The sequence below is a fragment of the Nerophis lumbriciformis genome, linkage group LG09 (assembly GCF_033978685.3).
Source record: "Nerophis lumbriciformis linkage group LG09, RoL_Nlum_v2.1, whole genome shotgun sequence".
NCBI lineage: Eukaryota > Metazoa > Chordata > Actinopteri > Syngnathiformes > Syngnathidae > Nerophis > Nerophis lumbriciformis.
The window spans coordinates 10,484,959-10,552,500 of record NC_084556.2 but is presented as its reverse complement, the minus strand read 5'-3'; the positions used below and the strand labels follow the sequence as shown (position 1 = coordinate 10,552,500).

Sequence of the window (67,542 nt, the reverse complement as noted above, 5' to 3'; positions counted from 1 at the left end):
TCATAATAATACCTTTTATTTAGAAACACTTAAAAAAAAAAAAGAAATACAAGTACAATTCATATTATTATAGTAAACATAAAACATTTATTGTAATTTCTATATTCAATTGAAGATTAAAGTGCTGACATGAAACATTTAAAAATCTCTGTGGTTTTTCAATGTATTGCAACAAAGAAGTAAATAACAAAGACACTGATACATTGTGACAATCAACTCCATCAACTAACAATTACTTGGGTAGCTAAAATCAATCTAAACATTAGCTTTCCCTTCATACTTTTTCAGGGTCATATATGTTTTAGGTATAAATCCATTGTCTAAAATTAATGTTTTAAGACTTGACATGAAAAACACAACAAAGTCCTCTAACCTTTGGTCGGCTTTCAATCTAGAGAACGACATTACTGCAATAATTTAAAGGGGCTGTTTGCAACATTTCAATCAATCAATCAATCAATCAATCAATGTTTATTTATATAGCCCTAAATCACAAGTGTCTCAAAGGGCTGCATAAGCCACAACGACATCCTCGGTACAAAGCCCACATAAGGGCAAGGAAAAACTCACCCCAGTGGGACATCGATGTGAATGACTATGAGAAACCTTGGAGAGGACCGCATATGTGGGTAACCCCCCCCCCCCCCTCTAGGGGAGACCGAATGCAATGGATGTCGAGTGGGTCTGACATAATATTGTGAGAGTCCAGTCCATAGTGGATCCAACATAATAGTAAGAGTCCAGTCCATAGTGGAGCCAGCAGGACACCATCCCGAGCAGAGACGGGTCAGCAGCGCAGAGATGTTCCCAGCCGATGCACAGGCGAGCGGTCCACCCCGGGTCCCGACTCTGGACAGCCAGCACTTCATCCATGGCCACCGGACCTGTGCCCCCCCCCCCCCCCCCCCCCCCCCCCGCCCCTCCACAAGGAAGAGGGGAGCAGAGGAGAAAAGAAAAGAAACGGCAGATCAACTGGTCTAAAAGGGGGGTCTATTTAAAGGCTAGAGTATACAAATGAGTTTTAAGATGGGACTTAAATGCTTATACTGAGGTAGCATCTCTAATTGTTACCGGGAGGGCATTCCATAGTACTGGAGCTTGAATAGAAAACGCTCTATAGCCCGCAAACTTTTTTTGGGCTCTGGGAATCACTAATAAGCCGGAGTTCTTTGAACGCAAATTTCTTGCCGGGACATATGGTACAATACAATCGACAAGATAGGACGGAGCTAGACCGTGTAGTATTTTATACGTAAGTAGTAAAACCTTAAAGTCACATCTTAAGTGCACAGGAAGCCAGTGCAGGTGAGCCAGTATAGGCGTAATGTGATCAAACTTTCTTGTTCTTGTCAAAAGTCTAGCAGCCGCATTTTGTACCAATTGTAATCTTTTAATGCTAGACATAGGGAGACCCGAAAATAATACGTTACAGTAGTCGAGACGAGACGTAACGAACGCATGAATAATGATCTCAGCGTCGCTAGTGGATAAAATAGAACGAATTTTAGCGATATTACGGAGATGAAAGAAGGCCGTTTTAGTAACTCTCTTAATGTGTGATTCAAACGAGAGAGTTGGGTCGAAGATAATACCCAGATTCTTTACTGATTCGCCTTGTGTAATTGTTTGGTTGTCAAATGTGGTGGTATTATTAAATAAACGTCGGTGTTTAGCAGGACCGATAATCAGCATTTCCGTTTTCTTGGCGTTGAGTTGCAAGAAGTTAGCGGACATCCATTGTTTAATTTCATTAAGACACGCCTCCAGCTGACTACAATCCGGCGTGTTGGTCAGCTTTAGGGGCATTTAGACCGGGGGTCAGCAACCTGCGGCTCTCGAGCCACAAGCGGCTCTTTAGTGCTGCCCTATTGGCTCCCTGGAGCTTTTTCTAAAATTTATGAAAATGTAAAAAGATGAGGGAAAACATTTTTTTGCTTTTAATATGGTTTCTGTAGGAGGACAAACATCACACATAATTGTTAGAAATCTCATTGTCTATATTAAACATGCTTCACTGATGGGAGTATTTGGCAAGCGCCGTTTTGTCTTACTAATTTTGGCGGCTCTTGAACTCACCGTAGTTTGTTTACATGTACAACTTTCTCCGACGCTGCCACAGAAAGACATGTTTTATGCCACTCCTTTGTCTTATTTTGTCCACCAAACGTGTTATGCTTTGCGTCAATGCACAAAGGTGAGCTTCGTTGATGTTATTGACTTGTGTGGAGTGCTAAATCCATTAGAGGATGACAGCCTGCAGTTTCCTTTAACTTGGACACACACACATCTATACTTTTGGCCATTCCAAGTCAGTAATTTCCAGGAGTTATCTCACCCTCTGAGAAGCATACGTTTTCCAATATTGTAAAAATGTGTAGAATAAATATAAAATTTCTGTCAACGAAGATTTGCATCAGCCTGCGACACATAGTCATGTTGATAGTAGGCTAAGATAGATAATATGGACACTTACATCATGTGTTGTCTTCATTATAACACTTATAGAATACTTTTAAAGTCAACAGTGTGATATGAGTCAGGTCCAATCTTGTTTTTGTTCTTGTTTTTTGTTGTTTTTTGCTATAGTGGCTACTAGTTGCAGGAGCTTTGTGATCTTCTGTATCCTTGTTTTGTGTTGTTGATGTTTCCCTCATGTGTTCATGTGTTTTTTGCCTTTTGGTTTGGGCCTGTTTGAGACTGCGAAACAAAGGGTGGCACTTTTGGGACTCCTGCACTGCGTTTTGGTGCATTTTTGTTGAACTTTTGGATTTGCCTCAGGTAAGCCTTTTGGCCATGGCCATGTTTGCATTGGAGAGCAGCTGCTGGTTCTTTGCCGCATTGGAGACCACGTGGAAAGACCGGAGGAGATGCTGAGGAAGAGACAGGGCAGCGGAGCTAGCGTTGCGCATCTGGATGAACGAGCCGGGGCTCTGTGAAGAGTGCTAGTGTGCTTCCTTGGACGACGTCAGCTCTCTTGGTCAGTTTGTTGGGTCTGTTCCTGTCTCTGGCTGTGTTGCTCCCAACCTCAGCAGACGATGACGTGGAGTACTGCAGAGGCCCACGCTGTGTACGTGGGTGTTGAAATTGTATTTTTGTTTTGTTTTGTTGTTTGTCTATGGTGCATTTAAGTGCGCAATATGTATCATTCATTACTTTTGTTTTGTTTTGTTTTCATCGTGTTTTACTCTATAGCTGTATCTAGAAATGGTGCCACTGAAGTGGCAGCTGGTTGCCAAAAATAAAAACAGCGATGTGGTGAAACCGCATTAATTGAAGTGCAATGTGGAGAGGGACAATCAATGTTCCCTTTAATTTTGTATGTGCATGCCTGAGCAAAGGCAAAAACTCCCAGGTGTGCACACTGTTGCCATACCAGCATAACCTGTATTTAAATGTCTTATTAATATAATCAAATGACAGTATATTTTCATGAGATTATTTCTTAACATAGGAGATTTGGCCCACGTACAATAAGACTAACAAAAACATTTTATTTTCAAGGATTGAGCTCTGTACTTGTATTGTACAAATCCCGTTTCCATATGAGTTGGGAAATTGTGTTAGATGTAAATATAAACGAAATACAATGATTTGCAATTCCTTTTCAACCCATATTCAACTGAATGCACTACAAAGACAAGATATTTGATGTTCAAACTCATAAACTTTTTTTTTTTTTGCAAATAATAATTAACTTCGAATTTCATGGCTGCAACACATGCCAAAGTAGTTGGGAAAGGCCATGTTCACCACTGTGTTACATGGCCTTTCCTTTTAACAACATTCAGTAAACGTTTGGGAACTGAGGAGACACATTTTTGAAGCTTCTCAGGTGGATTCTTTCCTATTCTTGCTTGATGTACAGCTTAAGTTGTTCAACAGTCCGGGGGTCTCCGTTGTGGTATTTTAGGCTTCATAATGCGCCACACATTTTCAATGGGAGACAGGTCTGGACTACAGGCAGGCCAGTCTAGTACCCGCCAAGCCACGTTGATGTAACACGTGGCTTGGCATTGTCTTGCTGAAATAAGCAGGGGCGTCCATGGTAACGTTGCTTGGATGGCAACATATGTTGCTCCAAAACCTGTATGTACCTTTCAGCATTAATGGCGCCTTCACAGATGTGTGAGTTACCCATGTCTTGGGCACTAATACACCCCCATACCATCACAGATGCTGGCTTTTCAACTTTGCGCCTATAACAATCCGGATGGTTCTTTTCCTCTTTGGTCTGGAGGACACGACGTCCACAGTTTCCAAAAACAATTTGAAATGTGGACTCGTCAGACCACAGAACACTTTTCCACTTTGTATCAGTCCATCTTAGATGAGCTCAGGCCCAACAAAGCCGACGGCGTTTCTGGGTGTTGTTGATAAACGGTTTTCGCCTAGCATAGGAGAGTTTTAACTAGCACTTACAGATGTAGCGACCAACTGTAGTTACTGACAGTGGGTTTCTGAAGTGTTCCTGAGCCAATGTGGTGATATCCGTTACACACTGATGTCGCTTGTTGATGCAGTACAGCCTGAGGGATCGAAGGTCACGGGCTTAGCTGCTTACGTGCAGTGATTTCTCCAGATTTTCTGAACCCTTTGATGATATTACGGACCGTAGCTGGTGAAATCCCTAAATTCCTTGCAATAGCTGGTTGAGAAAGGTTTTTCTTAAACTGTTTAACAATTTGCTCACTCATTTGTTGACAAAGTGGTGACCCTCGCCCCATCCTTGTTTGTGAATGACTGAGCATTTCATGGAATCTACTTTTATACCCAATCATGGCACCCACCTGTTCCCAATTTGCCCATTCACCTGTGGGATGTTCCAAATAAGTGTTTGATGAGCATTCCTCAACTTTATCAGTATGTATTGCCACCTTTCCCAAGTTATTTGTCACGTGTTGCTGGCATCAAATTATAAAGTTAATGATTATTTGCACATCAGTTTGAACATCAAATATGTTGTCTTTGTAGCATATTCAACTGAATATGGGTTGAAAATGATTTGCAAATCATTGTATTCCGTTTATATTTACATCTAACACAATTTCCCAACTCAAATGGAAACGGGGTTTGTAAAATTCAATGGTCAAATCAACGTCAGAACCCAACATTTATTAAACATTATCAAAAAGCATGTGTATTTCCGATGTTAGGTTTGAGTTGCTCAACGTCAGGACCTAATTCAACAAGTTCTCAACATTGTTTTAATGTCATGTGCCTGCTGGGGTTACGATAATTGAACAGTGTTGACAAACATTGTTTAATCTGGGGGGGGCGTGTGGCTCCGTTGATAGAGTGGACATGCCAGCAATTTGAGGGTTCCAGGTTCGATCCCCACTTGCACCATCCTATTCACTGCCACTGTGTCCTTGGGCAAGACACTTTACCCACCTGCTCCCAGTGCCACCCACACTGGTTTAAATGTAGCTTAAACGTGTGGATTTCACTATGTAAAGCGCTTTGAGTCATTAGAGCAGGGGTAGGGAACCTATGGCTCTCGAGCCAGATGTGGCTCTTTTGATGACTGCATCTGGCTCTCAGATAAATCTTAGCTGACATTGCTTAACACAATAAGTAATGAATAATTCAGCTTGTAAACACAGTGTTAAAAAAAACTTTCAAAATATAAAACATTCTCATGCATTTTAATCCATCTATCCATGTTCTACCTTCAAGAAGTCGCTATAATGGTAAGAAGGATTTTATTTTATTATTGGTTATCTTCGGAATACAATGTTATTAAAAAGAATAAGAGACTTATTATACTCAACATTTGTGGTCTTGCTTAAAATGCACGCATTTAGTTGTATTCAGTGTTAAAAAAATAATAATATATGGCTCTCACGGAAATACATTTAAAAAAATATTTGGCTTTCATGGCTCTCTCAGCCAAAAAGGTTACCGGCCCCTACTTTGAGAAAAGTATATAAATTAATTTAACTTCACACAACTTATCTGTTGTGGCCGCTTGTTGTTACCTGGCTGTCATTCACGGTTACATTGCATAATAATACAGAATGCGGTAGAAAATGGATGGCTGGGTGCAGGCACGTGCACACATAGGGCCCTATGGGTGCTTGAGCCCCTGCCCTTTTTTGCCTCGTCTTAAAAAGTGCCCTCTGCCTGTGTGTGTGTTTTTTTTGTTGTTTTTGTTTTTTTTCTTTTCTTTAAATAACATTAATAAATTCCTGTCAGGGCACATCAATTCCGTACAGAGCAGAGCGGATCGTGCGGGACAGGAAGTAGTGTACAAAATACAAAATAAAACACCAGGTTAATTTTCAAAATAAAATGCACTGTGTTTACGGCGGATCACATTTCTCTCACAGTAGAGGTTTAGATATAAAGTTTATTGTGACTTTGCTATTACTGTGTGGGTTAACAAAATAATAAAAATAATAATAATGATAATAATAACAATAATAATAATAATAAGAATGATAATGATAATAATAATAATTATTATTATTATTATTATTATTATTAGTAGTAGTAGTAGTAGTAATAATAATAATAATTTCAGCATTCTGGGGATATAAGATGTAGGTTATCTGTTAGGAATTTTTCATCAAGTTAAGGGAAGAAGGACAGATTTTCTCATTGAATATTTTTTCCATTTGAGTATTTATTTTTGTATTTTTTTTCAAAGTTCATGTTGCACTGTTCAATGTTCAATATTAAAGTGCTTATCTTTAACAATAAATAGCCTAATAATAAACCAGTGTTTTGTTGCTTTTCATGTCTTCCAAGCCTATGATAATGTGAATTAACTCATTATGACAATAATTTGTTGACACAAAAGAAATGGCAATCACTTTTACCTACAAAGGACACACAGCTAAGTAGTTAGCTTCCTATTAGCACATTTAATTTTACATTAATTTCCATATTGTGCAAAGGACCAAAAAAAATGTCCTGCCCTTTTCTGACTTTGAGCCCCTGCCCCTCTATAATCATGTGCACGTCCCTGGCTGGGTGGAATTGTCATGTGTTTATTCCCCCCACCCCCCTTCCCTTCCCTTCTCCCCTACCGGCATCGCATCGCCCGCCTGGGTCCGCCCCTCTATTTGAGAAGGACTATCTTTGAGGGAACTGGAGATAACTGTATTTCCTTACTTCAGTTTGAAAGACGGCGCCTTCAAGTGGCGAAACATTAATGAGCGTGACAACCAAGCCGTGCTACAACCTACCCCACTCTCTAATGTTCCCACTTTGGACATGGGACATCGATTCCCAGACGGAGAGTTGATTTCTCCGACTGTCTTGGAAGGCGTCGTCACATAGGCGCGCTGACGTCGTCGTCACGTGACCACGCAGAGCGAAACAAACATGGCGCCGCGAAAGTGAGGCAAAAACTCCGCCGTGAGTGATTTTCGGCTCAATTAACTTCAGTTAACAGCGCGTGTTCCTTCCTGGTGTAATGGTGTGGATTTAGGTAGGGCACAATTCCCGTGTCTAGTACTTGCCGAGTGTGTATCACCAAATTAGCCTTGTTACCAAAGGTGCGCAAGTCCCTTTGTGTGTTGCACTTTGATGGCAAGAAGAGCAGGACATCAAGGTAAACTCCATTTTGATGTAAGTTTGTTGTTTGTAGTTTGTAGCTTGGTCAACTTCATGTGCAGGTCGTCGCCGCCGCTGTCTTGTTATGCGCCCAGCCTTACTCGTGATACTGCTACTATAGCATGCTTTTAGTAGCTCTCCCATGTTAAATATGTCCTTGTTTTTGATACGCGCGTTAACCCAGTGGAGCTATATACCAATATACTCGTACAAAAGCCTTGTACTAAATGGCCATCGGGCTGTATGGTGCCGTTTGTCAACAGTTGGTAAGTATTTACGTTCCCAAATAGTTGTCTTCGTACTGTTGACGTCCTTCAAGTATGTTGTTCTCATGATCTGTCACAGCGTGTGTGTGCTACTTAACATACATTAGTGTCGTTTCTTTTTAGTCACCTAACTCGGTTCACAGTCAATTTATACTGATGACTAAATGTTATTTTTCTATTTGGTGCTGATATTTTTTTTATTTTAAGATTGGTTGGTTATGGACACAATGGACAGTTCTTTCTAGAGATGTTATTGTAACAAAATCTCATGGTACAATATTATCACGATATTATGGCTACGGTACGATATCATTGTTGTCTGTGTCAACCCCCCTCAAATAAACAGACTTAAAATGCCATAGTTTGTAAAATGAAGTGGCAGAAATGTTTTAGAATAAACACACGTTTTAGTGTAATTGAACACAGATATAATTCTCAGATATTCTTATCATATTTATTACTACAATATATATATATATATATATATATATATATATATATATATATATATATATATATATAATGTGTGTGTGTGTGTGTATATATATATATATATATAAATATCGTTTTATATATACCGTATTTTCCGCACTTAATATTAATCCATATATAAAGCGCACCGGGTTATAAGCCGCACTGTCAGCTTTTGAGTAAATTTGTGGTTTTTAGGTGCGGCTAATAGTGCGGAAAATACGGTATATATATATGTGTGTGTGTGTGTAAATGTTACATTACGGAATTATTTTGATGATTGTGATACCGCAGTATTTTCAATACCGGTACATAAATGATAAATGGGTTGTACTTGTATAGCGCTTTTCTACCTTCAAGGTACTCAAAGCGCTTTAACACTACTTCCACATTTACCCATTCACACACACATTCACACACTGATGGAGGGAGCTGCCATGCAAGGCGCTACCAGCACCCATCAGGAGCAAGGGTGAAGTGTCTTGCTCAGGACACAACGGACATGACGAGGTTGGTACTAGGTGGGGATTGAACCAGGGACCCTTGGGTTGCGCACGGCCACTCTCCCACTGCGCCACGCCGTCCCTATTCTTCACTTATTAGTCAGGAATGACAGTGACACCTAAATGCTGTAATATTTTTTTAGTTGAGAAGTGTTGTCAAGTTTCTGTTTATCTGTGTTTGTTTTGCAAAGTAACAGTTTAACCGAGCAATATGCCTCAGAGGAAGCAAACTAGCACAAGCAGGTGCATTGACCCTGAAAGCCAGTTGTTGAATGAAGACACACAGGAAGATGAAGCCTTTGATAATGGAGAGGAAAAGGTAAGCGAGTGTAAATTGTTGCACTGATAAAATGGGTTGTTATTAATGGCTGTGTTTGTTTGTTGCTACAGGATGAAAACTCAACTTTGCTTCTGCCTTCGCTTTCCGCCAGGGACAAACGGCGAAAAGAAAGGAAAAACAAAGTCAAACCTAAAGGTAGACGCACTGACAGACACTATGCCTGCTTTTATTCGATTTAGAATAATGCATCAACCTTATCAATCAAGCATTTGCCGCTCTTGGGACGTGGAGCGTCATGTTGCTGATGAGAAAGGAGCCTTAGCTGGTGCGCGAAGAAGAGGAGTTCCGGCTGGATCTACTCAGACTCATTTTTATGCGCAGCAAGGCCTCTGGAACAAGGTCTCTCGAGTGGGGCTGGACTCTCTTCCACTCTAGCCTTACAAGCAGTGAGAAGCGACGGGGAGGGTTGGCAATACTTTCTACCCCGCGGCTCAGAGCCTGTATGTTGGAGTTTTACCCACTAGACGAGAGGGTAGCTTCCCTGCGCCTCATGGTGAGGGCATGGGCTCTGACTGTTGTTTGTGCTTACGCCCCAAACAGCGGTTCAGAGTACCCGCCTTTTTTCTATTCAATAGAGGGAGTACTGGAGAGTGCTCCCCCAGGTAATTCCCTTATTCTGCTAGGGGACTTTAACGCTCACATTGGCAACAACAGTGAAACCTTGAGAGGCGTGATTGGGAGAAATGGCAACCCAGGTCTAAACCGCAGTGGTGTTTTGTTATTAGACCTTTGTGCTGGTCACAGATTACCCATAACGAACACCATGTTCAAACATAAGGGTATCCATATGTGCACTTGGCACCAGAACACCCGAGGCTGCAATTCAATGATCGACTTTGTGGTTGTCATCGGATTTGCAGTCCCATGTTTTGGCCACTCGGGTGAAGAGAGGGGCAGATTTTTGTACTGATCACCACCTCTTGGTGAGTAGGCTCTGATGGTGGGGGAGGATGCCGGTCAGACCTGGCAGTCCCAAACGCATTTTGAGGGTCCGCTGGGAACGTCTAGCAGAGTCTCCTGTCAGAGAGAGTTTCAATTCCCACCTCCGGAAGAACGTTGAACATGTCACGAGGGAGACGTTGGACATTGAGTCCGAGTGGACCATGTTGCGTGCCTCTATTGTCGAGGCGGCCGATCCGAGATCTGGCTGCAAGGTGGTTGGAGCCTGTCGTGGCAGTAATCCCAGACCCCACTGGTAGTGTTGAGGGTCCTGTCAAGCTGATGAAGTAGTCCTATCGGGTCCTTTTGGCTTGTGGGACTCCGTAAGCAGCGGACAGGTACCATCAGGCCAAGCAGTGTCCGGTGCGGCATCTGCAGTGATGCGAACAGTTTATCAATCCGTCGTGGTGATGAAGAAGCTGAGCCAGAAGGCAAAGCTATCAATTTACCGATCAATCTACGTTCCTATCCTCACCTATGGTCATGAGCTTTGGGTTATGACCGAAAGGACAATATCACGGGTGCAAGCGGTCGAGATGAGTTTCCTCTGTCGGGTGATGGGGCTCTCCCTTACAGATCTGGTGAGGAGCTCTGTCATTCAGGAGGAGCTCAGAGTAAAGCCGCTGCTCCTCCACATCGAGAGGAGCAAGCTGAGGTGGTACGGCCCCGAATGCCTCCCTGGAGTGGTGTTTAGGGCATGTCTGACCAGTAGGAGGCCACGGGGAAGACACAGGACACGATAGGTGGACTATGTATCGCGGCTGGCCTGGGAATGCCTCGGGATCCCTTGGGAGGAGCTGGAGGAAGTAGCTGGGGAGAGGGAAATCTCGGCTCCTCTGCTTAGGCTGTTTCCCCCGTGACCCGACCTCTGATAAGCAGGAGAAGATGGGTGGATGATGGATGGATGGTGTTTTAAAAGCTGCATACTGGTATTTTGACTATTGATTAACTCCTGGCAGGTTTAGAACTCTAATAGACTCAATGTAAAGAATTGTGTCATTGATTAATTCTTAACGTTTTAGCAATCTAATAGTTTGTATGTTTAATCTTATGATAAATGGTAAATGGGTTGTACTTGTATAGCGCTTTTCTACCTTCAAGGTACTCAAAGCGCTTTGACACTACTTCCACATTTTACCCATTCACACACACATTCACACACTGATGGAGGGAGCTGCCATGCAAGGCGCTAACCAGCACCCATCAGGAGCAAGGGTGAAGTGTCTTGCTCAGGACACAACGGACATGACAAGGTTGGTACTAGGTGGGGATTGAACCAGGGACCCTCGGGTCGCGCACAGCCATTCTTCCACCGCGCCACGCCGTCCCATGATACCATCGCATTGGTGCCTAAAGGTTGTTTGTGTGTTCTGTGTGTGCGTTAGCATTTGTGGTTGTGCCTTTTTTTATTGCATTGCAAATTTACGCTGCTTTAAAAAGTACTTGAATTTTACATTTTAGATGGCTGGCGTTGGCTAAAATGATAGTTGAAGTTATTTTTCACACACGTCTCACTCACATTTGTTAGCTAGCGAGTAAGATACAAGCTAACACTTTTACTGAGTTGAGACCGCATCCTCCCTTGAGATGTCCGACATCATGCCTCCGCTTTAAATGCTCGTGTATCACAGATGCACTGCCAGAAAAAACTATGCAAAATAAGCAATGTATTCATGTCTTTAACAAGATTAGGAGAAAATTGTCTCACACTTAACATGTTTTAACTGGCGATGTTTTTGCATGTGGCGTCAGGAACCCACTCACGCCCAGAAATTTTTCATGGTTATTGTCGACAAATAATTGTCGGCGACACATTTTTTTATCGACCATGTCGAATAGTCATTGCACCCCGAGTGGACAAATGTTTATTTTGAACATCATGTTAAAGGCGTTGCGCGTGTACTCTTCTTTTAGACTTTTTGCTTAGGTAAAATGAAACAAGATTCATATTGTTATTGGAAATTAATCCACAGCAACTCTCTGATCAATATGATTCAAAAAATTATTGTTTGACAGTAAATATTCTTTCTAAAAAAAGAAAACAAAAAATGGCCTACAATTGACTTTTTTGCTCAGAGATGACAGAGGAAGAGATGATGGCCTTGGCTTTGCGTCTAAGCGCTCAAGAAGCCAACGTCAGCGCTCGCAGAGTGCAGCAGGAAGAAGAAGCCATGATGAACGCTATCAAAGAAAGTGTGAGTTTATCCATCCATCAATTTGCTAGTACACATTTAATACATCAATAGGTTTTTTAAATACTGCAGATAGTTGTTTTTTTTACTGTCATATTTGTTTTCCCAGAGTCAGAGCATGCTGATGGAAGAAGACTCCTCGATGACGTGGTGCTCTCCAGCACAGTCCAACAATAACGTGACAGCGTCAGGAGATTTCTGCACCTCGGGTGCCAACCTGAGCCAAGGTGGGTCAAGGAGAAGACCTCTACTTTGGTTTGTATGTGCATTTGCTTGCTTCTGTGCAAGGAATAAGGCCACTCAGTTCAGCTAAACCTCCTGACCTATGTATGTATTGGTGTTGTAGTTGTAGAAATGAAAGGAAAAGGACAAAGTCACGACAATAAAAAGAAGAAAAGGGGAGAAAACCCTCCGCCAGAGTTGACGCAAACTCACCAAATCTGCTCTCGGGCATCACCCAGCAGCTCGGAGTCATTGCCTGGACTTTTGGACTCACCTCAGGTAACGTTTACCATATTCTACAGACTATAGAGCGCACCGGGTTATAAGCTACACCCACTAAATTTTAGAAGAAGAAAATACTTTTCTGTATATTAGCCGCACCGGGCTATAAGCCGCAGGTAAATACGTTGTGAAATGAGTTATTTACACATAAATAGTTTGAAAATGTTTATTTACATATCTCAATAGTTTCCAAACGGTTTCTGTAGCACAGCAGTAAAATGGCTGATCAAACGCAACAGAAGTCATCGTCATGGACCCACTATCTGCGGAAGCTAGCTCTTCAATCAACTAAACCGACTCAAAAACTCCACCGTGACGTTTTGGTGAATTTACTGAGGAATGTGTGAAAATTAAACAATGGAAAAAGATTGCCATTGTAAGTTAACGATAATAACAGACACTCGTAGACATGTTAGCGGAGTGGCTAATGCTAACGACGTTAGCTTCATTACATTACGATAGCGCGTACAAATATGCATGAAAACACTCCTACAGACATTACACATGGGACAATTTAGTAAGTACGAATTGTTTTAGTTAAATTGTGTAACTTATAAATATTGCTTTGAGTGATAAATGAAGAATCATTTCTAGCAGAAACCCTATGGACAGTTTTACTTTTGGTTCAAGGCATTAAAACAGGAAATATATTTTCAACCTGCAACACCTGCAGTGAACGAACGCGTCCAAAAGATGGCGCCATAGCACAATCATCCATCCATTTTCTATCTCATGGGTGTCAAACTCTGGCCCGCGGGCCAAACTTGGCCCGCCGTGTAGTTTCACTTGGCCCTTGAGGCGATATCAAATTAACACTAGAGCTGGCCCGCCGATTATATTCAGCGGCGGTGCCGCAGTAACACCGCATTCACCGCTAATTCTCATACCTGCCAACCCTTCTGGGAGACTCTCAAATTCAGTGCCCCACCCAAAAATCGTCATGTCCGCTTTTCACCCAGTCCAGCGAATGCTGGCCCAGTCACATAATATGTGCGGCTTCAGCACGCACACACACGTGAATGCAAGCATACTTGGCCAACAGCGATACAGGTTACACTGACGGTGCCCGTATAAATAACTTTAACATGTTAGAAATATGCGCCACACTGTAAATCCACACCAAACAAGAATGACAAACACATTTCTGGAGAACATCCGCACAGCAACACAACATAAACACAACAAAACAAATACCCAGAATCCCAAGCAGCCCTAACTCTTCCGGGCTGCAATATACACCCCCGCTACCACCAAACCCCCCTCCCTCCGTGCGTGCGGGGTAACACAACATAAACACATTCTAATTGAATATTATGATTAACGTTTTCGAAAGCAGCGCTAAGATCAAGTAGCAGCAACACGGATGACGCATCAGCATCCATAGTTGGTAATAGGTCATTAGTAATTTTTGCGAGGGCTGTCTCCATAGAGTGATTTGTCCTGAAATCAGTCTGAAAGGGTTCACATAAATTGTTAGACACTAAGTGTTCATTTAGCTGCTGTGCAACAATTTTTTCGAGAATTCTGTAGATAAAGGGAAGGTGGCACACCGGCCGGTAGTTTACCATGAGGTCAGGATCGAGGTTACCGTAGGTCTTTTGAGCTGAGGATGAATAACCACTTTTTTGAATGCTAGGGGAACAGTGTCAGAGAAAAGTGGTAAGTTAATCATATTTAGCACTGATGGTCCTAATATTACAAACAGATCCTTGGTAAGTTTCCCAGGAAGTGGGTCAAGTAAACATGTTTAGAAGTTGCAGGAGTTCCTCTAATGTTATTTCTTCAAAAATAGAGAGATTATTTTGGAGGACAATATCAGTCGTACATACATTTGAATATGTGTTCATAAAACCCAGTTGGAGCTGGGACGCATTATCTTTAATCTCCTTTCTAATGAGTTCAATTTCCTTATTAAAGAAATTCATAAAGTCATTAGCCGAGTAGGTGGAGCTACTGGGGGGAGTCCCTTGTTGGGTTAGCAATGCTACTGTACTGAACACATTTAGGATTGTTTTTATTGAGGCGGATGAGATTGGTGTAGTAATTAGTTTTAGCTAAGGTAAGCGTGCGTTTATAAGTTATTAAATAGAGCAGTTTGGGTAAATCTCTAGGATGTATGGATAATCTGTTGATTTCACCAATGGCAAAAATGTAACCAGGGGGAAATTCCAAACGACTGGTTTCCCGGGAGTATGAAGTTAGGCAAGATTGTTTTATTAATAGTTCCACAATGCCTCCATGGTTTGCTTTCACATTTTCAGGTCTTAGGCAGTTCCCAAATACACAACTAGTACCAATAAGTAAGAAAAGTTGGTTTTGCATAACAGGGCCCTTTAAGTTGTGATTTAAATGTATGACTACAACAGCTTCTTGCTGGAAGAGATTCCTACCTCTATAAATGATTCATATGGACAAAACAATGTTTAATTAGAACAACCTAGAAGTTGATCAGCATTATTGGTTTTATAAATCAACAAAATTATTTTACAATACTTGATCAATGATGACCTGAATTTTCACAAATCTGGGCATCTGTGGTGTCTCAGCTGATAACATGGTCAATTTGTGTGTCAGTTCGCTTTGATGTTGTTCAACTTTACCTCAATTACTATTTTTAGCCATTATTTGCGTTACACTTGGTTTTGCTTTGGTAGATTTTTGAAAAAGACACACCTTCTCATTGAATAGCATCAGTAAGTGTGTACAACGTTTTTGTTTATGGCTAGTTACACTTCTAGCTGTTTGTCATATGACACATTTTGTTTTCTTTCCCTGATCAATCAGAGCTGTGATTCCACGCAGATCGACGACTACCAGCACTGTAAATCCCCCGTCTTTCCCATGAGCAAAGCCAAGGTCACCCTCTCCCCAATAAACCACTACCTTTTGGAGACTTGCAAGTCCCCCGGGTTTGTGTTGTGCTCCCAACTCGAGGCTGAGCTGAGTGTACCTGAAAACTTGTCTTCGGTGTGTCACAAAAGTCCCCTCTTCTCTGGGTCAGATCAGGGCGACGATACTGAAATGCACTGCGGCGACTATCTAAAAAGTCCGGTGTTTGGAAGAGACACTCAGCATGGCGGGTCTCCGGCAGGTACTTGTGACTCACAAGTTCTCTATCCAGAGAGAAAAAAATCAGACGTAAACTTCTCCTCTGAAGAGAGTTTGAGCCCATCTGTGAGGCTCACATCCTGTCCGCCTAAAAGCCCGGTATTCCCGAGGAGCCCTGCTCCCGCCAAGCACCTTGCTTCCTCCAAAGACTCTCGGACATACTCAGAAAGTTGTGTCTTACTGGAAACAGATGGGGAGCAAGTCCTCTCAACAAACCGAGGAGCTGCGCTGGTGCCGAACGACGTTTCCAAAGGAACTTCGGAAGCGGCGCTAACCAGTGATATGACGCTACGCTGGTCCGAAGAAGATGAGGAACAGAGAGAGACGGTAGATATAGATAGATAGTACTTTATTGATTCCTTCAGGAGAGTTCCCTCAGGAAAATATATGCAGCATATATTCGCTATAAAATACGACGTTGATTGTGTTTTTATTTTACCGTCCAGCTGGTGAGCTCACCAAGTCCAGTTTTTCCAGAGGAGATGCGTTTTCCTCCTGGAGACCAAGCGGCCGGTCTGAACCACCTGGCTGAAGCTGAAGTCACCCCAGAGACAAATACCCAAAGCTGCAGGTAAACGTTTCATACACTTCACCATATTGCACAACCAGCACACAACCTTTAACGAGAACTAACAACAATTGTAGGGCTGCACAATTAATAACATTTGAATCACGATTTAGGATGCCACGATTAAAATGAGGGTGATTGTAAGCAATATTAACATTTAAAAGGCAGGCTCCGCTGCATATCAAATGAAGCACTTTCATAGCCGCGGCGACAGAAAAACAATAGTGGCGTTGCCCTCACCAGTGGTCATTGTGTATCGGCACGGAGCGCCATTACCACGCCGACCTCCTTAACAAACTTGTTTCACTTCTGCGAAGTCCTCGGCGTCCGGTACAGGCCGCACTGCTAATATTAAATATTGACAGGTGGGGACACCTGCACAACACACTGTTTTACTTGTGTCCCTGGAGTCCCACTAGCAGCTAGCCATCATGCTAAGTAAAGTCTGGAGACAGTTTTCATTGAGTGCGAACACTGGCAAGACATACGGTCTGTTAGAATTGATGCATCTCCTACCTCTGCGCATGCGTATGGATCCAGGGACTGCAGAATTGTAATTGTGCATTGATGGACCCCTTTCATTTGTTACGCTTAATAACTCTATATTATTGTATTTTGTCATTTATTATACATGTTTCACACTACAATCTTGATAAAAAATAATCGTGATTATTTTGGCCATAGTCGTGCAGCACTAATAGGGGTAGACAACAACATTGCATTAAGAGGTCATATTTTGGGAACTCAATACATTAGGAATTGTCATGACATCGACAAACATGATATTGTAATTATTTAATAATTTTGGTATCTCATTATAATATTATTTAATTCACTTAAAATAGTGGCAATTGATGTCCTTGATGTATGTCTTATTTCCAGTCAGACGTCTGTCTCCACCCAGCCAACGGTTCACTACTATTGGGGCATTCCCTTTTGTCCACGAGGTCTGGATGCAGACGCCTACACACAGGTTGTTACATTAGCATCATCATCCAGTTCTGCAAAAACTGAAACATTTTATTATTTCATGTGTTTATCTGGTTTATCAGGTGATTCTGGCGCAGATGGAGGTGTATGAGAAGAGCTTGAAGGAGGCTCAGAGGAGTCTGCTGAGGAAGGCTGAGTGGGGGGATGGCATCGTGCCGCAGCCAGAGGTGAGTTTGCTAGTAAGTTAGTTAGTGGTAAGCACTACCGGCAACATGCTGTTTAGTGCCTCAGTAGCTTTATTGTGAATTTACTGCATTTGTACACACCAGTCAATCCCAGAAGCGCTATTATGCATGTTATCCACTTTTTACACAGTAACTGCACTCATCCGATATAATAAATGCCATATATCACATACAACAACATAAGAGTAAGATAGGATGATGGAAACATTAGCAACAATTGCATAGCTATCTGAGCTACAGTGCTACAAGCTTTATAGCTGACTGGATGATAGTTAGCAGAGCTTTTTGTTTTATTCAAAAAGGTGTATTGTTAGCCTTTTTTATTCAAATTTTTTTCTCAGACATGCCCTTTACCTGAATCATCTGAACGTCACAAAGTTCTTCGAAGGTAAAAACCTGCTTGCTAGTTTTTCTGTATCTTTGACTTAAAGTCTAAATCACAGGAAGTAGTTTACTCCACACAACCTTTTGCGTAGCTGTGAGTGATGCGGTTTATGATTTATTGTAGGCGTGGTCTCAGACTGAGGGACAAAAAGCTGAGTCAGGACGTTGACAGCGTTCCAGTTGAGCCTGAAGAGGAGGAGGGAACGCAGCTTGAGGAAAAAGAGAGAGAGGATGATGAGACTGACTGTGGAGAGGAAGATCAGCTGGGTACTGACAACTGCGTGGTTTGTCCTGGTACTGAAATATATTTTACTACACTTACAGACGTACATAGTTTCTGCTCACAATGCTTAATGACTGTCCTTCTTTTAACTGCAGAAACCCAACTGAGCGATGAAGATCTTACAGATCTTTCTAAGGTGACTTGCAATTAAAATGTCAATATGTCAAATAACAAATAATAAACCTTCTATCTGTAGCCAAACAGTCCTGAATGTGGTGAAATTACCAAGATATGTGCTGATCTGGCTGCTGAAAAGGAGGAGATGGAAGGTACGCTTTTTAAAACTCGGGGTGGTGCAACAAAGCCGTAACCACATCTGGGAAAAAAACTATTTTATCTCACTGATTGCAGTTTTAACAAACGGAGACGAGCAGGCAAATCACTTTGTCGGCAGACTTGTTGAAAGAAACCCCGCCTCGGCTGATGAGGGGGAGGAGCAGAATTTGGGAAGAAGCTGTCAAAGGTCACATTCGCCTGAGTTGGATCCAGTTGGCCTCTCTCAGGAAAGCCCTGAGGTCAACATGGAGTGTCCGATTTGTCAAGGAACATTCCCCATCGGCAAGATCGAGATGCATGCGGCGTACTGTGATGGCGAGGAAGGGGCGGCCACCGTGGACGAGAACATGCTTGATCCTGAATATTTGCAAGGTTGGAATACTCTATACAGCACAAATACACTTTGGGCCTTATCTAACAAAAATTTATTTTTATTAAAACTTGTGAATTTAGCATGTCTGTTTTCATGTACGGTATATGCTGATTCTCAAAACGTCCACAATATTGAGTAGGGAGATTCAAATTTAATAATTTAGCAATCTCGATGTGCTCTATCAAGACTGAAACTGTCCTGTGTCTTTATTTAGTACGCTTGAAATGTGCGTGCAAACTTGCACAGTTACGCACAAATGGCTCTGAGAAAGGAGGCAAAGAAAGACTATGGATTGAGAATCCTCTATCCTACATGTGTGTCAACCTGTAATGCAAGTAATGCTTTACTCTATTATGACCACATTTTTCAGTAACAAGTAATCTAATGTGTTACTATTTCCAAACCAGTAATCAGACTACAGTCAAGTCAATGTGCATTACTATATTATTTTTTTTCCTCAATTAAAAGAAAAGTATATTTACTTTTTTCTTGTGTCTCGGGGAGTGATGTCATGCTTGTGACAAGTCACGTTTTGAGCACGAGGACGAGTCACGTGTAATACATACTACGCACGCAAGGGAGGAGATAAATTGGCATTTTCTTGCTGGTAATACAACCTTTATTTTGATTTCTTGTCAGCTAATGACAACAATATTAAAGTTTGTTGTCCACTTTATGCTGGTGACATCTTCACATCAGCCTCACACCCCACCGATCTTGACACCTTGTATTGCAAACAGGCGTTGCATGATGTGCACATGAAAAAAAAATCTACCTGAGGCAATGCATTAAGGCTGACTGTTTCCACACATCAAACAATTTCCAGCATCCAACCTATAACAACTCCATTCTCTCAACTATGATAACCATCGCTCGCTCGCCTGCGACAGGAAGCTAACAAGCCAAATAGAGTCTGTGAACACTGCTCCCAAGTATTGTTTTATTGTGGATAAAAAACAAAGCATTTACATGTGACAAGGCAGTGATATATGATAAAACAACAAGGTGGTCAGCCAATTTGGCCCAAACAACTTCCCAGTTCTCCCCCTCTCAATCAAACATTAAAAACCCGCCAGGTGAACAGCTGCTTTTACGACTTCTGGCGCTGACGTTAGACAACCTCATACAGTATGTGACCATAAAATGAACAAATATGCTACAGTACTAGAATTAAAGTGACCACAAAGAACTAGCCTCTACAGCGGGGGTGCCCAAAGTAAATAAGTATTTATGTTAAGTGAATTTAAGAAAGACTGTATTTATGTTAAATCAAATCAGTGTCTTTGTGTTTTTTTACTTCAAAAAATGTATGTTTCAGGAAAAAGATTTTAAGTTTAACTTTAATCAACATTGTTGAAATTATTGTTGAAATTGCACTTCCAATATAGTGACTTGCTTGGATTTACATGATGTCACGCCCAGTTCACGTCCTGCTCATTAAATGTGTGTGGTGGTCAAGCCAGCGTCTGTTGTCAATGGGTACTAGGCGTCATTTAGCCTTTCTCAAAGAAAAATGTGTTGTTTTTGGCTGTACGAACCGTTCAAATCGCGAAAAGGGTAAATGTTTCTTAAGAGTTCCTCGAGAGGTAATCAAGAAGGGCGAAAGAGTGCAAGATTTTATGAAATAGGTTTGTTTGATATATTTTTAATAAACTTAACTCTTTTAGTATTTCCCATTTAAGTTTTATCTTGATATTGTTAGTATTTAAATTTTTAACAAATAAAAACCAGTAAGTCAGGTTCAATGATACTTTGGTAGGAAAGGTTCTTCTACGTCTCCCCTCTTGTTTATTCTGTACACAAATGTGTCACAACAGGACAAAAATCAAATATGGTAATGATTCAGTAATTGTTAGTTTGTTAAATGGATATGCAGTCACGGGTGTCAGCTGTCGGGTGCTCGTCGCTCTAGTTTGTTTACATGGACGTGTCCTCGCAAAACGCAAAGTTGAATCATGAAATGCAACCTTACCCGAGCAATAAAAATCTGCTTATCCAGTAGAGTGTTGATACAAATTTTCTTGACTCAGCCACACACAAAGAAGTCGTAGACCCCCATGCTTTTCCAGGTTTTCATCTGTTCTGTTGTTTAGAATAACGTCTGGAGCACAAGATAGTTCAACATGTCTGGGAACTCCACTGACAGATAATCCTTAATATCACTCAACAAATCATTTTTTGCTAAAGTATAGAGATCTATTCCATTGCATATTTAGATTTTTTTTTGCTCATATCTGCTTTTTGTTGGAAGATCTAGGCCCCTTGCGTACTCCGATAGTTCACCTGCTGCTTGCTGCACAACAGCCATCTTGGCTTGGTTGACCACCATTCTTTTTCTCTTCCTGAGAAAAAGTCACGTGACAGAATACAAGCAATTGGAAAAACCGCTGGTCACTTTTTATGTTGAGGTGTTAAGTGGTGTTGTCAGCAGCTGCTAAAAGTAACCTGTAATGTAACTTAGTTACTTATAAAATAACAACCAATTTCACTTTTTGTAGGTGTCAATGACATCCCTATACTCTTGTCCATGCCAGCAATCGGAGGGTTGCTGGTTACTGGGGTTCAATCCCCACCTTCTACCATCCTAGTCACGTCCGTTGTGTCCTTGAGCAAGACACTTCACCCCTTGCTCCTGATGGCTGCTGGTTAGCGCCTTGCATGGCAGCTCCCGCCATCAGTGTGTGAATGTGTGTGTGAATGGATAAAAGTGGAAATACTGTCAAAGCGCTTTGAGCACCTTGAAGGTAGAAAAGGGTTATACAAGTATAACCCATTCATCATTTATATACAGCATCTGTGAATGTGGTCAATGGTGCACCCGCAACCAATTTTAAAATTCAAATACTAGTCATATTTATTTGTATTGCTCTACCAATAAAGCTTACTCTGATCCAGTCCGTCTAGGGGCTGTTATACTACTTTTATACCACTAGATGTCACTTTTATACCACTAGATGTCAGTGTCAATGCATTGTTGATTCTTTTTTTAGTGTCTTTGACGCCTCGAAAGAAGAGGAAAAGGCGGGTAACCAAGGAGGAGGGCAATGCCTGCAGCACTGTCAAGTAAGTAGCATCTAACCTGTTTCACAGCAGGTCTTTTTTTTTTTTTTTCATGATTAATTATGGATTTCCCACAGAATCCAGGAGAAATGTTACGTCTGTCAAAAAAACGTACCCGTGCGAGAGTTTGCCATGCACACAGAGCTGTGCATCCAACAGCCGGCCCCAAAGATCCCTGTGGTAAGGCTCGCTACCTCAGTCTGAGCCCAAATATTACTTTTGTTACATATTATATAGCGTATTTTTAACCATACAGAAAGGACATCTATTGTCGGCTCTGGAGCAAATAGACAACCGTGATTCAGGTAAGCCCAACAAAACAAAATTGGAATGATAAGATTTGTTTGATTCACCGGTTAGTTGTAGAGTCCAAAATAAGCTCCAAATATCAGCTACAGAGACATTTTTAGAGAACAAATCCCAAACTGCATTAATATTTTTGTTTTCAGGAGCCAGCCAGTCCAGATCCAAACTTCAGCAAGTGTGAGTAAGCTGTCTTTACTTTTCAATTACAATGTTGTGAGCCTTTGACAGGTTGTAGCCTTCAAGCTATTCCAGATATGTAATAGCTATTTAGCACCATAGAGTAAACAGGGTGGAAAACAGACATGCCCGAAATGTTAAACCTTCAACAACGTCATTGATGTTATGTCAAGTGAGTGGTGTCAGAGTAGCAAAGAAGCACAATTAAAGGCATAATTTCTTGTTTAGCGCTCAATAGATTATACTGTACAATAATGTTTTCATCATCTGTATGTGTTTTTACTTTCAGTGATGTCATTGATTTGAGGAATGATGAAGAGCCGGGAGGGGTTTCCATGTTGGCAATCAGCAACTCGCCCATTAAGTCCTTCACTCCCATCTCAGAAGCCACCGACTGTCTGATTGACTTCAAGCGGCAGCAGCGACTGAAGAAGCCGAGCCAAAAACGAAGGTGAAGATCGGCTTTTAATAACGACGGCGAGAACTGGCAAAACATCTCGATGCCTTCTGACTAACCTCAGTCTTTTTAACAAATGTTTATGCAAGAACTTGAAGACTCTTCCAAAAAAAGAGGAACCATCATTCAATGTCTCAGTCTGCATATTTATAAACGTTGTGCGCTTTACTGTAGGCGACCTCTTCACAAATTAAAACATTCCCTGCTTTTTTTTATATAATGTGCATAAAATGCACCTTGCTGTTAAAATGCTGGGCGTTGATTTAAATATAACACACAATTAAGTGCATTTATTGTTGTTGTTTTTTCCTTGAGCTTATTGCTACAAAAAGCATTCTGTGGTCAAATACATCCTGTGCTGAATTGAGATAAACGCATGTCAGTATTGCACATTAGCTCACTAAAATATAGAATGATATTGAAAAAACTTAGACAAGCTAACACTTGTGATCAGAATGAATAAATATTCTAAAATATATTTTTTTCTGTATTTTCGAAACAAAATTATAAATACAAATTAAAAATAGGATAAGGCTTTTTTAGCTTGGCAATAGGGCTGCATCTGGCAGTTATTTTAGTAATCAAGTAATCTGTCGACAAGTTTGATAAATCGAGTAGATCAGATAAAACACTTTATAACCTCAATGCATATTTTAGAAAAAAAATAGTTAAAATCAACATTTTTTCTGCTTGCATAACCTTCATTCTTGTATTCTAATAAATGCACATCATTACATTTAAATTGCACTTTTAACACGTGTGCATTAATAAAAATTAACACGGATATCAGTTTCTGCACGACCATTGCACAGGGGTGTTGTGTGGGTGCTATGTCTGCCTATTTAAAGTTCCGGCCCACCATGCGTCTGGCTCTGTTTGTATTAGTTACACTTAAACAATCGAATCAACAGAATATAAATAAGCTTTTTACTCTAAACGAGTTATTGTTGCAGCCATACTTTGTAGTTACTGTAACTGTATGCCGTGTCATTTAGTACAGTGTATTGTATGTTTTTTTCATCTCGGAAATAGTGGTTAGTATTAAAGTGGCTATTATATTTGTATTTACTAACATTTCCATTCATTATATTGAAGGAAGTATCTTGGTGTACAAAGAAAAACATGCATTTTCAAATTTAGTTTTTTTAAATTTTATTTTATTAGTTCTTTAGAAAAGAAAGACAGAAAAAATGCACAGAGAATAACAATTATTTAAAAATGCTACCAGAAAGGGAACCTTTAATTTAAAAAAAAAAAAAACCTTCATTCAATAACATTTTCCCTTGATCTGGAGATCTTTGAATCCAGACACATGTATATTTAGACCTATTTAAAAATCTTATTTATACAGATTTGAAAGCCTGTAATGTTTTTTTATTGAAGAAAAATGTTAATGTTTGTGTGATTAAAAATAAAATCAAAACAAATTTGATAATGAAAATAAAGCTATCTTCCTCATTTGTCATCAAAAAATTCCAACTTTGGCTCAAGATATGCCTTGTACATATTTGTGCAACAGTTAATAACAGTCTCTATTAAAAATATGCCAAATGTCTTATTTTTCCTTTTTTTGTTTTTACAATTGAGGCAACACCAAAGTTCCACAATACACACTTGCACCAACTAGGACAAAGTTAACTGCAAGGAAACACTGCCCCCTTCATGTGTCTGCTAGTATTGTTTTAGTTGGTTTTTTTTTCCATTTCTTTTTTTCTTTTTTATAAACCAATGCACAAAGTAAGCTGTCACTGTGTCCTGTTCACCAGTTTAGGAAATTGGTTGGTGAGTTGAGTTTGTGAGAACATACCAAAGGTGAGTAGCAGCTTCTGCTTTTCTTTTTTGTTGCTTTTAACTTTATTCATTTAGAACCTGAAGATTGTACAAGAGTGGCTGTTTAAACTCATTTACAAAATAGTTTTCAGACAAATTATTTAGCGTCTATGATAACACACATTTATTCCAATAGCCTGGAGTCTACTTTTTAAAGCAAACCATAAGGATATATTTGAATTCATTGTAAAAACCTGTTTTACCTGATAGACTATTAAATGTTTGCTTTTCGAGTGCCTCCTTTAACTCTTCTGTCATGAATGGCTCCCGTTGAACACCTGGAATATACAATAAGTATATTTATTAGTCTCTATTGCCATATTTCGTGGGATTAAAGAAAGGTTCATTTGAATCAACATCTTAATTTGTTAGTGTGGTGTGTCTCACTCTCTCGTAGGCTTGTTTTATAGGTGTATCCAGGTAGAGAGTAAGTAAAGAAAATAAGTGTATTCATCGTACTGTACTGTGAACAGTAAATAAACACTCCACCCAAAAAATTCCAACCAACAAACCTACTATTGTACTTCATGCAATTTTTGATGGGCACCCCCCTTGGATGGATTGTATTTCTTAATGAAGTTTATTTGAACTTTAATCTATCATTTGTTTTATATTTTGACAGCAAAAACTTTACTTTTTATCAAAGTGTTTTGTTTAATGTCCTTCCAAATTCTGAACATAGCAAATGTACAACACTCAGCGCGTTTGCATGCACTAGATTAGTCTGATTTCTCAAATAATTTGGCTCAAAATATGTAAAAAAAAATAAAATTAAAAAAAACTTGATCTGATCCTTGTGGTTATGGTGTTAGTTTAATTTTAAAACACATACAGTTATAATATGATTCATCACGTTTCCATTACAACATGTCCGAAAAGTAGTAGGAAGAAGCAGACCTTATTTAATCCTACCCCTTTTCGTTTCATAGTAATTTCTTACATATTTGTTTTTACTTAGTCTAACAATAAGTGAATTAGAAAAGTGAGTAGTAAATACATATTAATTACATATGTTCTCATAAATAAATAGCTAAGTAAGTGTTGGTTCAGATGATTAAGAAGATCAAATGTTTCAATAAGGTTCAAAATGTTTGTCAGGATGATTATTCTTTGAGTATAAACAGTTTCTGAAAGTAAATCCTAACAGTACATTGTTTGTCTTGCTTAATCTATTCCATAATTTAATTCCACATGCTGTAATGCTAAAAGTCTTAAGTGGTGTACGTGCATACCAAATGTTTTAAAGTAAATTTTTCTCTAAGGTTATGTTTATTCTTTTTTTGTTACGAATAATAGTTGTACATTCTTGGGGAGCAGGTAAATGTTTGCTTTGCACATCATTTAGCTGCAAATGCACCAAATCATTAAATTTTAATATTTTTGATTCACTAAATAAATGCTTGGAATGTTTTTGATAGCTAATGTTGTGTATTATTCTAACCGATCGCTTTTGCAACACGGTTAGTGAATGAAGTGTACTTTTGTAGTTATTTCCCCATATTGTCACACCGTAACTCAAGATATGGTAACACTAGCGAGCAGTAAAAAAAAATATCAGAATTGGCTTTATTGGCCAAGTATGTTAGAAGTGATTTTTGGTCCACAACATATATAGCCTTATTCATTATTGAAGTGTTACTTGCTACCTTATGTTGTATGTTTTTTTTATATGAGATTACTTGTATCATCTATTATTACACACCTAGACTAGATTTAGAAAACTGGTTTCCAATTGCATAATCAAGGTGTGTTAAAGAGCCATTTACATTTAATGTTTACCCTCCACCCTCTTACACACAATTCAATATAAGATGCATGAAAAAGTAAATGGAGAGCAGTGGTTCTCAAACTTTTTTCATCAAGAACCACCTCAGAAAACATCTGGCTCTCCAAGTGCCACCATAATGACCAACATTGAAATACAGTAGCGTGGTTGGCATAAGTATTCATTGTAAACAAGGCTTTTGGCCACTGTAAAATCACACACACTGCACAAACATCAACAATGATTAGACTTAGACTTAGATTTCCTTTTTATTGTCATTCAAATTTGAACTTTACAGCACAGATAAGAACGAAATTTCGTTACATAAGCTCATGTTAGTGCAGGATAAAAAAGCAATAAGGTGCATATATAAATAAATAAATATATATAAATAATATATTAATATATATATATATATATAATATGTATAAATAAATAAATGGATTTCTGTACAGATAAATATATTGCACTTTTTCACATGCGTCCACGTTTATGGATGCATGTTATATTGTCTTTTTTATTCCAGCGAGTTAATCCATTTTGGGGGGATATTAGGGGATAATTTAATTATGATGCGTTCAAGAGTCTTACGGCCTGAGGGAAGAAGCTGTTACAGAACCTGGGGGTTCTGCTTCGGAGGCTGCGTAACCTCTTTCTAGAGTCCAGCAGTGAAAACAGTTCTTGGTGGGGGTGGGAGAAGTCTTTGCAGATTTTCTGAGCCCTGGTCAGGCAGCGGCTTTTTGCGATCTCCTGGATACTCCATATACAGTACTTATTTACAGACTTATTGGGGTACCACTAGTGGTACATGTACAACAGTTTGAGAATATCTGGTATAGAGAAAGTGCTTATTTGTTGAGTGAATTCAACCATTGCTTAGAGCCACATTGATCACAGTATTGTGAGGAGGCGTATTGAGGTGGTCAAACGATTGCAGTATAGTTTTGGCTCTGGGAGGTGGAAAAAGGGAATTTAGAGTTTAGGCAGGCACTCAAAACACTTTTATTCTGCAGACTCTTACTGTGTCTTTTAATTGTTTTGTATGTCCTATGTTCAGATGAGCAACAAAAAGGCAAAAAGGAGTGAAGACATCTGCACACTGCACAGTGACGGCATCCCTGCTGACACGCTCAATAAGGTGAATATGCTCAGCTCAAATAATATTTAAAGTACTTATTCTTTACAGTAGTAGAGTCAGACTTTAACATTATGTAAATTGTATGAATCTATATTATGTGAAGTATTCTTATTATGACATTACTGTGAACATTATGGTTATATATTTGGTATTTAAAAGGCAAGGTAGTTTGCTTCAGCTTAGCCTGCTAATGTTTGTATCTACCTTAAGCAGGAAGTACAGTGTTCTTTTCTTGAGGGCCTGAAAGCTTTATAATATTGTAAATAGCAAGACAATTCTCTGTAATATATATATTATTTTAATAAATAATAGTCTTGAGTAACACAATTAAACCGCAATAATTTTTTGGGCAAATAATGTGTTTTTTAGGTGAGTAAGTTTTCCTCAGGTCAATTGTTTATTGATAATGTGATAAAATACATTAAAGGGGACCTGCACTTTTTTGGAATGTTGCCTATCGTTCACAATCGTTATGAGAGAAATGACGATTGTTATGCATTCTAAATATTAAATAAATGCAATCTAAAGTCCGCTTACAATGGAGCCTATGGGAGCCTCTCAATTCTGCCTATAAAGCCCCTAAAAAGGTTTTATATACATGATGTAAGTATATATGTATTTTAGTAACGGGCACGTTCATAATAACATGTAATATTTAAGTATTTTGATCATTTTAAGCATACGCGGCGCATTAACTTAAAAAATGCATCACAGCGGGGTTTTTTGGGGTATTTTATTCATCACTGATTATTACTCACTGCAGACTTCATGAGAGCCAACAAACATAATAAAAACATCACTTAGTGTGCAAGGTCTGCTGTCATTAGGATGCCGACTGCTAGGATGTTCATATTTTCCCATTTAGGTAAAAAATGTCTCACATTCGAAGAAATGGGTTGCGGGGTGGGCGAGCAGGCCAAGCGTCTTTTCGTGTCGTTCTGGCCATTTACGGGTCCTAAATGGCTGTCAAAGTGTACGAATTTGTCAGATGATGTCCTCAGCCATCGACTTTTCAGATGAGGGACATGATTTATGATCTACAATAAACTTCAAAGGAGCGAGGAAGCAGCAGACACTCAATGATATAAACATAGGGACACACGGAAGTGATCACGTCGCCTCGATAAATAGTTTGTCTGTGTTAGCGCTTATAATAACAACACCACTATCCATCCATCAATTTTCTACCGCTTGTCCCGTTCGGGGTCGCGAGGGGTTCTGGAGCCTATCTCAGTTGCATTCGGGCGGAAGGCGCGGTACACCCTGAACAAGTCGCCACCTCATCGCAGGGCCGACACAGATAGACAGACAACATTCACACTCACATTCACACACTAGGGACCATTTAGTGTTGCCAATCAACCTATCCCCAGGTGCATGCCTTTGGAGGTGGGAGGAAGCCGGAGTATCCGGAGGGAACCCACGCAGTCAAGGGGAGAACATACAAACTCCACGCAGAAAGATCCCGAGCGCAGGATCGAACCCAGGACCTTCGTATTGTGAGGCAGACGCACTAACCCCTCTACCACCGTGCTGCCACAATATCACTAATACTTAATATTCAAGTCACGAAATGTAAATGGAGTATTGCTGGGGATTTTTGGATAGTTGTTTATTTGATTTTATGGGCGGAATAGAGGATCTATTGACCATTGACTCCGCTGTAAGCAGACTTTTATATATGTTAATTTAAAATTTAGAATGCATTAAAAAAAAAAATGGAAGATAGGCGGAAAAAAAGAAAAGAAAAGTGCACTTCCCCTTTAACATACTTACATTCCGATGTCTAAGCTGACTGGAACAGCAGGTACAACGAGTCCAAAAATTCTTTGCGTTAAAGCCTGTCGTATGAATCAATTTTGAGAGGTGTTTTTATGACATTAAGACTCCCATATAGCATAAATGGTAAATGGTAAATGGGTTGGATGTAAATATAAACGGAATACAATGATTTGCAAATCCTTTTCAACTCATATTCAATTGAATGCACTACAAAGACAAGATATTTGATGTTCAAACTCATAAACTTTATTTATTTTTGGCAAATAATAATTAACTTAGAATTTCATGGATGCAACATGTGCCAAAGTAGTTGGGAAAGGGCATGTTCACCACTGTGTTACATGGCCTTTCCTTTTAACAACACTCAGTAAACGTTTGGGAACCGAGGAGGCACATTTTTTAAGCTTGTCAGGTGGAATTCTTTCCCATTCTTGCTTGATGTACAGCTTAAGTTGTTCAACAGTCCGGGGGTCTCCGTTGTGGTATTTTAGGCTTCATAATGCGCCCCACATTTTCAATGGGAGACAGGTCTGGACTACAGGCAGGCCAGTCTAGTACCCGCACTCTTTTACTATGAAGCCACGTTGATGTAACACGTGGCTTGGCATTGTCTTGCTGAAATAAGCAGGGGCGTCCATGGTAACGTTGCTTGGATGGCAAACTATGTTGTTCCAAAACCTGTATGTACCTTTCAGCATTAATGGCGCCTTCACAGATGTGTAAGTTACCCATGTCTTGGGCACTAATACACCCCCATACCATCACAGATGCTGGCTTTTCAACTTTGCGCCTATAACAATCCGGATGGTTCTTTTCCTCTTTGGTCCTGAGGACACGACGTCCACAGTTTCCAAAAACAATTTGACATGTGGACTCGTCAGACCACAGAACACTTTTCCACTTTGTATCAGTCCATCTTAGATGAGCTCAGGCCCAGCGAAGCCGCCGGCGTTTCTGGGTGTTGTTGATAAACGGGTTTTGCCTTGCATAGGAGAGTTTTAACATGCACTTACAGATTTAGCGACCAACTGTAGTTACTGACAGTGGGTTTCTGAAGTGTTCCTGAGCCCATGTGGTGATATCCTTTACACACTGATGTCGCTTGTTGATGCAGTACAGCCTGAGGCATCGAAGGTCGCAGGCTTAGCTGCTTACGTGCAGTGATTCTCTGAACCCTTTGATGATATTACGGACCGTAGATGGTGAAATCCCTAAATTCCTTGCAATAGCTGGTTGAGAAAAGTTTTTCTTAAACTGTTCAACAATTTGCTCACGCATTTGTTGACAAAGTGGTGACCCTCGCCCCATCCTTGTTTGTGAATGACTGAGCATTTCATGGAATCTACTTTTATACCCAATCATGGCACCCACCTGTTCCCAATTTGCCTGTTCACCTGTGGGATGTTCCAAATAAGTGTTTGATGAGCATTCCTCAACTTTATCAGTATTTATTGCCACCTTTCCCAACTTCTTTGTCACGTGTTGCTGGCATCAAATTCTAAAGTTAATGATTATTTGCAACAACAAAAAAATGTTTATCAATTTGAACATCAAATATGTTGTCTTTGTAGCATATTCAACTGAATATGGGTTGAAAATAATTTGCAAATCATTGTATTCCGTTTATATTTACATCAAACACAATTTCCCAACTCATATAGAAATGGAGTTTGTACTTGTATAGCGCTTTTCTACCTTTTTAAGGAACTCAAAGCGCTTTGACACTATTTCCACATTCACCCATTCACACACACACATTCTTATACTATGTAAAGGTATGGTTTAAATTGTGTTTCTCTAAAAGGCAAACTACTTTGCTGAGGGTAGTTTGCTTAGCCTGCTAATATTTGTATGTGCCTTAAGCAGGAAGCACAGTATTCTTTGAGGGACCCAAGGGTTCGTTATAATGTAAATAGCAAGGCGTTTCACGGAAAAATCAATTGTTTGTATTGAATATTTCTCTTGGATGAAATAATTATACCACAATAAGATTTGGGCAGAAAATGTGTGTGGTTTTTTTTGCAGTAGACATAAGGGCCAAGTTCATAAGAAATAATTTACATTTATCGCAGTATGTGCTGTCAGCTATAGTTTTAACAGTTATATTAAAACACTTGGATGTGAACTTGTTCTTTGTTAGGCCACAGCACAATGGGATTCATAGTTGCATGGTCTAAGGAGGACATAGTACAGTAACCAGTAATCAAATTTAGTGCATTTTCTTTGGTACTTGCACATGTAGTTACAAATGCATTGAATTGTCTTGATCATATCTTGAGAGCATATTTTTTTAAAGCTTAAATACGGGGAGTGGACTCACTGATGCCATTATTTTGTAATCTACAGTCATGGTAGAGGAATCAAGTAAGGTGTAAGCATGTACAGACAAGAATATGTGGGAGGGTAAAATATGGTGTATTCATAGCAAGGACTGAGAGAGAAGGGGGGCATGAGAAGACATGTCTTTTGGAAAACTACTGGAATGTTTCATACAAGGACACAATTAGCTTTAGGAAGAAATGGGAAACATAATAGAAGATCAAAGAGCCAAGCAAAGAGATACTTTGCATGAGCTGAAAATAATTGATAATATGATCATTGTTTTAGACTGGGTGACCATTATATACTGTACCCTAAAAGCTAGAAAGGAAGCTCGCCAACAGTAGCAGGATGTGATGAAACTGGTCCTGTGCCATCCTGTCACTGTGTTGCAATCAGAACAGTGAACACACACTTATCGTAAACCTCTGTTTGTGTCAACCTTTAGTTCTAGAATAACAATTCTTCAAGTAAAACACATTGTAGCTGTAGTTTTTCATACCTTATTAACCTATCTTGCAAATTAGGCTAACTTCATCTAACTTTTTTACTCTTCCTGCTCTTTATAAAACCGTACAACAGCATCAATGCAGCAAAGAAAATGTGTTAACATAAATTATTTACGTGTAGGATTTACTGAATTATTATTTTAGCATTTTTAGTTACTGTGCCTTTGTTTTGTGAGTTCCCCTCCTTGTTTGGTTCAAGTTTATGTGCAAAAGCCTTTCTGGCTTCTAGAGGAAACAGGAAAAGACGTGTGAATTGTTGCTTTTGTCTCTAGGTGGTCGTAACTATCCATGTTTTCCTGCACATATTAAGCTTGTTTTTATAGCAGAATGTATGAAACACAAACAAAAGTAATTTGCTTTTCTCAATGTTCTTTTCATATTTACAATATTTTATAATTCAAGATAATGCAGCAGCCTTTATTTGTGTCCATCCAGTAGATTTTGTCTATTGAATTGAGCAATATGCTCGCAAACAACTCATGGGTAGAATTAATTTAATTAAATGATTTTGACCTTCAAAAATGTTATTTAAAAAAAACATTAAAAAAACTACCTGCAAAAAGTCTAAACACACGCCTTGTTTCTGGTATTGGTGGGAATATTTGACATGTTCGTGAGTGCAAAATAAGTTTTAAAAAACGTATTTCAAATGTTCTCCCTTTATCTCTTTGCAGGTGAAAACTTACCTGAACCAGTTCACTTTGTCTCTGGAGGACCTACAGAAAGTTTCGGCTCGACTGGAACGAGAACTGAAGCGAGGCTTGGGCAAACACAGCCATCACAAGGCATCCGTCCAGATGCTGCCCACTTTCGTCACGGCAACGCCAGACGGAACAGGTAACGTTTTCACAACATTTTTTTTGCAATTCGTCATAATTTTTGTGTGAATGCTGAAAGTTGCTGTCGGCAAGCAGCTTGTGCATCACAGTACATCATAGCAAACCATAGCATCAATGCAAATATGCCTCCCAGTGACTGTGAGCAATATAAAAATGACAAACAATCGGGCTGGGCGGTATACCGGTATTATAGTTAATACTATTTTAGAAAGTGATATATATTTGAGACAATACCGCCATACCGGTATCTTTGGATGTACCTTTGTTACGACCGTTTGCTCTTTCCATGCGCCGGACCGGCGACGCACAGTGCATCCTCTTGAGCTCACCCTCGGCCCATGCATGTTTACGGAGACTTCAATGACGCACATCATACGCTGCGTGATATCGCCCAGCCATAATTAAAAATAACAGCATTACAACTGTATTCCTAAAACAACCATACTATTTAAGTTTATATTGTAACTGAACATTTTGTCCAAAGTTAAAATGTCCAAAGACATGTTTTTGTTTTTTGTTTTTTATAAATACCTTTTGCCTATCTTTTGTGTTCTGTTTACTTTTTCAACAAATGTCAAAGCGGCAAAGCCGTTCTGAATTGGCTTCTCTGTGGTAGGAGATTTCAAACAGTTATTTTCCCCTTGGAACTAGTAGCTTATTTTTTACCTCTTCATTTAAACATTGAACATTATCTGGAATATAAACACATGACTATTGAACATATTGCATTGTCAACATAGTATTTCCCTTTATTGTTTTGTGATTATTTATAGTACAGTTAAGATAAATATTTTCATAATAATATTAATACATTATTTCTACTTATCTAATTATGAACGTACCGTACTTGATTGTTGGTTGTGTCTTTTACACACACTCACACACACACACACATACACACAGTCTCCCAAAGCTAAATCTACTACCGGTACTTGCTTTACTTACTTACCTAAATGCATTTGGCTTTCGGCCGCTGGCCCAATTTTTTTTAGCCCAATATGGCCCCCAATTCAAAAAGTTTGGAAACCCCTGCTCTAGAGTGTCACACAAGTAATAATAAAGACCGAAATGGGGCCACAAACTAAATCTTATTTAGGGCCACAAAAACCTTAGCACAAAAAAATAGCTCCCCTTCTTGAATCTGTTGAGTAATGGTGCTGCCATTAGGTGCATATGGGGGAAGTAAATGCACCCATACCAAATGAAAGACAATGTTGCTCCCTGCAGAAAAAGGCGACTTCTTGGCTTTAGATCTCGGCGGGACAAACTTCCGGGTGCTCCATGTACGAGTGGTGGAGGAGGAGCAGAAGATGCTAAAGATGGACAGTCAGATCTGCGCCATCCCTAAGGAGATGATGCTGGGAAGCGGTAAACAGGTGAATCACTGACAGTGTTTAACAAAAGAGGAGTATTGTTGTGGCTAGCATTAAATGTCGGTCTCGCTCTTTTTGTTCCCAGTTGTTTGACCACATCGCCACCTGTCTAGGTGAATTTCTGGCCTCGAAGAATCTGAAGGGGAGACGTCTCCCTCTCGGCTTCACCTTCTCCTTCCCCTGCGATCAGAAGAATATCGACAAGGTGTTACACACTGAAGATGTATTTCCTGAAAAAGAGAGAAAACTGAAATAAATAGTAAAATTAACAATTATGCAATAAAATTAAATAAAATACATTATAAATTTACAAATAAAAATCACAAAAACATTATAGAAAAGTACGGTAGTCCTAAAAACAATTACAAAAAATAAATCAAGCTTTTTGGTTGAAATACAGACAACACTATAATACATTACCAATATAATATTGTAAAATTTTAGACTTCTAGCACTTTTCAAAATACCTCTCCTAGAATTAATAATTCAAAGAAATAACAATCAATTAACATTTTTGGCGATTTTCTTCTATTCTAAAACTGAAAACATAACACATTTTTACAAAGCTTATTTTGTTGAAGTTAGGATTTTGTAGTACTGTTGTTAATCAGATTTATTAAATTTGTGGTATTGAATACGAAGTTTTAACAAAAAAAAATACTAGTGCACAATAACTAAATAAAAGCAAAAACTACTACTGGCCCCCTTTTAAATTCTTTGGGTTTTGCCCTCAAAGCCTTCCTGTATCCAGAGACATACTCCCTGACTTTGCCAACAATAACAAACACGACAAAAAAATTATTTTGTAATCATAAGAAAAAGCTAAAATATTTATCTACCCATAATTACTCTTTGGTTTTGGTACCTAGTTATCGACAGTATCGACAACTGGATCGATCACCCCTACTTTACATTGAAGTTTTAGTGGTTAGCTTCTTGTCTCATCCTGCTCTGTCTGTCTGTCTGTCTGTCTGTCTGTCTGTCTGTCTGTCTGTCTGTCTGTCTCTGTCTGTCTGTCTGTCTGTCTGTCTGTCTGTCTGTCTGTCTGTCTGTCTGTCTGTCTGTCTGTCTGTGCGTCATACATTAAGTTTATTTTACACTATGGAGGTGAGGATTAAGTATATTAAAAGCAGCTTTGAACTGTGCCTAGACGAAGCGTTCGTTGTAGATTGCTCTCAAATTTGAGCTGGTGTTTTGGCAAGACATGCACCACCTTTTTGGAATTCATGCAACTCCTGCCTGTGTGTAACAAGGGATATGGAACTGTAATTGTGTCTTCATGAGCATGCATCTCTTATAAAGGAATATTTTACCCAAGTACAATTTAAAACATGTAAGCACTGGGACACAGCTGTGCTAATGGTCGTCTAGGCTTGGCAATTTATTAGCTGGTAGAACCCATGATTGGGAATCGGGACATCTCTAGAAATAATATTACAGAAAATAAAGTATACTTTGACATGCACACAAAAACAGAAACATGATCAAATAATTGTTAAATAATAATTAAAAGCCATAATCTATAATATGCACTTTTTTATAATTCTGTCTGTTTTATATTATACAGTGTATCTTGATTCGTTGGACCAAAGGCTTCCAGTGCTCTGGAGTGGTTGGAGAAGATGTGGTGGGGCTACTGAAAGAAGCCATACACAGAAGAAAGGTGAGTTCATTCAGTCAAGAAAAGATTGGAACTTTTAGTTGTGTAATGAGTCTAGTGTCGATGTTTATATTAGAAACTAAGCAATTACTTGGGCAAGTAGCCTTTGGGTAATGACCAACGATAAAGAGAACTCACAGCCCAACTAAGCGCCTGGCTTTTGCTCTGCACGTCTGCAGGATGATGAGGATATCGGTTCCATAGCTATGGTAAACGACACTGTGGGCACCTTGATGAGCTGCGGCTACAAGGACCAAAGCTGCGAGATTGGCATGATCATCGGTGAGCTTGCATTTACACCAGAAATACAGTCAAACCTGTGTCAGCGGCCACTAAAGAGAAAAGTGATGTCTACAGCAGCAAGATTTTCTATCCCTTATAGCAGCAACTACTATGAAATTTACCGCAATGATATATGATATTAATAGCTTGATTGATAGCTCAGTTGTGTCCTCACTTAACAGCGGCAGCGCATTCACTGACACACGAACATGGTCACACATCCCTCAATTCTATTTGAAACACAATTTCATGTTTTCTCCCTTTGTTTAAAGGGAACTGCACTTTTTTTGGAATGTTACCTATCGTTCACAATCATTATGAGGGATAAGAACACACGTCTTTTTTGTACGATTTTAAAGATGATAAAAAAAACGCTTGAAAGATGCGGCTAGTGAGTCCCCTTTAAAACCCTCTAAAACAACTTCAAAACCCTCCAGCAATGTTTTCTATACACACTGCAAGTCTATATATAATGTAGTAACAGACACGTTCATAGAAATATGTAATATGTTGAATATTTACCGTATTTTGATCATTTTAATCATTTCCCGGACTGATTTTTTCCGCGCATTGATTTCTGTTTCCATAGCAGTGCACGTCTGACTTCTGATAACATGTGTGTTCCTACTTCCGGAATGTTTTCTAATTATGGCAGACTTGGTAACAGACAACAAAGATGATTATTTTTAGACAAATGAGAATTTACAACCTTATACTTTTGAAGCTAAATATACTACTGCTTATAGAAGCGAGCACGAAGGAAGAGTGAGACGTTGGAGCAAACGGAAGCCAGGAGAGGAGGATGAAAGCGATTTTGATGCAATAAATATGGAACTTGATACATTGGCCAGTTTGTACATTTAGAGATACTAAAACTAATACAATGTATGTGAATATATGCTAAACTATCTAAAAAAACATACACTTATTAGCTTTATGTTATAAGTTACAAAGTAAATCAGGTTAATTCAAGATTATTTTTAAGATGATTTTGTTTTTATTTCTGATGTTCTTCGCCTTCTCGTATTTTTATACATGTGTAAAGCACTTTGAATTGTCTTGCGTACATATTGTGCTCTAAAATAAACTTGCCTTGTCTAATCTAACCTGCTTGAGATATTACATTTATTTGTATGTGTATTATTTACTAATACTTAACAAATATTTTGGGAGGCTTTAGCACACCCAAAAACTACCATTTGCAAGAATTGTGTAGACATGTTCATCATGACAGGACACAAAAAAGTATCAAAGACCATATACAGTAAGACACATAGACAGGTTTGACTGTATTACAAGAGGTCTATGACATCTTCTGACGAAATGTTTGTCTTCTATAGGCACGGGTACCAACGCGTGCTACATGGAGGAGACTAAGAACGTGAAGCGCATCGAGAGCTCGGACGGACGCATGTGCATCAACACCGAGTGGGGGGGCTTCGGAGATAACGGCTCGCTGAAAGACATCCAGACGGAGTTTGACGTCATCGTAGACAAGACGTCCATCAACCCCGGCATCCACACGTACGTTCCAACGGGGAACTCAAAAATGATGTACAAACCCCGTTTCCATATGAGTTGGGAAATTGTGTAAATATAAATGGAATACAATGATTTGCAAATCATTTTCAACCCATATTCAGTTGAATATGCTACAAAGACAACATATTTGATGTTCAAACTGATAAACATTTTTTTTTGCAAATAATCATTAACTTTAGAATTTGATGCCAGCAACACATGACAAAGAAGTTGGGAAAGGTGGCAATAAATACTGATAAAGTTGAGGAATGCTCATCAAACACTTATTTGGAACATCCCACAGGTGAACAGGCAAATTGGGAACAGGTGGGTGCCATGATTGGGTATAAAAGTAGATTCCATGAAATGCTCAGTCATTCACACACAAGGATGGGGCGAGGGTCACCACTTTGTCAACAAATGCGTGAGCAAATTGTTGATCAGTTTAAGAAAAAACTTTTTCAACCAGCTATTGCAAGGAATTTAGGGATTTCACCATCTACGGTCCGTAATATCATCAAAGGGTTCAGAGAATCTGGAGAAATCACTGCACGTAAGCAGTTAAGCCCGTGACCTTCGATCCCTCAGGCTGTACTGCATCAACAAGCAACATCAGTGTGTAAAGGATATCACCACATGGGCTCAGGAACACTTCAGAAACCCACTGTCAGTAACTACAGTTGGTCGCTACATCTGTAAGTGCTAGTTAAAACTCTCCTATGCAAGGCGAAAACCGTTTATCAACAACACCCAGAAACGCCGTCGGCTTCGCTGGGCCTGAGCTCATCTAAGATGGACTGATACAAAGTGGAAAAGTGTTCTGTGGTCTGACGAGTCCACATTTCAAATTGTTTTTGGAAACTGTGGACGTCGTGTCCTCAGGACCAAAGAGGAAAAGAACCATCCGGATTGTTATAGGCGCAAAGTTGAAAAGCCAGCATCTGTGATGGTATGGGGGTGTATTAGTGCCCAAGACATGGGTAACTTACACATCTGTGAAGGCGCCATTAATGCTGAAAGGTACATACAGGTTTTGGAACAACATAGTTTGCCATCCAAGCAACGTTACCATGGACGCCCCTGCTTATTTCAGCAAGACAATGCCAAGCCACGTGTTACATCAACGTGGCTTCATAGTAAAAGAGTGCGGGTACTAGACTGGCCTGCCTGTAGTCCAGACCTGTCTCCCATTGAAAATGTGTGGCGCATTATGAAGCCTAAAATACCACAACGGAGATCCCCGGACTGTTGAACAACTTAAGCTGTACATCAAGCAAGAATGGGAAAGAATTCCACCTGAGAATCTTAAAAAATGTGTCTCCTCAGTTCTCAAACGTTTACTGAGTGTTGTTAAAAGGAAAGGCCATGTAACACAGTGGTGAACATGCCCTTTCCCAACTACTTTGGCACGTGTTGCAGCCATGAAATTGTAAGTTAATTATTATTTGCAAAAAAAAAAAGTTTATGAGTTTGAACATGGGTTGAAAAGGATTTGCAAATCATTGTATTCCGTTTATATTTACATCTAACACAATTTCCCAACTCATATGGAAACGGGGTTTGTAATATAGGAAATCCCCACAATGCAGGATGCACATATTTCACACAAAAAATTTACAGCAATACTTTTTTCAAACAACATTTTTTTCCTTGTGGAGATGAATACGAAAATATGTCTGCTGTTGCTGTGCAGCTTTGAGAAGATGATCAGCGGCATGTATTTGGGGGAGATTGTACGTCTGCTGCTGGTGAAGATGACTAAGGACCATTTGCTGTTCAAGGGACAGACATCGGAAGCGCTGTTGACACCGGACAGCTTTGAGACAAAATACATCTCGGACATTGAAGAGTGAGTAGGACTCAGGGTCATGTAGTGGTTTTTTGGGGGTGGATTTTGACGCAGTACCTCGCAAAAGTAATTTGATTAAATCTCCTAAAAACATTACATACTTTGATGTACTTTGGAGTAGCCCGTGTGCAGCTTGTATAGATTTTATTTTCATTCACACACTAATCGTGTGTGTTGGGTTATTTTAGCCATACACTGACTACTCTAAAGTATATTCAAGTTTTATTTAGTGTTGTACCGTGAGAAGATAATAATAATACATTTTTAATTAGATGCTAATCCACACTATTTTGATCACATATTTATCCTTAATATAGGAAATTTAAAGTAATAATTTAGTCTTTGAAAACAAACACTTAGAGATTAAAGCATCTCTATCTATGACCTTCAAAATCAAGCCCTTGGCTGCCATCCAGTGGTCAGGTGTGAAAACTACACTCTGATCACATTTATCCTTACTATAGGAAATTTTAAATAATAGTTTAGTCTTTGAAAACAAACACTTAGAGATTAAAGCATCTCTGTCTATGACCTTCAAAATCAAGCCCTTAGCTACCATCCAGTGGTCAGGTTGAAAACTACATTAAATACTGTAAATGTTTCTTTCCTTTCAAAATGGAAAGAAACATTTTGATTTTAATTTTTCTACAGTCCTGTGAATGTACAAAACCCATGAAAATTATTTTCAATACGTCCAAACATGGGCAGCACGGTGGAAGAGGGGTTAGTGCATCTGCCTCACAATACGAAGGTCCTGAGTAGTCTGGGGTTCAATCCCGGGCTCAGGATCTTTCTGTGTGGAGTTTGCATGTTCTCCCCATGACTGCGTGGGTTCCCTCCGGGTACTCCGGCTTCCTCCCACCTCCAAAGACATGCACCTGGGGATAGGTTGATTGGCAACACTAAATTGGCCCTAGTGTGTGAATATGAGTGTGAATGTTGTCTGTCTATCTGTGTTGGCCCTGCGATGAGATGGCGACTTGTCCAGGGTGTACCCCGCCTTCCGCCCGATTGTAGCTGAGATAGGCTCCAGCACCCCCCGCGACCCCAAAGGGAATAAGCGGTAGAAAATGGATGGATGGATGGACGTCCAAACATGTTTACTGGTACTAATACTGAACATCCTTATTAAATATGACATGTTGTTATGCTTTAGTTAATGGATTAGAAATAGATCAATCAATAAATCATATTGCAATTCAAGTATAGACTTGCAACTTTTATTTAAAGGGGACCTATTATGCAAAATTAACTTTTCCTTTACCTGTTTTTATGTATTTGCAATCTGCAAAAGTCCCAAAACTTTAAAATCAAACCATAGAGGTGTTGCGGAGGTGTTTATAAACAATATTATCTTCATTTCATACTTCCTCTAAACGAGCCGTTTGGATTTTTCTCTGTCCTGTGATGTTTTTCACACCGATGACGTCAGCGGGTTATACATATATGATATACATTTACCCAAAGTGCTCTGCGTGAGTCCGCCATTTTAGTCTGAGGCTGTTGTCAATTAGCTCTTTCTTTTTCGCTATCCTCTTGTTTGCATCATCCGCTGTTGCTAATACACATTAGTGTATAGTACTAACTTATATCTATCAGTAAACTCGATATGGAAGGGCTAAAACGTGGCTGACGGGTAGAACACACTTTCGAAGTGGAGGCACGTAAATAAGACTGCCCACAAAATGGCACATCTTGAAAAAAAAGATTAGAAAGTGGCTTGAAGATGATCTGTAAAACATAATCTATGCAAAATATAGACCTAAGAGCCATCATTCCATGTTATGTAGACCACAAGGAAGTGTTTTAACTGTAGGAAGAAAAAAACATGACGTCTTAAAAAGCTGTTAAAAAATAATGTAATTTACCATTTAGAAATAAAAGCATTAATATTAGCATTGTGTGTTCCCAAACGTTTAACATTTGTATAAAAATAATTGACAGTAAATGAAGCCCATGGGCTTTTATTAAATTGAGATTAGAGAACAAAATGTTTACAATTTTGTCAATTGAATCACTAAAAATGAAAAGGACATTATATATGGTACATAATGTAGTTGTAATTGTAATTTGGAAATGGTAAATGCCATATTTGTGTCTAACTTCTTAATTTAAGCTGAAACACAACACTTAATTTACATGCTGATTAGTTAATTGGTTTATGTATTTCAAATCATTTGTGGTTGTGTAACAATGTGTATGCTGTAAAGGCAAAATCATTTAAAAAATGTAAATTTATGACATGTTGTAAAACGTTTGACCGGCCATGTATGTGTTGTGTTTATAACTTCCTGTTTGCTCTCCACTTCAGGGAGGACGTCGGCCTGGACAACGGAAGCAGAATTCTGACCAAGTTGGGTCTGACATGGGACCCGATTGACGTGCGCGTGGTGCGTCTGGTCTGCGACGCCATCTCCTCGCGCTCGGCCTGCCTCTGCGCCGCAGCCCTGGCGACCCTCGCCAACCGTATTCGGGTCAACCGTGGCCTGGACCAACTCAAAACAACTGTGGGGATTGATGGGACTGTGTACAGAAAACACCCCAAGTAAGACACATTATTATTAAATACATTGTGTGAATTATGCCAAATATTTGGAGGGATATCTTGTCTAATAAACATTTTAATTATCTAAATAAGAACTATTATTGTATTTTAGTGTTGCTTTTTCTAGTTTCAGTGAGGAGCTACAGGCCACAGTGAGCCTCCTGGCCCCCAAGTGTGACATCACCTACCTTCTCTCGGAGGACGGCAGCGGGAAAGGCGCTGCCATGGTAACGGCCGTGGCGCAGAGGCTAGCTCAACAGTCCCGACTGTTAGAGGACAGTGACGGCGAAGACAGCGACGAGGAGGACGAAGACTGATGAGGGCAGACACGCAAAACACCTGGCACCACATTAAATAGGTTCATTTCCATCCATCCATTTTCTACCGCTTATTCCCTTCGGGGTCACGCTGGAGCCTATCTCAACTACAATCGGGCGGAAGGCGGGGTACACCCTGGACAAGTCGCCACCTCATCGCAGGGCCAACACAGATAGACAGACAACATTCACACTCACATTCACACACAAAGGTTCATTTATTTAATAATTTAATGTATTCTGTTTCAAATTGGCTTGGAATAAAGGAAATTACGAATCAAAGGACTAAATTTACTTGTTTATTTGTTTTGAGGAAAACATTTGAATGTATTCAGAAAAACTACGGATCATTAATATAATACAATGATTTGAATAGGCTATTTTTATTTATTCCAACCAATATTTTACTCAATTCAAAGAATATCTGTCAAAGGGGGTAGAAAAAAACATTATCTTTTTAAACATCCTTCTAAGGGAAAGTTTAGCTTTGTGGTGCAGGCTTTCACCCCCTGCTGGCCTCAAATGGTAACTGCAGCCGTATGTGCAGTCTTATCAATTGGTGCCGCACAACCATCCATCCATTAATTTCCTTCCGCTTATCCGAGGTCGGTTTGCGGGGGCAGCAGTCTAAGTAGAGAAGCCCAGACTTCCCTCTCCCCAGCCAATTCGTCCAGCTCCTCACAGGGGATCCCGAGGCGTTCCCAGGCCAGCCGAGAGACTGATTGATTGATTGGGACTTTTATTAGTAGGTTGCACAGTGAAGTACATATTCCGTACAATTGACCACTAAATGGTAACACCCGAATAAGTTTTTCAACTTGTTTAAGTCGGGGTCCACTTAAATTGATTCATGATACAGATATATACTATCAGATATATACTATCATCATAATACAGTCATCACACAAGATCACCACATTGAATTATTTACATTATTTACAATAATATAGTCTTCCCAACGTGTCCTGGGTCTTCCCCGTGGCCTCCTACCGGTCAGACGTGCTCTAAACACCTCGCCAGGAAGGCATCCGGGTGGCATCCTGACCAGATGCTCGAACCACCTCATGTGGCTCCTCTCGATGTAGAGGAGCAGTGGCTTTACTTTGAGCTCCTCCCGGATGATAGATCTTCTCACCCTATCTCTAAGGGAGAGCCCCGCCACCTAATTGAGGAAAGTCATTTTGTACGCTTGTACCCGTTATCGTGTCCTTTCGATCATAACCCAAAACTCATGACCATAGGTGAGGATGGGAACGTAGATCGAAAAAAAAAATGTTTATCAGTTTGAACATCAAATATGTTGTCTTTGTAGCATATTCAACTGAATGTGGGTTGAAAATTATTTGCAAATCATTGTATTCTGTTTATACTTACATCTAACACAATTTCCCAACTCATATGGAAACGGGGTTTGTATAAAGCCGATCCACGACCAGGACGAAAACCACAATGTTCCTCCTGAATCCGAGGTTCGACTATACGGCGTAGCCTCCTCTCCAGTACACCTGAATAGACCTTACCGGGAAGGCTGAGGAATGTGATCCCACGATAGTTGGAACATACCCTCCGCTTCACCTTCTTTTAGAGAGGAACCACCACCTCGGTCTACCAATCTACAGGTACCGCCCCCGATGTCCATGCGATGTTGCAAAGTCTTGTCAACCAAGACAGCCCCACAGCATCCAGAGCCTTAAGGAACTTCGGGCGGATCTCATTCACCCCCGGGGCCTTGCCACTGAGGAGCTTTTTAACTACAACGGTAACCTCAGCCCCAGAAATAGGAGAGCCCACCAATGATTCCCCAGGCACTGCTTCCTCATAGGAAGACAAGTTGGTGAAATTGAGGAGGTCTTTGAAGGATTCCCTCCACCGATCCACAACATCCGCAGTCGAGATCAGCAGCACACCATCCTCACCATACACAATGTTGACAGTGTACTGCTTCCCCTTCCTGAGGCGACGAATGGTGGTAGGATCGCTTCGAAGCCGTCCGGAAGTCATTTTCCATGGCTTCCCTGAACTCCTCTAATGTACCAGTTTTTGCCTCCACGACCGCTGAAGCTGCACACCGCTTGGCCTGTCGGTACCTGTCCGCTGCCTCCGGAGTCCCATGAGCCAAAAGGACCCGTTAGGACTCTTTCTTCAGCTTGACGGCATCCCTCACCGCTAGTGTGTTCACAGCACTAAGAGTCACAAAAAGTAAAACACTCTTAAGGTCTTGTTTGATTTCTGGAGGTTTCACTTCCTGCTTTTCCAGAAAAATCTTCTCGAAATGTGTTCTACTTTTCGAGGCTCCTCTGTATACAAAACGGACTCTGTACTTTCACTCATTTTGAACTCCATATTTAGTGCACTTGGATTGCTTTTTACCACAATTCAGGAACGGCTGGTACACCATTTGCGTCACGACATGAATGTAACCTGGATTTATAATAAAACATTTAAAAAGTTGAATAAAAGCCTTTTTCACATGAAACTACTGGGTTATTCAATTTATGCAGTGCATTTCAAAATCAGGACAGTTGATGTATCATTTCTTAAACCAGTTTTTCTCAAATAGGAGGGGTCCCCGTGTTTATGGTTTAAATAAGGATTTATTTATTATTATTTCACTTAATTTATTTTAAATAGCCCTGTGATGGGGTGGCGACTTGTCCAGGGTGTACCCCGCCTTCCGCCCGGTTGTAGCTGAGATAGGCTCCAGCGCCCCCCGCGACCCCAAAGGGAATAAGCGGTAGGAAATGGATGGATGGATGGGCATTTAAAAAGTTGAATAAAAGCCTTTTTCACATGAAACTACTGGGTTATTCAATTTATGCAGTGCATTTCAAAATCAGGACAGTTGATGTATCATTTCTTAAACCAGTTTTTCTCAAATAGGAGGGGTCCCCGTGTTTATGGTTTAAATAAGGATTTATTTATTATTATTTCACTTAATTTATTTTAAATAGCCCTGTGATGGGGTGGCGACTTGTCCAGGGTGTACCCCGCCTTCCGCCCGATTGTAGCTGAGATAGGCTCCAGCGACCCCAAAGGGAATAAGCGGTAGAAAATGGATGGATGGATATTTTAAATAATTTATTTTACATACTAAAAAAGTTAGTTGTTCTTGGCTTTGTTTTTTCTTTTTTTGTTTCAAGTTTATATTTCTTCTTGTTTTCTTTAACGCTAATTAGGATACGATGTTTTGCACAGGTGTATTTTTATAGACAAATGATTTATATTCATGGGGGTGAGAAGTAAGAAATGAGAGGCACTGTTCCAAACATGCAAACAGCAGCTTATTTTTCACCCCCCAAAAATGGTGCATCCCTCTTCCACACTATTCAAATACACAAAGAGCACTTGGAAATCGAGGACGGCATGGCGATTACTGTAGTCATGACAATAAATCACACCATAAGTCACCTACAATGGCTGATTGCAGGATTGTATCATTTTGTACGTGCACACACAGTTTGTGACTTGAGGTTGAAGGGAAACTAATTGTACATTTTGTCTTTGGCCTTCAGTTTTAATAAATATGTCAAGCCTTTTTAAAGCTGGGCAAAAATAGTTACATTCTGAGTTGAAAAGTACTTTCAACTCTTTTTTTGGGCTATTTTTCAGTTGTTTGTCACACTTTTAACTCTAGCGCAGTGGTTGTTGGATGAGTTTGCCCAAGTATTGAAATTAGCTGCTTTTTTTTTTTTTAAAGAAAGGAACTGCTGTTCTAAATGTGTCCACTTGATGTCACAATAGCAATTCTGTTAGGCAAGCAAACGGTTTATACAAGAGGTACACAGTAAAGGGTGATTGTGGCTCCTCCTCCTCGAACCTCATGAAACTTAAAACCTGCCGTGTTATGTCTTCTGCTTCGAATACGTCGCCATTTGGCACCCTCGTTGCCCCAAAATGTCTCTGTAAAACACAAGAAGAGTGAACTTAACCCTTTTGAATAGTTTTTACCTCCGTTTCTTACGGTTTGTTGAGTTAGCGCTGGATTGATACGTGGACATGACAAAGGAGGTATTTGATACCGAGAAGACATATTGTGTTTTTTTTTGTTCAGTCCCAGAAAGACTGTGACCTAAAGTTTAATCCTGGCTTAGTAGCTACACTGAGACCAAGTCTAAGCTCATTGTGTTTTTGAAGCTGAAGCAATTTCCTCAGAATTTTCAACAAACTTGAAGTGTTTTGTCCAGAGGATTATTTGTGATTTGTACGTTTTCAGAATGGGCTTGTTCTATTTTTGGCCAAAGTAAAATAAAGAAAACAACGTAGAGTTGTCTTTAGTTTTAAGTTATCATGCCATGATTTCACCACTACGGCCCACTCGGGAATATATTTTCCTCCATGCGGCCCCTGAGCTAAAATGAGTTTGACACCCCTGATCTAGTGGTACACCTAAGAATCGATTAAGTGATTAGTCTTTTATTTTCCGATATTCAAACACCAGTGACGTACAGTCACTAGAGAGGTGAGGCGGGGCCTCACCTGCCATCATGGAAAGAAAAAAAATGTAAAAAGAAAAAAAAAAAATTAAATTGTTATAGGTATCCAGTGATTATACTATAAAGTTATTTTCCATTTAACTTCACCAGTTTTAGATTATTTTTATTCAAAATCGCTGAATTTTCACATTTGCCGTTCAAATACTGAGAAGAGACGGTGCGGTGAACAGCAGCCAGTTGAGGCACGTCACTCAGTGCCGCAACATGGATTGCGCAATGACTCGGCTAACTGCTGGCCTGCTGTGCAGTGAGACTGTATTGCTATATGAACTATATTATACATTTCCATAGTTTAGTTAGCTGAGGTATATAATGTACAGTGTATTTTGTCAACAACTGTATGTGTGTAAAGTATTTCTTGTGCTGAGCGATCATAAAACGGCTGCAAAAGACGCACTGGCTGAGGCTCACCTCCTGCACCCCCGCCGTAGAATTGTTGTATCAACTAAAGCCCACACTTAAACTTTCCACGTGCAAGATTGAATCTATTTTAAAAAAATATTTCATAAGAAGCCAAAAAGTGCAAAAACAATAATGTTCGTGTTGGAGGAGTTATGAATGACTGCATGGACACAACATTAGATACACTTGCAGACTGCAGGTGTACCTAATTCACAACTCCTCCAACACGAACATTATTGTTTTTGCACTTTTTGGCTTCTTATTAAATAACTTTTGTAACCTATTTTCATGGGCTTTCCTCTTTGTGATGTTAAGTTCCTGTTATGCGCTGTTATACAGTATATGCCTTGAGCTCTTATTTTGAAGGCGCTAAGAGCGGAAGTGATGTCACGTTGCGGAGGTTTTTGAAAGAAGGTAAATAAAGTGGTCCTCGTGTAAACTGGAGCCTCCGTGTTTGTTATTTTGTAGTTTCATACAGTATAGGCGACATTTATAAACCCTCGGTTACACTTTTTTAAATAGATTCAATCTTGCACGTGGAAAGTTTAAGTGAGGGCTTTAGTTGCGGCGCATGGACTTAATTTCTAAGTAAAGGTAAGACCATAATAACGTTTTTTTTATTAAATGTGCTTTTTTGTGTGCTACAGTTTGTATGTGTAAAGTTAAAGTTAAGTTAAAGTACCAATGATTGTCACACACACACTAGGTGTAATGAAATTTGTCCTCTGCATTTGACCCATCCCCTTGATCACCCCCTGGGAGGTGAGGGGAGCAGTGGGCAGCAGCGGCGCCGCGCCTGGGAATAATTTTTGGTGATTTAACCCCCAATTCCAACCCTTGATGCTGAGTGCCAAGCAGGGAAGAATGCTGGTATGAGCTTTTAAACATAACCCGTTAACTGCTGCCAATCAAATGGTGAATAAGATACTCTTTAGGGTTCATATGTTTGTAAATCTGACTGTGATGAAGTCAGTGCCTCACCAGCCATCAACCTCACCGCACGTCACTGTCAAACACAGTGTTACTGTTCTAACTGTAATGTTACAGTGGCCACAACTATTAAATATACTTGTTAAATAAAACTTCTGCCTGGTTTTTAATGAAATACTTGGGCCCACTACGCCACTGTATTTTAATGTTGGCCATTATTCCAGAGGTTTGAGAACCACTGCTATAGTGTACATTACTCATCGTCAAAACATATTTCAAGAGTCATTCCTACATTAAACTAAAGCTTAAGGCGTCGTCCTGAAATGTATATCCGTCTTATTTTCAACAAAGCGGTAATTAACAATCAAAGACACGTTGACACATTGTGACAACAAAACCCCGTCACGAGGATGGTTATATCATACACTATTGTTGATTGTCACTTTGTTGTTTTACTGGGAAAAATCTAAAAAGGCACCCGTTTTGAACAAGAAAGATAACAAGGAAACATCTTTAGGCCAGCCTACTGTATATGTTACACGTAATATAAGAGTTTATGTGACGCCCAATACAAAATATATTTTTTCTCTAACAAACGTGTAACACCTTGATAGCAATCTAAAGTATCATTTTTTTCACACTTTTTAAGGACCAATTATTTTGTTGTAAACTTGTTGCGTAAATGCCTTGAAGACAAACACTGAAGAACTGAATATTTACTATTTGACACATTCTATATGTTTTTATACCTCTATTTGAGAAACAGTGTCCTCTGGTGGCGACAACCAAGATCGCTCCACTTACATATTACACTGCAATATTTTTGGACTATTTTTAAATTGTATTTATTATTTAAAATGTAGTAGTTTAAAAAAATCGGAAACTGTGATTTAAGGCTATATAAATAAACATTGATTGATTGAGATTTAACCTCTGTGTCAACTTGTCAAGCCAGTTTAAAAAAAAAAAAGTCTACTTCCTGTACCCATTTTACAAAACTAGCTTTGTTTTTTTTAAACAAAGGTTCGTTGGTTGAAGTTTATTTCGAACATGTATGCAGTTTTTCTATTTCTCTTTACAACAAGCCCGAAAAGGAGTAGGAAGAAACAAACCTTATTTATTCTTACCCCCTTTGCACTTCATAGCAGTTACTTACATACTATGTTCACTTCCTGTTTATAGTTTGTAGCACAATTACATCATTGATTTCTAAATACAACATTCTCTTCATAAAGAGCTAAGTCAGTTATGTTTCACTTAATTAGATGAATGATATTTTAATTTCAATAAGCATTCTTCTTCTTCCTTATACTTTTTAAACACAATTCTCCTCTTTTGTTGGGGAAAATTGCTGTACATTTTTGAATAGCAGGTTATAGTTTGCTTTGTACATACTTTTAGCTGTTTAAAAATGCACCATGTCATTGAATTTCAATATTTTGGATTCAATAAATAAGGGTTTGTATGTTCTCGATGGCCAACGTTATGTATTATTCTGACTGATCTTTTTTCTAACACAGTTAGTGAATAAAGTTTTGTTTCCCCAAAGTAGTTATTTCCCCATATTTCTGCACAATAACTCAGATTTGGTAACAATAGCGAGCAGTAGAGAATATGAAGTGATTTTTAGTCTACAACATATTTTGCTTTATTCATTATGGAAATATTTCTTGCCAACTTATGTTGTTTATTCTTACATGAGATTTCCAGTTCGTATTATCATCAATTATTACACCCAAAATTGTGAATTATTTAACTCTTTTAATGTTTACTTTGTCTATTTATATGTGTGTTTAACTCTCTCTTCTACTGTTACCAAATAACATTATTTTAGTTTTTCTGAGATTCAAAGATAGTCTGTTTTTGTCAAACCATATCTTTAATTTGTTCATGTCTTCTGTTATTATTTGTATTAGCTTATTCAAAACACAGTTGTGTCATCTGCAAATAACTTTAAGTCATTTGTAACTTTTATGTAAATATCTAACAATTTTGGTCCCAGGACTACACCACAAGATATCTCTATAGGGCCATTGACATACTTTCACCTATTGCTTCCTGTTGGTTAAGTAGCTTCTTACCTAGTTCAAGACCAGCCCTCTGATTAAACTGTATTCTATTTCTTCTGTGACTGGCCTTTTTCATAAGAACCCCTGATTAGTTTTTTGTGTGTTTTTTTTACTATTGTAAATGCACAAAACATGCTATATTTTTCAACAATGAGGTGTAAAGTGGAATATATGATGTTATTACTGCCTTATAGGCCAATAATTTATAACAACATTGATTTTGATACATTATCATTTTTGGAGCGAATTTATTTATTTAAAAACAAACATTCCAAAATTGTCCCTGTCATAAAAATGTATTATATATTTGTTGCCACCTTTAAATCAATCAGAAATATTTTCAAAATGTCAGCCAATTGGGCCAAATGTATAAGTGTAGCCATACACTATGTGAAAATATCACATCATATATACCTTGCAAATGAGAGTCAGGATTATTTAAAAAATTTAAAAAAAAACATGTAAATTTTACATTTCAAATGTATTATTTGCATGTTATTTGAATTGAAAAAAAATATGTCTACTTTTATTACTGAACTGACCAATAGTACACCTTGTAGAGGTGCATTATATATTTAAAATAGAAGCTATGTAAAAACATCTAAAGCATTTTTAGAATAATACTTAAAAAATAATAAAACTCTTGGTATAATATTATTGTTGAGATGGTATAGTTATGCTGAATATTGCACAATCTTATTTTTAAAAAAAATGTGTTTGCCCATGTTATTTACGCCCATTTTACACAGACTGGAAAAGAAAAATGGCAGGCTGCATATTTTCACTCATGAACAATGGATGCTGTCATTGCAAGTAGGACTGCATGTTCAATCCCTAAACTACATGTATTTGCTCAATGGTGCTCCAAATCCATAAGTATGTAATTAATAGTATTTTTAAACGTTTTTTTTTGGAGCGGATGGGCTTCAAAACAAACCCCTTTCTTGTATACAGTATTCTGTATTTCCTGCAGGATTTTACGACTATTGGAAATCATCGCCATGCGTTGAGATACGCGCATGCGCAGAACACGTATATACAGGCGCACACACACACACACACACACACACACACACACAACACTTTTAAACGCATATACGCATCCAGACAGATCTGGGATCAGCACAACTATTTAGATTTTCGTCACCCTGACACCCTTATGGCTTCCATAAAGGCACTCGCTGTAATTTCACATATTTTTAATTCATAATTTTGTCAGGTTATCGAAACATCATCGAGGAATTATTTAATACCAATAACATTAAGTTGGCAAACTTAGGCCACACCTAGATCCTGCCCTATTTCCACAAAAAAAAAAAAAAAAAAAAAAAAAAAGCAGGATTTTTTTTTTTCTGGAGCTCTCTTTCTCTGGTGCGTTTGTTTGTGTGACGGCGAGTCCCGGCGGTGTAACCGGAGAGGGGCCTCACACAGAGGGAATGCAGGACTGCAATGGAGCACAATGCAATACAGGTAAAAAAAGCTAATATTATTTCTTAATAAATGCCGATTTGTGTCACCGAGCTTCGGTGTCGTTCCACGCCGGATAGTACGTTGATTAAATTAACCGTATGTAACGATGAATCGGGACGGGATTTCGACTTTTATTTCATTTTAGTTTGACCATATCGCATTGATTGTTTGCCCCCCACCACCACCACCACCACACACACACACATATATACAGCAAGCTCGCCAAAGTCTGACTCACAATTATAACTTTTATTTAACAACTTTTCCCCTACCTCAAACGTGGCATATTCTTTTACCGATATTATTTTTTTCCCCCAATATTTCCCAGCGATACAAACGACTGTGACACGAATCGCTCGCCTGACTCCCCCATGGTTAGCCCAACCGTCGCCGTTAAAATCTGGAGTGTTAATATTTCTGATATTTTCGTCGTGTTTAATGATTAATTTCTTTGTGTGTCGTGTCGACAGTCCCGGCTTCTCCCTTGGCTACCAACCCCCACCCACGACAAGCATACATATTGGCGAAATGAAATTAAAATATGGTATTTGTCCTTGTTAAATAAAACAGTAAACTTTTGTGGTAGTCAGTTTTTAGCTTAGCTGGCTAGCTGCTAACTAGCAATGAAGTAGCCAGCTGTCTTGTGATCATGTTTGACAAAAAAATTATAAAAACTCGATATTATTTTTTTTTTATTACCGAAAGGTTGAAATTGTTCGGCGTGCTTCTGTGTCTAACAGGAAGCAGCTTGATATAGATATATATATATATTATCACGAAGCCCCCGACATTTTGTCTCTGCTGTAATTACGACAGTTTAAGGAGGAATGCTAATATAGAAGCTTTGTTTTTGGACTTTAGAAAACATCCACATAGAGGACACAGCTAGGACATAAAGTCAATTTATTTCATGGCTGTATTTAGTATCCCATTAATGCTTGTGTATTTGTATACATATCCTTGTTTAAATATTAATTTTTACTGCATTGAATGTTTTCTCTGTATGGTGGTGGTGCCTCTTTGAATAACAGGATATAGCCAAGGTCAATACTCTAGCTTGTTTTAGACTTATTTATTTATACATTGTCCAAAAAAGCAAGCAGGAGACATTCTGTTATTAATATTCAATGGGGTGTTTCCTTTCTCATGTTTCCCTCTTCCCACTCAAAAAAATGTAACAAAATGTCGTTATTCCCAGAAATATCACTGTAGGGTTCAGATTAAGGGTTTTTTCCATCTCAAACTCCCTGGCTGTGATCTTAAAACTCCCTGTTTGTGTGTGTGGGTGTGTGTGTTCTTACATTTTAAGACTGCCTCTCAGATTATATTATGTGGCTTTTATTTTCCTGCCTGGCCAGCTTTGCCTCATTTCCACCACTAGGCTGAGCACTGTTCTTGGAGCCACCTCCCTCAGGCCCTTTAAGCAGCAGCCGCAGCAAGAAAACACACACACAAAAAACCCTCCAAAGACTGTGGAGCTGCATGAAATCCATGTAGCACATAATAGTATGTTTATCATGTTGGTATTCATCACATGGCTTCACTATAATTAAGTTAAATACATGTACAATGTCGTTTCTGGTGCCCCCATACAAAACTACAGGGTTTTTTTTTTCTTGCTTGTTTCCTGCTCTTTGACCTAATAAATAGTTTAAACACGCCATAGATCAATACATGGACTACCATTCTTTTTTGTATCCCTCATTTGTTTTTAAAAACAAATATGACTGAGTCACATGATTAGGGTTGTCCCGATCCGATATTTGGATCGGATCGGCCGCCGATATTTGCCAAAAAATGCGTATCGGCAAGGCATGGGAAAATGCCGATCTAGATGCAGTTTTTTTAAAAATCCGGTCCATGTTTTTCAACGCACCGATTTTAAATAATACATTCCATTTTTCTGCTGCTCCCTATATTCTGTTTCGCATTTTCCAGCACACCTTCAACACATCCACAGGTCTGTGTCCTAACCGTTAAGATGGCCATGTGAATTAAAAGTTCCATCCATCTTCTTCCGCCTATCCGAGGTCGGGTCGCGGGGGCAGCAGCCTAAGCAGGGAAGCCCAGACTTCCCTCTCCCCAGCCACTTCGTCCAGCTCCTCCCGGGGGATCCCGAGGCGTTCCCAGGAATTAAAAGTTACCGGTAAAAATGTCAGCTGTCTCTGTGCGATATAGAAAATGACTATATGGTGATATTCGAGTATACGTTCTCACGCAGTTGCTTTTAGCTGCTGGCATTACACTACAGGCTCTCTTCGCTCTTTCCTTTCCTGTGTCTCCTTCTCACAGACAGACAAGCGCACCTTCTTACACACTTCACATACTGTCACGACATACGTCACATACGTATACGCCCTCTCCCAGCAGAGAGGTAGCAGCATGGCTAACGTTAGCTGTGATGCTAGCGCAGCCGTGCGAGTGGTAATACGAATGAAGGAAGAATTAATTAATTCCCCCAAAAAACAGCAGGGGGTCCATCGTCTGGCGGTGGTCTGGCTTCAAGTGGGAATATGTCGAACAGACAACCGTAATTTGTCAAGTGTGGAGCAAAAGCGTTGCTATAAAAAGTAGCATTACTGCTAATATGTAGCATAATTTGAAAAGTCCCCTGCTAGAGAATGAAGAGTGTTTGAAACTCCGCTCGTCAACATCTCCATTCGGTGCCACACGCCCACACCATCAAAATGCCGAGGCAAACATTTCCAGATCAACACTGTATGAAAAAAATAGTGATTTTTTTAGTTGTGATTTCCTTCTCTGCATGAAAGTTTAAAAGTAGCATATATTAATGCAGTATGAAGAAGAATGTTTTAATGTAGACACATAGAATCATCATACTGCTGTGATTATATGCATCAAGTGTTCATTCAAAGCTAAGGTAAAATATCCACATACGGTATATATTGTGTATCGCGATATGGCCTTAAAATATCGCGATATTAAAAAAAGGCCATATCGCCCAGCCCTAGTTCAATTATGCCATTTCTGTTCGTCATGTATAATTTTGTCTATTTTGTGTTTATCCTTGAATAAACAGGTCAGTTTCTTGTTACCAACCATTGTGTATTATTCAAACTCACCTAATTCAGCTGGCTAGTTGTTATCAAGAGTACTAAAACCCCTTTCAACATGAATCTGACAACTAAGTAGGCTAAATAACTTTAAACTTTAATACATGCTCGGATAGGCCAGTATGGGCCAGTATCGGATCGGAAGTGCAAAAACAACATCGGTATCGGATGGGAAGTGCAAAAACCTAGATCGGGACATCCCTACACATGATTGACAGGGGCTATATTTAAAAAAGAAAAAAAAAGACATATATATGCAATATACTTTATTTATACCACTTATTCCATAAAAACAACCCAACAGTTTTTAGGAAAAACAAAGATTGTTTTGTTCTGTAATATATGTGTAGTTACACTCTATACGTAAATTTCAAGGGAAACTGCATTTTTGGGGGGAATTTTGCCTATCATTCACAATCCGTACGTAAGACATGAACATATTTTTCTTTTTTTCATGCATTCTAATTCGTGAAAGTACAAGGTGGCTAACAATACAGCTAATCGTAGTGCTCTTGCACCTATAAATCTCATAAAAAAAACCTAACATTACTCCATTTCTATCTTGGTACCTGAATTTCAACCAAGTATTAGCGATATTGTTATTGTAAGCGCTAACGCAAACAATTTTTAGGGTCACCGTGATCACAGAGCGCTAACTAGCTTATGCAGCTATACAGTATTTACATGCTGAGCTGCTGCTGCTGGTGCATGACCTCTAAGTTGGTAAAAGCACATTTTATATTACTAAGTAGGAGGTTGTTGCCATAAACTGAGAAGTTGGTCAACTTTGACATTCAACTAAGACCCCGGAGATGGCAAGAAAAACACAAAAAGACGCTTGTTAGCGTCCACCTTTTTAATTTTTTACCTGCGTGAGGATAATGATGAATTATTCATCTAAACGGAAAGATATAAACATACCATCAGTCGACATCCCAGTAAGTGAATGTTTTATGACCTTCGTAGTTTGTATTTCTTGTTTAGCATTTAGTAATACTGCTGCATGATGCTTAGTGTTTCACGAAAGCTGTATCTGTTTAGCACACAGCTTCTAAAACGTGTAGCTCATCCTTATATTCAGGCTAAAAAATACAAAGTTATGGATCATCATTTGTCCCAAAGTAGTCTTTGATGGCTCTCATGACGGCTGCCATGATTAGTGGTAGTAACTGTTAAAGTAAATAGCAAACACTGTGATGCATCAGGAGAATGAATATGTTCCTGTATGCTTAAAATGAGCAAAATATGTAAATATTACATGTTATTATGACTGTGCCTCTTACTACATTACATATATACTTGTGGCAGGTATATGGTAAATGGGTTATACTTTGTATAGCGCTTTTCTACCTTCAAGGTACTCAAAGCACTTTGACACTATTTCCACATTCACCCATTCACACACACATTTACACACTGATGGCCATGCAAGGTCCTAACCACGACCCATCAGGAGCAAGGGTGAAGTGTCTTGCCCAAGGACACAACGGACGTGACAAGGTAGAAGGTGGGGATGGAACCAGGAACCCTCAGGTTGCTGGCACGGCCACTCTCCCAAATTCTCCACGTAAACAATGATGGGGGATTGTGTATGTTTTTTAGGCTTTATAGGCGGTATAGAGCGAATCCCAGTATTTCCATTGTTAGTTGACTTTTGCTATCATTTATTGATGAGTTAGAATGCATAAAAAAGAAAAATGTGTGTTCTTGTCTCACATAAGGAGTGTGTAATGATAGGCAACATTACAAAAAAGTGCAGTTCGCTTTCAATGCAAATGGCAGTGACACTGCAGCAAAATAGTTTTTTGTTTTTTTTGGTCTAACGTTACTATATTTGTAGCTACACTTTATTATTGCATTTTCTCAAGATAAGACAATCATATGTTTTGACAACAAAACAATGGATTTATTATTCAGCTGCCACAAATAAATTTGACGTTACCTCATAAACACATAAGAGGCTGTCTGTTAATATGTAGCTTGTCGCTACAAAGATGGTGTTATAACTCGGCTTCTCAGCGAAAAAGACATAGTAGGAGAGAACAGCAACTTTGTCGCTATATTTAGCAAGTATACAGACCTTTTTAAATTGTCTTTTTCGAAAATAGCAACTAGTGACAAATCTAGCAACTTGTTCTGTTCTTGTTGGAAACATATCATATATCCCCTAAATCTTACATTTTCTTGACTAAAAATACACAAAGTGGAATATTGCAAGAATGTATTTCTTAATAATTTTAATAATTTTAGCATATAGCTAATACGCCAAATTCAGTTTTGCATTAAAAAAAAATGTAATTCTAAAAATGTTCATCCTAATCAGACAATAAACTGCACAAACTTCCTAGGCCTATACTTGGTCTTTTAGTCTGTATTGAACTCCTGAAATTAAACATGTTTTGCACCCTATTCAATAATGTATAGGTTTTATACAAAAGACATGTCAGTAAACAACTATGTTACACAATAATTTATGACTTTTGTTAATTTGTCTTTTTGACAATTTGGCAAGACTAAGCAACCATACAGTTTGTCAAAACACAATGGGGGAGTTATAAAGGAGTTACTAACGTAATATATTGATAGGTCACCTTTTAATTTAACATATATAGCTAAACAACACAATAATTGGCTTGTTTTTCTTTTGTTAACTTGTCGGTAGCGGTAAATAAAGTTGTATCTCACTGTAGCTTTATTGACATAGCTTCATGTGTACAAACAAGCGCACCAAGCAAGTAAACAACAACCAAACAGTTTGTCAAGACAACACAAATAATTGACTTAACTTTATCTATGTAGCTGTTTAATACAGAAAACGGCAAGAGAGATAACCAAAACACATTTATTCATCCTTTATCTGTAGTGAGTAACTTATTGCTCAGGTTTATTTGTATAGCTTATAAAAAAGTATTAAACTACTATATGATGTCAGCACATGGCTTTATTAATGGCTTATTGTCTGTAGTCACTAATCCCGGGCCTTTTTAGTAGTCATTTGTTGAGTTTTTGACTTATTTTTATTGTGCGCTTTGGTTAGAGATGGGCACCTTTCACATTTGAACCGAAATTGTACTAATCCCTGCTACCTGGGAATCGATACCGGTACCAGATGTTTGTACTTTTGTGTTTGTTAATGTGGTAATAAATGTTAATTTCTTTATTAATAAACTATTTAAATAAAAAATTCAACACTAAGCTGAAAATAACTGTGCTGTCCTGTTGCATCTTATTTCTAACACTTCTGAGTCTCATTTGCCAGTATGCATCATTTTCAGTTTGTCCTCGGTCTTTTGCCATAGTCAGGAAGTAGTCTTTGCCAATTTTTTATGGCAGTTTTTTATTTTGTTGAGCCCTACAAAGGGTTTGTACTGTAAGCATTGTAGTTTTTACACATTGATTGTAATGTGCATCTTAGTTGTAGTTTTGTTCACCATATCTGACGGTGTTGTAATCGCCATGTAAAATCGCTAATGCTAATCAGTAGCATGTATATGACGTATGGCTGGGTGATGTGGCTGAAAACTATCACAATATACGTTTTTATATTGACCAATATCAATAACTATTTATACTTCTCATGACTTACTTAAGCCCTCCAATAAATACAGTAAATTAATGTCCAACTTACAAAGAGAGCTATTTATCAGTAGAAAGGGTAGGGTGTCTGGTAACCAGGTAGGATGAGCGTGGCGAAGGTAATAAAATATTTGAAGTACATTTTAAGGTATTTTCAGATTTGACACACTAGATGGCATTAGTGTGTAAGCTATTGAACACTACACAGAGTAGTTTGGGAAGCTACTTATTAAACTGACACATTGGAAGTGTAAAGATGTTGCAGCACCGTCTAAATTAAAACGCGCAAGACTTAAGACAAGTTTCTGTTGTTGAGTTGATATATCAAGATATTACAGTTTCTCTTCTCACTCCACGCAGAGAATCCACAGCGAGACAGAAAGACGGCACAACCAAACTTGATAGTTGATACTGTTGCGTGATGGATTGTTGGCGTGTCCCTCTCATTGCTCTTTGAATACTACTAACTGATTGGCTGTTAGCATGTCCCTCCCATTGCTCAGTGACACTTCCTGTTTCCTGTTTTCTGGGTTCCCAAAGCACAAGTGACTTCATGAAACACATCGGGCTTCATAATTTCTGGTTTCTTGTGACCAAAAAATATAAATATATATGTATCGAATATTTTAACATCCATTTACTACCGCTTGTCTCTCAGGGTTGCGGGGGTGCTGGAGCCTATCCCATTTCTCTTTTAATTGTTTTATCTGTATATTGTAAAGTGTACTTGGGTTTTTTGAAAGGTGCTTGTAAATTAAATGTAACATTATTATTATTATTATTATTATTATCGTGATATATATTGATATTGTTTTATCGGCCCAGCCCTGATATGACATATATATATGATGTCAATTATCATCTCGCTAGCGCATTTTGAAAGATGGAGCTTTATTTTTGAACACTTTCTATCAAGCATGCTTGCTTTGTTGACATGGGAAAATGCAACATTACCTAGAGGCAGACCGCTACGAATATGCGCATTTAATGTTATGGTTAAAGTACCACTGATAGTCACACACACACACAAGTTGTGGTGAAATTACTCTCTGCATTTGACCCATCCCCTTGTTCCACCCCCTTGTTCAACCCCCTGGGAGGCGAGGTGAGCAGCAGCGGTGGCCGCGCTCGGTAATAATTTTGGTGATTTAACCCCCAATTTTAACCCTTGATGCTGAGTGCCAAGCATGGAGGTAATGGGTCCCATTTTTATAGTCTTTGATATGATTCGGTGTTTGAACTCACAACCGACCGATCTCAGGGCAGACACTCTAACCACAAGGCCACTGAGCAGGCAAGAAGAAGTGCTTGAAACAAATTTTAGCACAATATCCTTACATTCCTGGCCATTTGTGTTCCCTATTATCATATACTTTTAATTTTTAATAATATGAACTGTAAAAACCTTGAGATGATATTGTAATGATCCTGGATTTTCCCCAAAGCTGTCTTTGTTGTATTTTTTACATATAAGGCATCAAATCTATGGACAATATTATTTAAATATCCTATTTATTGTTCCTGGTCTCTACTTTTTCTGTCTGCAGAGCTTGATTATATTCCATTATTGTCATATATTCATTGAATTATTAGAAATATTTTTCTAAATACCCTTTAGCAATAGTCTGGATGCATTTAAAAAAAAAATCATATTCCAATTATCTTTACGATGCTATCACGCTGCTGCAGTTATTTTGTCACTTCATCCAATCTTTAATGATAATTTTAAGTAGTTGTAGGCAATGGTGTTTACTCATATTGTCGAGACTCACTTTTTCGGTCACATTCCTCACAAAATAAGACAAAAATGTTGGTAATATCCTTGTATTGACTTTGACATTGATTGATTCTTATTATGATGTAATTGTGAGTTTTTAGTTTGGTGTCGTTGATATCCCTCTGGGTGTATATTAGCGCCAATGTGCTTATTGTGCCATTCTATGATTATAATATCACTGCAGTCTTCTCACAAGTATTTTATTTTTTGCTTCTGTAATTTCACCTCTCATCATGGCTGCATGTATATTCACGAAGGACCACATCCCCTGCCTTTAATGCCCAGAGATTTATATCACATTAAGACTGCAAGATGGAAAGCTTGTTGTTTTTTTTGTGTGTGTGTGTGGGCCCTCTTTTTTTTTCACTGTAGGTTTGCAAGTGATACTCTTTAAGTGACGTCATATGTGGCTTTTTTTATCTGCTGTTAATGTGGCTCTCTGACTCTGTGTCCTTTTTTATTTTTTTATTTAGCATCTTTTTGAATAAATTGATCCCTGGCCTGCTGCAGCTTGTCTGCAGAACAGTGGCGCGTGGGGGAGGGTGGGGGCTGACTGACTGTGGTGGGTTATGGGTATGCGGTGGGGGAGGGTGTGCTCGGCAGGGTGGGTGTTTTTTTGGGGGGGGAGAAGGGGGTTGTGGATGATCAGCACACAAGTGAGAATTTGAAAATATTCTGCATTTAGGCTGAAGGCAGCTATCGTGGCGGTGACGGGCCAAACAGGAATGACTGGTTGTTTTGAACAGGCGCTTTCTGATACAGGAAGCCCAGGAAATGCAGAATAAGCACTTATTTGGTGAATCTTCAAGTCCGATCTTTATGAGTGAATAAAGAGCAGCTGCACAGACAACCCCACCCAAGTACACACACAACCATATCGATTGTTTAATCTCAGGCTTATATCTATATAAGTAAATCATCTCTTCATTTCTTAATTCTATATAATTTTTCTTTATATAACTAATATATTTATTTGGGGGGGTGGTGGTAATTACAAAATATAGACTGAAGTAAGACATCATTTTCAGTATGTATGTGTATGTATGTATACATACATATACATACACACATATATATATATATATATATATATATATATATATATATATATATATATATGTATGTGTATATATATATATATACATACTGTATATGTATTTACAGTATATATACACACACACACACATCTATATATATATATATATATATATACATATTTGTGTGTGTGTGTATATATATAATATATATATATATATATATATATACATACACACATATATATGTGTGTGTGTATGTATATATATATATATATATATATACATGTATATATGTGTGTGTGTGTATATATATATATATACGTATATATTAGGGCTGCAACAACTAATCGATTAAAATCGATTATAAAAATAGTTGGCGATTAATTTAGTCATCGATTCGTTGGATCTATGCTATGCGCATGCGCAGAGGCTAATTTTTAATTTTTATTTTTATTTTTTTATAAACCTTTATTTATAAACTGCAACATTTACAAACAGCTGAGAAACAATAATCAAAATAAGTATGGTGCCAGTATGCTGTTTTTTTTCAATAAAATACTGGAAAGGATAGAAATGTAGTTTGTCTCTTTTATCCGATTATTAATCGAAGTAATAATCAACAGATTAATCGATTATCAAAATAGTTGTTAGTTGCAGCCCTGATGTGTGTGTGTGTGTGTGTGTGTGTGTGTGTGTGTGTGTGTGTGTGTGTGTGTGTGTGTGTGTGTGTGTGTGTGTGTGTGTGTGTGTGTGTGTGTGTGTATACTGTATATATATCCGCTTATCCGAGGTCGGGTCGCGGGGGCAGCAGCCTAAGCAGGGAAGCCCAGAATTCCCTCTCCCCAGCCACTTCGTCCAGCTCTTCCCGGGGGATCCCGAGGCGTTCCCAGGCCAGCCGGGAGACATAGTCTTCCCAACGTGTCCAGGGTCTTCCCCGTGGCCTCCTACCGGTCGGACGTGCCCGAAACACCTCCCTAGGGAGGCGTTCGGGTGGCATCTTGACCAGATGCCCAAACCACCTCATCTGGCTCCTCTCGATGTGAAGGAGCAGCGGCTTTAGTTTGAGCTCCTCCCGGATGACAGAGCTTCTCACCCTATCTCTAAGGGAGAGCCCCGCCACCCGGCGGAGGAAGAAGCTCATTTCGGCCGCTTCTACCCGTGATCTTGTCCTTTCGGTCATAACCCAAAGCTCATGACCATAGGTGAGGATGGGAACGTAGATCGACCGGTAAATTGAGAGCTTTGCCTTCCGGCTCAGCTCCTTCTTCACCACAACTGATCGATACAGCGTCCACATTACTGAAGACGCCGCACCGATCCGCCTGTCGATCTCACGATCCATTCTTCCCTCACTCGTGAACAAGACTCCAAGGTACTTGAACCCTCCACTTGGGGCAAGATCTCCTGCCCAACCCGGAGATGGCACTCCACCCTTTTCAGGGCGAGAACCATGGACTCGGACTTGGAGGTGCTGATTCCCATCCCAGTCGCTTCACACTCGGCTGCAAACTGATCCAGTGAGAGCTGAAGATCTTGGCCAGATGAAGCCATCAGGACCACATCATCTGCAAAAAGCAGAGACCTAATCCTTCAGCTACCAAACCAGATACCCTCAATGCCCTGACTGCGCCTAGAAATTCTGTCCATAAAAGTTATGAACAGAATCGATGACAAAGGGCCGCCTTGGCGGAGTCCAACTCTTACTGGAAACGGGTCCGACTTACTGCCGGCAATGCGGACCAAGCTCTGACACTGATCATACAGGGAGCGGACCGCCACAATCAGACAGTCTGATACCCCATACTCTCTGAGCACTCCCCACAGGACTTCCCGGGGTACACGGTCGAATGCCTTCTCCAAGTCCACAAAATACATGTAGACTGGTTGAGCAAACTCCCATGCACCCTCAAGGACCCTGCCGAGAGTATAGAGCTGGTCCACAGTTCCACGACCAAGACGAAAACCACACTGTTCCTCCTGAATCCGAGGTTCGACTATCCGGCGTAGCCTCCTCTCCAGTACACCTGAATAGACCTTACCGGGAAGGCTGAGGAGTGTGATCCCACGATAGTTGGAACACACCCTCCAGTTCTCCTTCTTAAAGAGAGGAACCACCACCCCGGTCTGCCAATTCAGAGGTACCGCCCCCAATGTCCACGCGATGTTGCAGAGTCTTGTCAACCAAGACAGCCCCACAGCATCCAGAGCCTTAAGGAACTCCGGGCGGATCTCATCCACCCCCGGGGCCTTGCCACTGAGGAGCTTTTTAACTACCTCAGCAACCTCAGCCCCAGAAATAGGAGAGCCCACCACAGATTCCCCAGGCACTGCTTCCTCATAGGAAGACGTACAGTATTGGTGGGATTGAGGAGGTCTTCGAAGTATTCCCTCCACCGATCCACAACATCCGCAGTCGAGGTCAGCAGAGCACCATCCTCACCATACACGGTGTTGACAGTGCACTGCTTCCCCTTCCTGAGGCGGCGGATGGTGGTCCAGAATCGCTTCGAAGCCGTCTGGAAGTCGTTTTCTATATATATATATATATATATATATATATATATATATATATATATATATATAATGTGTGTGTATATATATTCTGAGTGCTTTTGTAACTTGCATTTTATTTCCTAATATTGAATTATTTTAAATAAGTTAGTCACAAAGTCTAATTTAAGAAAATTCAGTTATCATACAATAGCATATTATTTTTTTATATTGAATTTTTAACTAAATACTGTACCATGGTATTAATATTATAAGTTAAATATGATTTTAAAAAACAAAGTTGTATTTAATTGAATAAATAACAAAATGCTTGAGGCATGTAACATTCATGAATTGTGTGGAATTATTTCTTAATTGTGTCTTCACACAATTGAAGCAAAATGAGGTGCACTACTTGGCTGCAACCAGCAGAGGCCCTGTTAATTCAGTCTCATCTTGTTAGCTGTCAAGAAGAAGCATCAGGTATACTGTACTATTGATTACACTGTATTGAGTGGTTGATTTAAAAAATTGTCATACAAAATAATTTATGGTTCAAATTTAACAGTCGATTATTAATGTTTTCTATTACACTCATTACAGGTGTTCTTTAATCTCTGGTTAAAGTTCCACATCATTAGTCCTAAAACATTTTATTTAGCTTAGTTGTGTATTTTAGTCGTAACTTAGGCTTCAAATTGTGTGGTTGGGATTTCAGCGTAATCTAATCTCCCTTTATATAACATGAGAATTGAAAAATTGATGTCCTATGTTTTTTTGCTCGGCTGCTTGTGTAGGGAATGAAAAAAGGAGCTCGCTCAATGACTAATGCATCATTTAATTATTAAAATATGTATGTGGATAACATAATGATATTGTGTGACAAGAGTCATATTCACTACAGCAACAGTGTCTTTCTGTTTTAAAGCATGTCGTTGAGAAATATCTGTTAAATATTTGGTGTCGTTTGCAGCTTGTATGCGGCAGCTGGGAGTCTGCATATTGTGTTTCATGTAAAGCTGCTGTAATTTGGTCTTTTTATGCCTCCAGCTCCCAACTGGAATCACAGTGGGGCCTGATGGATTCAATATCGAAGACCTGCATTTCCATGGCAGCCATGTTTGGGGTTGTAAAGAAGAAGAAAAAAACAACCACCATCGTGTCTGCATTGTAAACAATTTTGTTGATATATATCATGTAATCCTGCTTAATGGCGACATTGGTTAACATCAAACATTTATTTTTCAAGACAGAAAGGAGGTGTTAGGAATATTTTACAGAAAAATAATTGTGGAAAAAACAAGCAAATCTAGTCTACTGCTATCTGCTTTTTGTTTGCCCCTAAAAATTACCAGCTGTTAAATCAAATTAAAGACAAATCGGACATGTCTCAATCTTGTTTTAACCTGAACTAACAAATGCTAACCAGCTAAGCCTTGCCCTAAACATCACGTTTGACTTCACGTAATGAATCCTTTTACAGAGGAGGCCTTTTTGTGCCTATTTTTGTGGTTCCATAAAGAGCTTTCCGCCTTAAATTGACTCTGGGTGTCGCAGGCCAGAGGCTGCCCACTCATCATGCATAGGCGACAGCATCCGCTTATGCTTTACACAAGGTGAACGCCATTTGTTGAGCCTACCATGTTTGAAAATACATAGTTGCTCAATGAACAAGCTCTCATCAATGTGTCATGAGTAGGAGCGGTCCTAAAAGATCTGCTTAGTACAAATATTTCAAAATACTCTTTTTCTAGCATTTCTTAACATATTTATTTAGGGTTCCCAATTGCCTAGAAATCTTGGCTCATACTATTTAGTTTTTTTTAGCGCTGTCAATAAGTAATGTAATTAATCTGTGATTATTGCAATATATCTTTTTGATTATTCACATGAGAGAAAGCATTACATTTGACAGCCTGAGTTGTTTAAATGGGAAAATGTAATAAATAAAAAACAGATAAATAGCTCATTAACTTAATGTGTTAATTAAAATGGGAAATAATGTATTGTTAATGTCATTTTATTGTAAAGTGTAATCTTAAATTATTTTATTTTATTTTTTACTATATTTCATGACCAATTTACATAGTTCATTACCTTTTTTTAATATTGCATGACATTTTATTGATTTAAAGTTTTGGTTTGACTTTTGTGATTAAAATTCTTGCGGAACTTGTCTGACTTGGGCCCCAACGGATGAGATACGCATCTCGAGTTTTACATGAAAATTACATCTTACCACAAATACTTTAGCTTATATTTTTATTTTTTGTAGCATTGGTGCTAATTTTGATGTTCACAGTTGTATACAGTGTTTTGTATGAAGTTGACTGGCTTCTGTAACCTTTGACCACGTTTTTGACACCCTAATATAATATCATGGATCATCCGCCATGATATTGCTTTCAAATGATGAACCACTGTTCATTGGTAATGAACAATTATAATTTGCAATTGTAAAATAGAGACATTTCTTACTGTACCTTTTTAAAATGCGGATTCGCATTCTGGTTTAATTATCATTTTTTGATGGCCTTATTCCTCAAGTGCCAATAGCGAGTTGCTTGTAAACAAAGCTGTGTCCTAATATTTAATAGTTACATATACATTTACTTTGGATTAGGACATCCCATACTGTGATATGTATTTTTTATAACCTTATTAACAGTTGGTATTTTCTACAATTCGATGATGTATTTATAAGACGTGTTCTATCTGGGGGGGGAAAAGCATTGTTCCTCCCAACAATTCACGTCACACCGGCTGATCTCGTACATCACTTTTTGTAATAGGCTGCTGGTGAGTCATTTCATAATCTGTGTGTGTGTGAGAGAGAGAGAGAGAAACCTACACTACTGTCTTCCACAGTGCTAGGCATTTCCACACTGAGTATTTGCAGTCAGTATCAGGAGCTGCAGATATGCTGCTGCCTTGCTAAATAAATGGAAGAGTTAATTTTTAACACTTTTTCCTCTGAGGTCTTTTTATGTATAACTTTATTGCCATATTGTGAGGAGATGTCAGCTGAGCATACCACAATTAATTTACTTTGTGTTGTATTTATTAGCTTCAATTTTTAAAACGCTCTCCTTGAACACAAGTAGTCTACTAAGACACAACTAGGACAGGAAGGCAAAGCAATAATATCAAAATTAGTATTATCTTCTTTTCACCGGGACCCTAATCGTCCTTTTGTAAGTTGACTTGTGTAAAAAAAAAATTAAAAGCTAGAATTATTTACACAATGTGTAACACACCTTAACAAAGTCAAAGTAGTATGTTAGGATTCTAAATTAAACACCTACAAATATATACAATACATCCATTATATAAATTAGTGGATGGGGATTTGACTAAGTTTCTTTCCTTAATGATCTATGAGGAAAGTTAATACCAGTACTTGTGAGTTTCTATTGGAAATTAATTAAGTATTTATCTATTTGGATGTACCGGTACAATAAATCGTAAAACATTTTGTACAGAAAATGCGAAGTAAAATGGGTTTTTCCACATGGCATACAAAAAACACACACTGTAGAAAATGGATGGATGG

At 39.0% G+C, this 67,542-nt stretch overlaps 3 protein-coding genes across 10 annotated transcripts in view; all 3 read left to right on the top strand.

Moving 5' to 3' along the window:
- Positions 1 to 7,189: 7,189 nt before the first annotated feature.
- uimc1 (ubiquitin interaction motif containing 1) lies at positions 7,190 to 23,231 on the top strand. 8 transcript variants are annotated; one of them, XM_061962648.2, is made up of 21 exons: positions 7,190 to 7,435; positions 7,503 to 7,558; positions 8,998 to 9,119; positions 9,191 to 9,275; positions 12,156 to 12,274; positions 12,381 to 12,498; positions 12,618 to 12,772; positions 15,560 to 16,210; positions 16,330 to 16,454; positions 17,334 to 17,424; positions 17,504 to 17,608; positions 17,968 to 18,014; positions 18,135 to 18,304; positions 18,389 to 18,429; positions 18,490 to 18,562; positions 18,645 to 18,941; positions 21,933 to 22,005; positions 22,080 to 22,182; positions 22,259 to 22,307; positions 22,452 to 22,485; positions 22,775 to 23,231. In XM_061962648.2, the coding sequence occupies exons 3-21, from the start codon at positions 9,012 to 9,014 to the stop codon at positions 22,938 to 22,940; spliced, it is 2,610 nt and encodes an 869-aa protein (XP_061818632.2). In that variant the 5' UTR covers positions 7,190 to 7,435; positions 7,503 to 7,558; positions 8,998 to 9,011; the 3' UTR covers positions 22,941 to 23,231. The 8 variants fall into 8 exon arrangements, with proteins under 8 accessions (XP_061818632.2, XP_061818631.2, XP_061818633.2 ...); XM_061962647.2 differs by having other exon boundaries at positions 7,503 to 7,575; positions 8,992 to 9,119; XM_061962646.2 differs by having other exon boundaries at positions 7,191 to 7,435; positions 8,992 to 9,119.
- A 1,428-nt stretch (positions 23,232 to 24,659) lies between these two features.
- On the top strand, positions 24,660 to 45,147 carry LOC133607737 (hexokinase-2-like). Its single transcript, XM_061962651.2, has 11 exons — positions 24,660 to 24,754; positions 27,595 to 27,675; positions 32,960 to 33,122; positions 34,352 to 34,500; positions 34,583 to 34,702; positions 36,065 to 36,160; positions 36,337 to 36,439; positions 37,780 to 37,963; positions 39,654 to 39,809; positions 42,121 to 42,354; positions 42,482 to 45,147. The coding sequence occupies exons 2-11, from the start codon at positions 27,595 to 27,597 to the stop codon at positions 42,669 to 42,671; spliced, it is 1,476 nt and encodes a 491-aa protein (XP_061818635.1). The 5' UTR covers positions 24,660 to 24,754; the 3' UTR covers positions 42,672 to 45,147.
- A 6,481-nt stretch (positions 45,148 to 51,628) lies between these two features.
- The window catches only part of LOC133607738 (uncharacterized), a 41,380-nt gene continuing 25,466 nt past the window's right edge, over positions 51,629 to 67,542 (top strand). Inside the window, exon 1 of the mRNA XM_061962652.2 lies at positions 51,629 to 52,035. Within this exon, the coding sequence (XP_061818636.2) occupies positions 52,015 to 52,035 (21 nt within the window). The 5' untranslated portion in view covers positions 51,629 to 52,014. The remainder of the gene's footprint in view (positions 52,036 to 67,542) is intronic.

Coding starts and splice junctions, on each gene's coding strand:
- LOC133607737 (XM_061962651.2), top strand. CDS start 27,595: ATGAGCAACAAAAAGGCAAAAAGGAGTGAAGACATCTGCACACTGCAC. Junction 36,161..36,336: donor AAGCCATACACAGAAGAAAG/GTGAGTTCATTC, acceptor GCACGTCTGCAG/GATGATGAGGATATCGGTTC. Junction 39,810..42,120: donor TACATCTCGGACATTGAAGA/GTGAGTAGGACT, acceptor TCTCCACTTCAG/GGAGGACGTCGGCCTGGACA.
- uimc1 (XM_061962649.2), top strand. CDS start 9,012: ATGCCTCAGAGGAAGCAAACTAGCACAAGCAGGTGCATTGACCCTGAA. Junction 16,211..16,329: donor ATGAGGAACAGAGAGAGACG/GTAGATATAGAT, acceptor TTTACCGTCCAG/CTGGTGAGCTCACCAAGTCC. Junction 18,305..18,388: donor CAACTGCGTGGTTTGTCCTG/GTACTGAAATAT, acceptor TTTTAACTGCAG/AAACCCAACTGAGCGATGAA.